The 72,089-nt window shown below is 39.8% G+C and overlaps 1 protein-coding gene across 1 annotated transcript; it reads right to left on the reverse strand.

The window, feature by feature from the left end:
* Positions 1–18,272: 18,272 nt before the first annotated feature.
* Positions 18,273–51,002, reverse strand: LOC117293581 (homeobox protein Hox-A4-like). Its single transcript, XM_033775940.1, has 2 exons — positions 50,355–51,002; positions 18,273–18,733 (listed from the first exon to the last, which is right to left on the reverse strand). Exons 1-2 carry the CDS (start codon positions 50,965–50,967, stop codon positions 18,273–18,275), a joined length of 1,074 nt encoding a protein of 357 aa, XP_033631831.1. The 5' UTR covers positions 50,968–51,002.
* Between the last annotated feature and the right edge of the window lie 21,087 nt (positions 51,003–72,089).

The raw sequence follows: 72,089 nt of genomic DNA on the forward strand, positions 1-72,089 counted from the left end.
TCGTGCCTATTTACCAAACCAAGGAATCGTTGGTGGCAGATTCATACGGAACTCGCAATCTCACATTGCTTGACAATTTAGGAACTGGACACCATGGTAATTACTCATAATGATTGTTAGCATCAAAACTTACTTGGTAAAGAGTATAACGTAGAGCTGTTGATGGTATAATACATTTTGAGAAACGGCTCCCTCTGAAGTAACGTAGTCTCTGAGAGGAAGAGGTCATTTCTCAATATAAAAGACTTCAGGCCCGAAGCCTTTAGAAGGTATCTGAAAGCACACAAACTATATTGTGTAAAAAGGTTTCTTCTTTCTTCCATTGTTCCCCCTTGCAACTTCGATGACCAACTTAGTCCACATTTTCAAAGTTTGTGTTATGCATACAACTGTTGAGATACACCAAGTGAGAATACTGGTCTTTGACAATCACTGGTATCCATTGCATTTAATATTGCATTGATTGATAGAAAATAATAACAGCAGAGTCACGTCACTAGCTGTGGGTCTAATTTGAAATAAAGATATCGCTTCGGGCAAATAGTCTGGTAAAACAAGATGTTGTTTTTGTTCTCTGACAAGGATTTTTGTTGTAAATATTAGTTAAGAAGTTGTTAACATCGTTGTATTTATTTCAGTTGTTTAAACAGTGTAAATATTAATAATAAAAAAGTGGATATACATATTGTAGTTAAGATTTGCACTCCATGCATCAAAGAAAAGAAGTCCTTGTGTGTGTGGATTTCTATTAACGATTCAGTATCTTGCTTTTGACAAAAATATTCTTCAGTAAATTATAGATAATATATACGGTATAATAGCTGAGGCAGACAATGACTAGGAATTTTATTTAAAATTCTCAGGTTTATTTTCATTTAAGAAATACACAGCACTATAGAACATTCTATATCCAGATTTATGTAGATTTCATAAGTTTATATTTAACTCATTAAGTGCGTTTTAATAAAGTAATATCAAACCACTTTACAACATAATTCGTGTGCATGTATTACATAATATTCTTTTCGGTAGCCTATACCCCCATCTAGCAGGACCCAATTTCAAAGACACAGGGGCCGATTTCACAAAGCAATAAAATTCATCGCAAGACAAATTTTCAGTATCACCATAGAGATTTGTATTGTGACATCACACTTTACTTAGCAACTACGATTGATTTGAAGTTACGATAAATTTGAGACCTTTGTGAAATCGGCCCCTGGGCCCTATTTTATGGCTTTGCTTACCACCATTGTGCGCTTACGATAACAATTCTCCGCTTGCAGAAGGGCAAGCGCCGAATTTCTGCTAGTAACGTGGAGTGCGCACGCACACGCGCACAAATTCCCTGCTAACCAGTGAAATACGCTTGACGTAAGCGCAGAATTCTCTGCCTCCGTAAGCGGGAGGCGTTTCTCACAATGTTTTATACTATCAACAGCTGCTCCCCATTACTCGTTACCAAGGAAGGTTTTATGCTAATAATTATTTTTAGTAATTACCAATAGTGTCCACTGCCTTCAAGAACTTGGTGTAGTTATTAATTTAATATACTATCGTCTAAGAACATGACTAAGATGACTCGTATAGCTTAAAGAAAAACTTTCTATGTCATCCAAAATACATCAAGTTGGAAGTCAAGAACCCCAGGTCACTATGTATTGGGCAAACTTTTTGCACTGAAACCCCCTTTTATTTGACACTTTTGGGATAAAATTAGCTATTTTTTTCCTTTGTTCCGTTAATCAACAACACTTGACCATGGCCTCACACAACAAAATATTTCGATTATTTTAAACTAATTTGAGACATAAAATTCCAAGGTTGTCTTCAAATTTTCGTTTCGGGCAACGAAGAAGATGAGAAACAGGCGGTGTGTGTTCAAAGAAAGGTTTGAGAAAAACACGCGGCAACTTTCATCTTTCACTCGAAAGAATCCAAACCGCATGTGAGAGATTGTTTACACATCTCAGCACTACAAACGGTTCCGCAAAGAAGAGCAAATATTGACTGCCCCAATACGCCGTTTGCAGAGAAGAAGATAATTTTTTGGAACCCGGTGTGAATGTGGCGTGGTTGTACCGGGGAGGGGGGGGGTTGTGTTTTATCGCTTCAGCCGATGAATTTTTACCGAGAGATCCACACTGCCGGGTTTTATATTTGCACGGGGCTGTAATTTACGAGCGAGATTTCTTTTTACGATCGCCCTTTTGCGGGAGCACCCCCCCCCCCTCTCTCTCGCTTCTTCTCGTATGATGAGAATTATTTGTCGAGGTGTATTTCTTCTCCGCCATTTTCAATTGTTGCTTACTTTATCTGTGCACGACATTGTTGTTATCTTGATAACGAGACATTACGCATGTAAAAAGTCAACACCTCGATTGAGATGCAATGTCTTTTTGTCGTGTGCTATGGAACCGGTGTCCCAGGGAAATCTACATCGTATGGGAAAATAACATGGGGAGGATGATTCGAAAGAGGGCGCTCTCAGAAGAAGTTTGTACACAGTTCGCCGTGTGTGGGGGGGGGGGGGCACAGAAACTGGGGGCACAGAACCTCCTGCCACACCGGCATGCATACATTTTGATCTTTGTTGTAGGTGCACCCCAAATTCACATTGCATACATTGCAAAATGCTTAATATTCAAAAATATACGAAAAAATACTTAGAAGTCTCACAAATTTTTACAGTAAATGGGAAATTATTTCTTGACTCTTATGAAATGCTATCCTGAAAGAAAAAAACACCCTTGATGCTCGAATTTGTGTGCTTTCAGATGCCTCAAAAGTTCTTCAGGCCTGAAGTCTTTTATTATTTGGGTGAGAAATTACTTCTTTCTCAAAGACTACGTTATTTCAGAGGGAGCCGTTTCTCATAATGTTTTATACCATCAGCAACAGCTTTCCATTGCTCGTTACCAAGTAACTTGTGTATGCTCAAAATTATTTTGGGCAACTACATGTACCAATAGTGTCCAGTGCCTTTAACCACAGAGAAAGGACCAACTGAGTTATCGGGCAAAATGTCAGTTCTTGCAGACCAATTTTTCAGGCTTTTATTGCACACCTGTCCAAACAGGTTATCAGCTGATGATAACTTTGTTTTGGTCTCCGGGACTGAATGATTGACATTGCATTTATTATTCGTCTCTCCAATAAGACAACAAAATAAAGAGCAAATAATCACACATTTAATTTCTTTACACGATTTATTCATTTTTAAGTGTTTGGATTATGCCACTTCGAGATGTGTTAGCAGAAAACCCCCCATTAATATTGTAAATTATGATAATGCTACATAATGGTTATATGATAGGGTTAAAGGTAGGGTGTACACTCGTACACTGCAGTCCAAAACGTGAACCGACAGTGTGAACTGTTTGCTAGCCGATGTCGCTTTGTGCGCATGAGCAAGTCGACATGCGACCCAATTAGACAATATTAATGTCACTGATTGGTGGAATGAACATCACCAACGAATAAGTTGCGCGCATGCGTACTGCATCTAGTTAATTTAGTGATAAGATTTTGCATAAAATGGCCATGAGACTTTAGACATATCACCTGTTACGTCTGTTGTGTTTTTTCCTGCTAGGTGAGGGCGCTTCACTCACCATGTATTTTCGAAACCACGGCTTGGGGTTAAGAGGCCCTGGTTTTGGCTACGGCAGAAATGTACACTTTTGGATCGGGTCTTCGAAAGGCAAGTCTAATTGCGCGTATTCGAACTTTAATGGGGCCACTTTGGTCATCCCAAATACATTGGTTTAAAGGGACACACCGGCTTTGTTTGGCTAGTTGGGCTAGAAAACATACTAATATATAACTCCAAAGGTCTTCCAGGAATGAAGAAGAACAGCTTCTACAAAAACAAATGTTGTCGGTTTCGAGCATTTAAACAAAACGAAGATCAAATGATTTATCCGAATCAAAAGAAAACAACTCACGGATTTTGACGGGTCCAAAATATTCGAATCCGCACGTGAGCTGATTTAAGGCACTGGACCCTATTGGTAATTACTCAAAATAACTGTTAGCCTTAAAACTTACTCGGTAACGATCAATGGAGAGCTGTTGATAGTATAAAACATTGTAAGAAACGGCTCCCTCTGAAGTAACGTAGTTTTTTGAGAAAGAAGTAGTTTCTCACTAAAATATTTGAATTGATTTCGAGACCTCACGCGCGAGGTCTCGAAATCAAGCATCTGAAAGCACACAACTTCGTGTGACAAGCTTTTTTTTTTCTTCCATTACTATCTTCCAACTTTGACGACCAATGAGTTCTAATTTTCACAGGTTTGTTATTTTGTGCATATGTTGAGATACACCAAGTGAGAAGACTGGTCTTGGATAATTACCAAAGGCGTCCAGTGTCTTGAAATGATTAAGACAATACTTTCACTCTTTAAAGACACTAGACACTATTGGTAATTGTCAAAGACCAGTCTTCTACCTTTAAGTGTATCTCAACATATGCATAAAATAACAAACCTGTGAAAATTTGAGCTCAATCGGTCATCGATAAGTTGCGAGATAATAATGAAAGAAAACCCAGCCTGGTCGCACTTTGTGTGTGCTTTCAGATGCTCGGTTTCGAGACCTCAAAATCATCCAATTCTGAGGTCTCGAAATCAAATTCGTGGAAAACTACTTATTTCTCAAAAACTATACGTCACTTCAGAGGGAGCCGTTTCTCACAATGTTTTATACTATATATCAACCTGTCCTCATTACTCGTCACCAAGAAAGGTTCTATGCTAATAATTATTTCGAGTCATTACCAATAGTGTCTATGCCTTTAAAGGCAGTGGACACTATTGGTAGTTACTCAAAATAGTTATTAGCATAAAATCTTTCTTGGTGACGAGTAATGAGGAGAGGTTGATAGTATAAAACGTTATGAGAAAAGGCTCTCTCTGAAGTGCCATAGTTTTCGAGAAAGAAGTAATTTTCCACGAATTTGATTTCGAGACCTCAGATTTAGAACTTGAGGTCTCGAAATCAAGCATCTAAACGCACACAACTTTGTGTGACAAGGGTGTTTCTTTTTACATTATTATCTCGCAACATCGATGACCGATTGAGCTCAAATTTTCACAGGTTTGTTATTTTATGCATATGTTGAAGTACACCAACTGTGAAGGCTAGTCTTTGACAATTACCAATAGTGACCACTGCCTTTAAGATACACCAACTGTGAAGGCTAGTCTATGACAATTAGCAATAGTGTCCACTGCCTTTAAGATACACCAACTGTGAAGGATAGTCTTTGACAATTACCAGTAGTGACCACTGCCTTTAAGAAACACCAACTGTGAAGGCTAGTCTTTGACAATTACCAATAGTGTCCACTGCCTTTAAGATACACCAACTGTGAAGGCTAGTCTTTGACAATTACCAATAGTGACCACTGCCTTTAAGATACACCAACTGTGAAGGCTAGTCTTTGACAATTACCAATAGTGACCACTGCCTTTAAGATACACCAACTGTGAAGGCTAGTCTTTGACAATTACCAATAGTGACCACTGCCTTTAAGATACACCAACTGTGAAGGCTAGTCTTTGACAATTACCAATAGTGTCCACTGCCTTTAAGATACACCAAATGTGAAGGCTAGTCTTTGACAATTACCAATAGTGTCTAGTGCCTTTAACTTGAGTCGTGATGTTGTTTGAGCCAATGATCCCATTATGAGTCTGATACAAGCTTCTCACGGCGCTCTCAACCAACATTGTCTCAACTTGTTGTTTTGTCTCATCATGAGATATTTATTTTCTTTCATTACGGGACTAGCTTTTGTGTGGTAAGGCCATACATCCCACTATACAACGAACTGTCAACTGTAACTTTACGGAAACTTATAAGATAGGGTTATTCTGAAATCCACCGTTGATTTTTGATTGAAATTTTTCTATCAGTTCAGCACAAGTCAAGTTGACAATAAACAACTCCTCCTGCTGGTAAAGCAAACAATCTTGAACAATAAAATAAACTTCTTAAAATAATTCAGTCAGTTGAGAAGAAGTGATAATTACGATAATTACCGGAAAGAAAATGTATTAGTTTAAATCTTAAAGTTCACTCATTGTAAAGTTAATTTATCCTCAATTGAAAATATTTCCTCAGAAATAACATCAATTTATCATTTAAAAGTTCAATGAAAACGTTGAAATACGCCCGATGTAAACGTGTATAAAATCTGATAGTTGTTTTCGTTCGTGTGTACTTTCAGATGCACTATTAATATGTATGCTTTCAGATGCCTAAACAAAAGGCTTCAGGACTGAATTCTTTAAATATTTGAGCGAGAAATTACCTCTTTCTCAAAATTACATTACTTCAGAGGGAGCCGTTTCTCACAATATTTTATACTATCAACAGCTCTCCATTGCTCGTTACCAAGTAAGTTTTAATGCTAACAATTATGTTGAGTAGTTACCAATAGTGCCCAGTGCATTTATAACTGTAAAGAGAAGTTAACAAGTTATGTGTGTGTGTTTTTGGAGATTGGGCAAGTCTATAAATTATTCATGACAACTATAATCCAGATCTTTGTTGTATAAACTAATAATGTTTCAGGCGAACCTGACACCCCTAATTTTTCATGTACAACAATGAAAACCGTATGAGTAAGCTGTAATTTAACATCGTAATCATTCCCCAATTAATGTCACAAAACCCAGTGTGGAACAAGCTCTTGAAAATCAACAACAGCAGACACGACAAGAGAGGAGGTACACGCACCAGCGCAAGCACTCCCCGCAACATTAGCGTGGCACGCCCGCTCGGCCTAGGCGGGCTGTTCGGTCCTCTGCACCCGCATTGGAATCAACTCACGTTCCCATTAAGATAAATGAGACAGGGTGTTTTACCGTCCCATTGCCCTGTGCACACACACAAACCCCAGGCCCCAAGCGTAGCCGGCCAATTTATCCAGCCGTTCGGTACGGCATGAAGACCCCGGTGTTGATGAGTGCCCCCACACGATCCACACACCGTATTGGTTTTGAAAATTACAGAGACGAAAACGTGTTGATTAATTGGTGATCCTAATTCGAGTACGAAAAAAGCTGTTTGTTCGAAAGCGTCAACTCTTTCTAACAAAACGTGCTTTTAAAGTTTTTGTTTTGAAAGCGGGATTTTATCTCCCTTTTTTTGGCGGGGCAGTTCTTCTTTGCTTTAATGGCTAAGAACGAATAAATTGAGACACAAATAAATAGACGGGATTGAGTTACAGGAAGATTAAACGCCTTTTGAAAAGGAGTCTTTTGAATAAAAACAAAACAAAAAACAAGCTGAAGTGTTACATGTGGCAGATTTCGCACCCCTTTAGAATTTAGGATACTTCCTTAAGAAATGAAGATGAACAAATTGCTCAGCAAACATGGTCTGAGAGTATGGTGATATGGGCTTTGCGTTTGATGTGAGCTGTACAGCCCTTAGATCGTTAAGGCTTTGCGAGAAAAGTTTCGAAGACATGTGTTGATGAAATTTTGTTTACACATTTTTGGTGATGTAACAACTTACTGCCTTTTGGCGTATTTGGTATTTGCTTATTTCTTTTCTTCTACAAAACTGCGAACACATTTAAACTCAATATTGCTCTTGAAGGCTGTTTCTCTTTTCAACTGAACGTAAACTTCTGGGTGGCAGTGTCGTTGTTGATGTTGACGTTGCTGCACTTTCTGTCAGTGTATACATGTGGCTAATGTTGTTGTTGCTGCTGATGTTGTTGTTGGTATTGTTGTTGGTGTTGTTGTTTCGGTTGGTGTCTTTTGCAAGAGTTGGCTGCTGCTGCTGCTGAGAGAGATTGGTGCTGTTGTTTTGACTTATTGTTGCTGCTGCTGCTGACCTTGCTTTTGTTGGTCTCAGTGCTGTTGTTGTTGTTGTTGTTGTTGTTGTTGTTGTTGTTGTTTTTGTTGTTGTTATTGATGTACCCCGATAGGCGTTCTAGATCAGATGGTCAGATCCACAAATAAAGTATACGACTAACTTTGTTTAGGTCTGTCCAAAGTTCGTTTTAATTATTCTTTTACAATAAACGATGTTTTAGGAAAGTATAATAATTCCAGTTGTCTAGTTTACAGTAAACAAACCATACAACCAAACTATGAAAAATTCATCAAATTTAGTGGTCACGGTAGCTCGAAACGGTTGATGCATTTGAGGGGATTTTTGTGCACGTCCACGTCGGGTTTCTATTGGTTAAATTGAGGCAACTACAGAACAACCAATATTGTGTCTTACTTTAAAACGAAAGAATGTTATACTTTTAGTTTCAAAACCGTGCGTTTAATTATCTTCACTCAAAGGCCACTCAATAGAAAAGATGCCATTTCATCTAATCATTTCTTGGCGATTAATTAAAACAAGAAAAAAATCCACTGACGCAAAGAAGGGACAAAATGACAGAAGGGTTAGTGCGCCAATCTGTGGACAAACATTGCAAAAGGCTGGTGGCAGACTGCGGAGCTAGCCATGTGCTGTATGGACGTGCATAGGGGTATGGGTGCCATACCAGCAGGCGGGCTGGCTATGATCAAGTACTGCAGCAGAACACTGTCGGCTAACTTCAAAGGGCGGCGGTGAGTTGTCAAAGGGGCTTGTGGAGTAACCCTCATCGCTGGTTCGAACCACAAGGAAATATTGAAACAATATTTTGCGGGTGACGAGCTGAGGCAAAGTTCAACTGCGGTGTACTCCAGCTATTGTTTTGTTTTATTTGCGAGTCCAAAATGCTTGCGAGTCCAAAATGCATGCAAGCGATCCGTATGCGATTGTTGAGAATATTATGTGGAATTTCTTACGTCTCTGGTTTTAACAAAAATATTGTAAAATAAAGACATTTTTAAAGTTTATGTACGGCTTACAACAATGTTAAATTCTGCGCATTTAAACAATAAAATATAACTTTGAAAGACAAAACTTGGCTTGAGCACAGGTCTGTTTGCCTCGTTGTTGAATGGGAAAGGGCGCCAAAACATGCTCTCCTTAGTAAAGGGCACCGTATGAGGACATTGTAAATTTCTACAGGAGGCCTTCGTTGCCTCCGTGGAGTATCAGGCCTGTGTGTCTATGTTCCGAAAGTTAGCCTGCACGATCAACAAGGTTTCCCTTTCTATTACTTGTTGGTAGTAATTATTTTCATTAGATTATTGTATTCAGTTATATAACATTATTCGCTAGAACTCAACTTAATTTAATGAAGCATAAACCAAACTTCAACTTAAGGTCGATTCCCCACGAGTGCACACATACAAATAGTCAGGCTACAATACCGATACTTTGTTTGTTCAATGCCTTCCGTATTCAAGGAACAAGTCTTAAGATGGCTGACAAACGAACGTGTGGGGGTTTGCGGATGTTTTAGAGGTATTTTGGCTTGGAGTGGGAATAACCCGGCGGGCCCGCGCTACCCATATTCAATTGAGCAGAGGCTTAAAGTTTAAAGACACTGGACACTATTGGTAATTGTCAAAGACCAGTCTCCTCACTTGGTGTATCTCAACATATGCATAAAATAACAAACCTGTAAAAATTTGTCCTCAATTGGTCGTCGAACTTGCGAGATAATAATGAAGTTGTGTGCTTTCTGATGCTTGATTTCGAGACCTCAAATTCTAAATCTAAGGCCTCGAAATCAAATTCGTGGAAAATTACTTCTTTCTCGAAAGCTTCGTTACTTCAGAGGGAGCCGTTTCTCACACTGTTTTATACTATCAACCTCTCCCTATTACTCGTTACCAAGTAAGGTTTTATGCTAATAATTATTTTGAGTGTTTACCAAAAGTGTCCACTGCCTTTAAGAGTCAATGAGTAGTTTCCCCTGAACTGTAAAAAGCTGTGAGACGTCTTAGTAATTGACGTTTATTTTTATTTTTTAATATTGAACATTTTACACTGTATGCCATGTGAGTTTATTTAGTGGGGTACATCCCTGTGAGGTTGGTCTGTTGCTGCTACTAATCTGTCATATTTAATCAATAGAAAAAAATCCAACCAAATACCGCTCTGATGTGGAGGTCTCGATACATTTCCAATTAAAACACCCGATTTATCATTAAGTACTGAATTTTGATCAATGTCTGATCTGACCTTTGAACCCAAGTGTATAATTTATACAAAATGATCGCCAGGCAAGAATCCCATGTCTACTGAGAAAGTTTGGGCGGGAAAACAAATACTTTGTTTCGGTTTGGTTCTTATATACTCGAAGTGATAAAGTATCAAAAAATGTTCTATATTATCAACAGTCTCCATTGCTCGTTACCAAGTAAGTTTTTATGCTAACAACTATTTTGAGTAGTAACCAATAGTGTCCAGTGGCTTAAAATAAAATACTCATTCCACACTTGAAGTTGTCTGCTCGAAACTTGACTGTTTTCTATAATGCTATAATGAGACAATACATGGAGTGCCGACACTTCGCCGACCGAATTTTCTTTTCCCGCCAAAATAATAATTGTCTGATATCCCGTCTTGGGGCGTCCGTCTTCGCCCGAGGAGTGTACGTACGTGATGATGCATAGAGTATGACATGAGTGGACGCTCCCCAAAAATGCCAATTAATTTGAACTCACCCATCTAAATTACAATTTGATATAAGTACCATCGGAAATTAAACACTGACTGAATAATTTTAGCCGATTTGTTAAGGGGATAAACATTAACCATGGGATTTGTTTGGAGAGAGACTGGCATTTTTTCCACACCACATTTACTGGCGTGCTGTTAGACTAACGAATATGTTGAAAATTAAACAAAAATAGAGATTAGACAACAAGTTTTTCGCAGTATACCGTGGTTATAGGATTCAGGCCTGATACTTCTCTCGGAGGCAACGATGCGTTTGCCTCCATGCCCCCTGTTCATTGTCTTGGTGCCCTTGAAATGCCCCAGTAGAAATTTGCAATTTCCTTATAGGGTTCCCTTTTCTCAAGGAGAAAATGCCTTGGTGCCTTTGCCTTTTCAAAAACGAAGTGTAGGCCTACAAGTCTGTGTAAGAGTTCATAAAGGCCGATACTTGTCTCAAGTTCATTATCACCTTTTACTTTCGAATACAGTTTAAGCAAGGCAACGTCGTCAGATCAAGGTTGTGATAAAGAGTAAATTTATTCCTTGATAAAAACAGAATTATCAACCAAATTTCAATTGTCGCATACGATTGCTTGTTACTGGTATTGAGCTGTTGATTGCTCATCCTGAAAATTCGGCGAAATTTGGTTGGTAATCCTGTTTTTATCAAGGCAAAAATGTCATGCTAAGCAAATTGTGTGCCTAGCAACTCTATGAAATTGGGCCCAGATGGCAAGAGAGAACACAGACGCTTATAGCAGTCATGGTGTCATTGATGATAATGCACACATGTATTAAGACAATTATTTCGAACTCAGCACGTTAGCGTGCTGTAGGCCTATCGATCAGGGAAAGTTCTAAGTTTCAACTCTTAGAACTAGAACCAACTGAAGAATAAACACAAACATCACATAGAGAATCCACATACTGACAGGTTCTTTGTTATTTACAACACTCATTATTCAGAGACTGAGTATTTATTACAAGTTGTCGAGTTTAAACCTTCAGACAGGCAACTGCAATAGCGCCACCGTGCGTCCAAACATTTCAAACAACCAGAATAATCTGATAACATTTTAAACAATTTAGAGTTCCACCTCAGTGTTAAGTTGGTTTGTCAGGGAGATTGTCAACAATATATGATTATTTCGTTGAGAGAAATTGAAATTCGGGCCTGTACGCTTTGTTTTTGAACGGGCGAAAGGGCACCCCCCCAAAAAAAAAACCAAAAAAAAAACAAAAAACATTTTCTCCTTGGTAAAGCAGGACATTGTAAATTTCTACTTGAGCATTTCAAGGGCACCAATGCATTATCCAGGGGGCATGGAGGCAATCGCCTTGGTTGCCTCCGTGAAGTATCAGACATGGGATATAAGCAACGGAGATGGGGGGAGGGGCGTCATTTCAGGTTATCTTCCCGACTTTGACAGCATTTCAGGGACAGAAAAAATAATGTCTCTGTGAAATTGGTTCCGATGTGGCACAAAATATTTTTCCGGTTTTTGTATAAAGCCAGGAGTCCCACTGGTGATTTTATTTAATATTCTTAATGGTGTACCTTTCTTCTGTTGTATGACACATTTTGTTTTTGATTCTTTGTTAAAAGATGAGGTATCACTCTTAAAATGTATGGCAATCAAAACTTACGAACAGCTCTCAACAGTATAAAGCATTTCGAGAATCATTTCATCACTTCGAAGTAAACGTGGCTATGGAGAGTTTTATCAGCTTTATTCCCCGAAGTTTGAATCTAAGAAACGTTACTGTCAGATACGTTTCTGAGAGTGTGTATTCCAATAAGTGTTATTCTTCCTTCCGGATTTTCGGCGATGTCTAAAAAACACTACCACCTTTTCAAACAAAATGTCCACAGGTTTAGTTTGTTTTCAATCATTCATCAAACACCTTGTCAACACCTTGTTCTAAATGTATCTGTAGTTTATCAATATAGATAAGAGTAGTTGTCAACTTTAAGAGGACAAGACCCTAAGCTGTGCAGCAACTATAGAGGGCAGCAAACAAGTTTTACTGTACTCGTGTGCTGATAATTAACGGGGAAAAAATGTTTTACCTACATATGAACGCTCTTACCCCCTTATCCCCAAAGAGTACCGACACAAAGAATGAGGCTTTGATGTAAAGTGCTATGCACAGAGCACTACATTTGGTTAATACAAGGCCGAGAGCTCAAGGCGCAGTTTCGAAAACGCACACAATCCACAGCGAACAATTTAAACACAGTGTTAAAGGCAGTGGACACTATTGGTAATTACTCAAACTAATTATCATCATTAAACCTTTCTTGATTACGAGTAATGGGGAGAGGTTGATAGTATAAAACATTGTGAGAAACAGCTCCCTCTAAAGTTTAGAACTTGAGGTCTCAAAATCAACCATCTAAACGCACACAACTTCGTGAGACAAGGGTGTTTTTTTCTATCATTAATATCTCGCAACTTCAACGAACAATTGAGCTCAAATTTTCACAGGTTTGTTATTTTATCCATATGTTGAGATACACCAAGTGAGAAGACTGGTCTTTGACAATTACCAATAGTGTCCAGTGTCTTTAAAGGAAAGTATGCATTTACATTGGTCACTGTATTATTCTTGGCGCAATTCAGTCATAAGTCATTTAGTGGGGTGGGTGCACCTTTATGTTTATGACGCATCGGTCCACTAAGAATGCCAAGACAGGTGCCGTGTCAACTGCTAATTGGTAAAACACCGCCCTCTTTTGAGCAAACAGACAAATTAACGTAGTCTCCTACTCAAGACGAGAATTGGCAGTCTACAATACAAAACCTCTTGCTGTTGTGTAAACAAAATTATACGCTCCCATTTAAATAAACATCCATAGCATACAGTGCAATGGTAAGTGTTCAAAAACACACACAAATTACTTAGAAGCCACACAGCTTTGCACAGTAAAGGGGAAATTGTTAATTGACTTTTGAACTGTTATCCTCTGCTCAATTTGATATCGGGAGTTACAGGGCCCGTCGAGTTATCTCCTGCCAAATAAAAACACCCTTACATCAGTAATACTTCCAAGCATCAATCTTGAAAAATGACCGTACACCTCTCGGCAAATAGGACCATTTATTTCAGGGCAAACTAACCATCTTCAAATCAACCGTAGAATCAATTATTGTATGGCTCGGATACATGGACAGTCACAAGGGAACTTGAAGAAAGACTGGATGGGTGCTATACAAATGCGGAAATGCTTCAACGTTCACTGGAGTCAACACATGACAAATACAGAACTGTATGGTAAGGAACCAAAACTATCCACCAAAATACAACACCTTCGTCTGAGATTAGCAGGGCATTCATACAGAAGCACCAGAGAACCTGTCTCTCAGCTTATCAACTGGTCACCGAAACATGGAAGGAGAAACAAGGGGAGACAAAGGCTCAGCTATACAGATGTAGTTGGTAGGGACATCGGGTGCTTCCAGCTGATCTTCCTAACCTAATGAGAGATAGACAGGGATGGGCAAGCCTCAACATGATGCCGACCTCGGTCGGCTAGAAAGATAGAGAGATTTCAGCGCCAATGCCATCCAAAATACCTCAAGTTGGAAGTCAACAACCCCAGGTCACAATTGGACAACATTTGTTTGCACACTTTATTCTTTTTCTGAGGGCTCTCAAGGAGTGACAGAACCAATGTCTTCCTTCAAACTCTTGTACGATCGTATTTTGTCTCCCTCTTGCTCATTAAACTTTAGGTAATATGGTTATGGAAAGTCGTATCAGTTGTTATCATCAAAAGTTTGAATCTGGGAAACTTTACTGTCAGATATGTTTCTCAGAGTGTGTATTTCAATTACGGATTATTCCAGCCTCTCCTGACGATGACTAGAGCAAGCTAGTCGAAACGTTGAGACCAACCCAAGAACTGACTCCGCGGTAGTATAGTTAATTACGATCCTAAAGCAGAAGTCCCAGCCTATTTCTTTACCATCCGCCCTGGTAATAGTTAATAAGCAGGACAGTTCTTTTCAGAACTGAGAAGTCTCCTGAACACCCGAACAATCTACTCCGCGGTAGTAGAATAAAGCAAGACAGTTCTCTAAGAACAACTCTACCTGGCAAGTAGATACACACATGGTGCTACCGCAAACCAAATAATATTGATACCTCACCATGCAATGCCTCAAATCCTAAACACAAAACCAGTGTTGAAAGGGGGGAAATCACGTAATTGTCCTCATATTACAGCGACAATTTCGTTGGTCGCCTATTTACACAAGACCAGTGCGATGAAAGAGCAACTTTTCGTGGGTAACAAATATATTGTACCGCGTGGAACTCGAAAACATTCCTTCATTTTAGAATCAACAAAAATATCCACAACCGGTTTTCAAATTAGGGTAATGTCGGAGTATACCCGTTAAACATTTACAATTTAAAGAACTTTAACCTTTAATTCTGAACCCTTCGAAAGGCTGACAATACGGAAGGCCCGAGATGACGAATTAGAGTCACGTGATCATCGCAGAGCTCATTATTTATTCAGCTGGCTCATTATTTATGCGGCTAGAGGTTAAGACTGGGTCAAAGTTGAGAATTTTGAGCACCGGTTGCACAGATAACGCGCGATCGGGTAGCTTTAAAAACAACACGTTTTTGTGAAAACAATTAAACCGACTTAAATAATGTGGAAAATCTGACACGGTACAAATTGGTTTATATTTCTCTGTTATTTCCATCCAATGATTGTTGAAGAAACACGCATATTTATCTATTATGTACACCCAAATGATAATTATACATCTCATAAATGTATAGTTATTAATTAAAAGATGTTCAAATAAAACTTTGTCACTAGATACAAAATAATAATAATAATAATAATAATAATAATAATAATAATAATAATAATAATAATAATAATAATAATAATAATAATAATACAAATATGAAATGCTGATGTGGTGATGTTTGTTTTGAATCTTGTTATGACGTCACAGGTTCAGAGAGAGCCCGGATGGTTCATTGCAAGACAAAACTAAAATTCACATTTAAAAGAATATCAAATTAGACAATTGTGCCAACATTTCGCTTTTAGCGTCTGACTTGGAGTCAGTATTGGTTTTTAAACGATTATAACTTTATCCTAGTTTTCTTACAGTCAGGGCCCAATTTCATAAAGCCTGGTAAGCACACAAGTTTGCTAAGCAGATAAACGTTTTGCCCAACAGAAACAGGTTACCAGCCAAAATTACATTGTTTTCATTGTTGAGACTGGTGCCCCATCCTCACTTTTTGCTTAGCAAAGACATTTGTCAAGCGGTATTTTCTGCTCAACAGCTTGATGAAATTGGGCCCCGCACAGCGTTTTCAACATACTAAAAAAACATCGAACTTTCAAATATAGGCCCTTTTCGAAACCACGGCTTCGGCTTCAGGCTCCGTCCTCTCGTCTGAAGCCCTGAGCACGTACGCAAAGCACACGCAGTTGTCAAAACAACAGCCGGGCCAAGCTAACCTGGGCCGAATCCAAAGCCAACGCCGTGGTTTCGAAAATGGATATAGTTCTTTATAAGGTGGTGCTGCCATCTTGGTTCTATGTCCGTTCAAATGAGTATAACCATAACGAGGCTGAATGGTAAAATAGTCTGGTCCCTTTGTAAATATGAATTATACTAATAATTATACTGTCATTGCACGTGAACAAAATCAAGGTTAGGTCCTGTCTGATTGGATACAGATTTAAAAACAATGGCAGAAATATCATCTATCCCACCATAAACATATATTCCATAAAAAGAAATACATAATTCAAATATATTGTTTTTGTGTCTCAAGAGATTCCGTAAAACATTAATTATCACAAAAATTTAAACTGGACAAAACACACCGTCGGGTAGTTCCTCCACGGAGGCAATATGTGCGATTGGCTCCGTGCTCCCTGATCATTGCCTTGGTGCCCTTGGAATGCTCCTGTAGAAATTTACAATTTCCCTCATAGGGTGCCTTTTACCAAGGAGAAAATGCCTTGGTGCACTTGCCCTTTCAAAAACGAAGCATATAGGCCTGCAGTTCTCTTTTGATGTTTGTGTGGCATCACCATTTCACTAAAAACTTTATTCATGAATGTGTTCAATTTTAATGCACCAATAATGGTGTACATTCCGCTTATAGATCACTCCATCAAGAACCGAGAGGCATATGTTGCGTTTTAATACTGCTTTAAAATATCTGTGTAAAGAAATCGATACTGTGTACAGAAGTCCTATTATCTTCTCATTAAAGTAAATTTGTCCATAAAGTGTACACAAACAGAAGCTGCTAGTTTTGATATTAAGTAGAAAGCCCATTGATATAACTACAATGCAGCATTTTGTCCAAAACTCACCGGCATGGTATTTGGTTCTTGGAAAGTTAAATAGGAATTATTCTATCGAGTACGAGTCCTGACGTACAATCCGGTATCCCCATGCTGTAAGCTTTAGAGGACGTTCCAGGCTAATTAATGACAATTTTCCAGATTTTTCCAAGGGCAAACAAATCGGAAATTAGATTAAAGGAGGAAGAACATATTATTGCCTGATAAAGCCTTCTTCTTCTTTTTTCGAGTATCCATGGTTATAATTATAGGTTCGTAAAAGAAAGACCAGTTCAATCATGTGTAAACTTTATTGAAGAAATCCATGAAGACATAGTGGGAAACTAGGGATTCTGACTTCATTCAACACTCTTAGAGCTCCCGGGTCAGAATTGACTCGGATTCCAGGTGCCTTGACCCATTTGTGGGTCAGGCTGACCGGGAACTGGCTAATAGGATGTTAACTTGGATTCGAAGTCAGTTTGACCAATTTATACATGGGTCATTTTGACACAGACCCAGAAACACGTCAGGGGTCGATTCCGGAAAGACAGTCATAACTTAGTCCAAAGTTCCTAACTCGAGAGATTAGATTGGTCTTAACTCTTTGTGAAACAAACCTCTGTGGACCCAAAAACTGTGCCAATTCTGATCCGGGAGTAAGTATAATGTATCTGGGTTCAAAATGGACCCAGTGGTAGGTAGAGAGGTGATCACCACCCCTTTCCATCATCATGCCTCTGTTCCTTGTTACGTGTTTTTTCTTTACTATGCATGCGATGCAATTATTCATTTGTCACCATTTCTCCCAACACCGCCAGCTCAAAATCAAGCAATGCTAATGTTATTTCTGTTTATGCCTAAACCGAATCATCTTTATAACATATTCGTCCCAGTTTTTGGACTGGGTCAGTAAATTGAGCCAGTTGACTCAGTCTGGGTAGAATGTGGGTTCAATCTGGAATTAGTGTACCGTCACTGTGTCTCAGAGAGGAAGTAGCCTATGATCAGTGAATCTTTTAAAAACGGTTGGCCGTCAAAATGCGTCCCAGAGTTCTTCTTATTAGTTCGTAGAGTTGAGCGATTTACTCTTTGGTCTTGCTGGTGTCCCTTGGAAATCTGCCGCCGGAGAGTTGGGCGCTATCAGAAGAAGTTTGTACACAGTTTGCCATACGGGGACAGAATCTCCTGCTACACCGAGTCGGGCTGTACTCTTTGCACTATGCTGGACGGGTAAAATATTACAATTATTTAACAGGCTTTCCTTAACAACTTTACATCACACTTTCAAAAGAGTCACTTGTCAAGAGAAGAGAGCAACTCCTTCCAGTATGTTAGGAATAAAATCTCATTGTCAGTAAGACTTGACTATAAGGTGTTCTCCGCTGTGTGACGTCATCGAGAGACCTTTGGGCGACGTAGAGGGCGAGAAAGGATCCGCCTTGATGGCGGAGGACGGCTGCAGCTGGTCACTGTTGGGCGACAGGGGGCTCTTCTCCGAGGAGAGATCCTCTTTGTCAGACGACGAATCGCCGTTGGACTTGAGGTCCGGTTTGAGTTCATCGAATTCGTCCTTCGAGTCGGCTTTGTTGTTGGGTCGACGCTTTGCCTCCTCTTTTTTCCATTTCATGCGCCGGTTCTGGAACCAGATCTTAATATGTCTCTCTGTTAGGTTCAACATGGCCGCCAGTTCTATCCTCCTCGGGCGGGAGATGTACTTGTTAAAATGGAACTCTTTCTCAAGTTCTAAGAGTTGACCTCTCGTGTAGGCCGTTCTCGTCCTCTTGTTCTCGTCGAAATCAACGAAAGAAGCACCTTCATAAAATAAACGAGAACAACAACCCATAATTAATAAATTCCGCAGAGGTAATGCCTCAAATTATAAACAAACACTTAGTTGCAGAGAAAAAGAGGGAGACAAACATAAGACAGATAGATGAACCGAGTAAACGTTACAGGAGCAATGCTTGGCAACAGACAGCGCAGGATAGAGTGAGATGGAGAGAAATTTGTGAAGAGGCTTTCCCCCTACTACCGTGAAATAGGTTAGAATGCAAGTTGCAGTGTATGTCTTTGCAACGTTCCCGACAAAATATTTCAGGTGATAATATGTAATGGCAAACAGTATATTCAACCATTTAATTTTGTTTTTAAATAATGCTTGAATGACAAGATTAGATCCATGTAAATGTTACGATTTTTCCGGATTTTATTTTAAGCCTGGAAACGTCATACCAACATGACTACGACACGACGATCTGTGCATCAATCTCTCAATGGCTAATGCAAATAAGCGCGGGTAAAACTATTATTGTATCCCGGAGCTCGCTGCATCGCATCCATCACACAACCCCCTTTGCCGAGTTTCAAGACAGTCCCGTTTCCTATCCATATGTATTTTGTTTTTCATTCCCTTTTTCTACAACTGTCGTTCAATCATCCTTAAATTCAATTCAAGTCCGTGTACCATGAAAAGCATGCACATGGTGATGGCTGTTTAAGAAGCCAAAAAAAGCTACGTACCAACACGGCAATAATTTGCTCAGATTCGCAACATTTACCGTACAAGAGAACGCCGTATGGGTAGCGAGCCGGCCCGCCCCTATACCGTGTCAAACTCACATCTTACGGGGTGCATATCGAGCATGACACGCCACACGCGGTGCCCAAGATTTCCTGTGCCCATTTATACGATGCGATACTATCACCGGAGTATTATGTCAACCCAGCTCGTGATAAATGACCTGCCTTTTCCTCTGGTCCCAATCTCTTAAAGTATAATTAATGTCTTTTATTTTAGCGATGAACAGCAAGGCAAGTAGAAAGATCTCGCTTGTTTTCTTGACATTTTCTCAGGCCTATATACGGACAAATATTTCCATATGTATTTTAGATTGTTGACCATCTAAGACACGCGGAATACAAATTAGTGGCGAAGACCGTGTACAAACATGGAAGTCTTTCTCCATGGTACAAACGACTTGAGAAGAATGAAGGTAAACGTGGCCCATGGTTTTGAAGTTTCTTTACAAAGATGGTCCTAACTTAAGCCGATAGTCTTATGACGCTTTAGGAGTTATTACAAACTTAAGACTAGTCCTAAGTTAGGACGAGTAACTCGTCCTACTCGAGATAGTCTTAACTCTTTGTGAAATCTACCCTGTGTTATTTTGTATTCTCTATCGTTCCTGGTACACGGGACCTACATCTTAATGTCCCATCCGAAAGGACGAATCAATTATGGCAAAGTCTTGCTCAATGACACGAATGCAATGACCGGGACTTGAACCCACCCGCTGATCAGAAACAAGTCTAGTGCCCTTAAAAAACGCTCGGCTCCAAAATGCCACAACTACACTATTTTTTTCCTTTCTCTGAATAATACTTTTTTGTTTTGGACCAGCGGCCAGGTCTTTCATAAAGCTGTAAGAAGATTATACTTCCAAGCCTATTTCTTTGCTAAGCAAAATATGAACGGGGCACAAGTTGCAACAATGTAACTTTATGGAATTTGGGCTGGAAACCAGTTTCTGTTAAGCATTTTTTTTTGTACAGAGCAAGTTGTTATGCTCCCAGGCTTCATGAGGCCACAGGCCCCCTCCCACAGGCCCCCTCCCACAGGCCCCTCCCACATCCTAGGTGACAAAAGAGCTTTGGGATTACACCCTAAGATCAGCTTGTCTCACCATAAAGACATATGCAGTCACAACAGTAAACAGGGCCCAAAATACTGCTACGCAAAACTTCTTTGCTAAGCACACTGGGCCCTGACACTGGACTCGTTCCTTTAAACAACATCATCAGACCAATCAGTTGACCAAATAGAAACACATCTCCACCCCTCTCTCGAACACAGACATGTTAAAATAATGCACTCCAGTTAAATCAAAAATAAGACATCGTCAACATAATTGAATGGGGGGGGGGGTAGAGAAGGCTGCGCAAAGCTCTGTCCTGCACTACCGGAAGCATAGCAGATGGGGGAAGAGCAAGATACACTGGTTGGTTCTAAGAGGAGGGAAACAGTGAAGACTCTGACTAAACTGAGAGTGGATAATAACGCGAAGAGTAATGAGTGTGATTAATTGAAAGCGGAGACAGCGACGCACAACGCCGTCAAGCCACCAGCAGCAGCCAGCTTTCTCCTCCCGTACGACGCGCCTCATGCCCCCACCATCTTGGGGCCGGCAGGAGGAGGGCTGATGATGGGTCGGTCAAACATAGCACTCCGGAAATCATTGGAGTTTAACACACTCGCTTCTTGGTTTACGTGATGGAATTATATTTGTGATCAGTTGGTTACAATACTGCACGCCTGATACTTCACGGAGGCAACGAAGGCGATTGCCTCCATGCCCTTGAAAGCAGAATTTAAAAATGTCCTCATATAGTGTCATTTACCAAGGAGAAAATGCCTTGGTGCCTTTGCTCTTTCAAAAACGAAGCATTACAGGTTTCCGAAGGGACTAATAGTGGTTTCCATTCAAATAAAATGTAACAAAGTCAAGTTTTGCGGATCAGTGTGAAGTTGAGTAAAAAGGTGTGGTGCATTTTGGGCACGTCACGTTCCACACGAGATACATTTTGTAAAAGTGTATAACCTTGCTTCACTTTATCAAGGGACCCTTGTTTTTTCCCCGACCCATTCAAAGACCCCATACCTAGAAGGTCCGTTGTTTTAGTGTATGAAGACAATGTTTACAGGATGATTTAAAGGGAAGGTACACGTTTGGTAATTGTCAAAGACCAGTCTTCTCACTTAGTGTATCCCATCATAACCATAAAATAACAAGCCTGTGAAAATGTGGGTTCAATTGGTCATCGAAGTTGCGAGGAAATGATGAAAGCAAAAACACCCTTGTTGGGACGAATTTGTGTGCTTTCAGATAAGAATAAAAGACTTCTAGCTAGAAGTCTTTTATTATTTTAGTGAGAAATTACCTCTTTCTCGAAAAATAAGTTACTTCAGAGGGAGTCATTGCCCACAATGTTTTATACATTACTATCAATAGCTCCCCAATGCTTGTTACCAAGTCAGTTTTTTAAGTTAGTTGTTTTGAGCAACTACCAAACGTGTACCTTCCCTTTAACACTATCAACAGTGTATTATGGGGATTTAATTTGAGCGGTTCCGTTACTTTGAAGTTGCTATTTGTTTACTCCTCTACTACGTCACTCATATCCGTTGCCTAGAAACCAATGCTTATTGAAATCACTAGCCATTGATGAGCTCACAAAGGAACATACAAATTAGTAATTGTGACGTCAGAGGCATTCCTCATTGGATCACTGGACCGATCATAAAATAATCGCGCGAACAAAAAAAAAGATAAGTCGATTATAGATTAAAAAGTTGCAAAGTTGATACCAGTCTGGAAAAAACATCCCTTACTTATACTCTGCCCCCCCCCCCCCACCCCCACCTAAAAAACATAATAAGAGTACGTTTATTAATTTCCGATATCGGATAAAAGTATTTTCGCCTTCTCTGGCCAGTTTGTTTTTCTTCTATTCTTGCTGTGCCCGATTATTCACCACTGTTTTGGCCGAACTTGGGAAGGACCCTCTGCACCCCATATAGGCTGACATCTATGTGGCATAATTCGAAGTTTTGAACTTTGTGAAGTTTTTTGCTTAATTGTTTAAACCAATTCTATGAGTTAAGCATTTTGCTTATTGTTGTCCCCAAACGCACCATGCGAAAATGTGGTCAAACCATCCCAAAAGCAATCAGGCCCTACCAAGTATGTAAATGCGCTTGTAAAAAACATAACAATATATCACTACCATCATTTAAGTCTTTAAAAAATCCCGGTTTACGTTTTCAAAATTCGACTCCAACATTTCCATCCCTGTTTTTCTGGGTTAGTGGTAACAAGTTGTCCTACTTAATACGTAATACGCCTAACTCTTTGATCCATTACCACTAATTATTTCTAATGGGGAGTAGTGGTCCACATCAAGTCATCGTCCCCCATAAAATACATCGTCCTATAATCGTCGATTGTGATCATCATCTGAAACAATTATAGAGTGTGTCAATTCCTCTACTGCTAGGCAAGGCATTTCTAAACCTCCTCCACTAACTCCCCGTCAATCCACTCAGCAATTGGTGTTACAATCAATGCATAGCCTTCGAGAAGAGGGGGGGTTGGCATTCCAATTTTTAAGCGGTAGTTTTTGGAGGGACGCTTGGTGAGTGTGGTGAGAGCCCCCGGCCATCCTGGGTTCCTTGGTTACCCCGCACCGCAGTCATGTTCCCCTCTTGTGCTTGGGGTATTAGGCAAAAAAACAAAACATGTTTAACGTCCCGCCTTTTTGGAAAAAAAAGGAGGAGAGCCCCCTTTTTTATTAATGGACAAATTTTTAAAGACAACCGGCTGAGCTATTTCCTTCTTATTTGAAACAATTTGTTTTAGTCTGAGACCATTAACTATTATCTCTTTTTTTAATGAACAAGACAAAAAAACAGTAAAACCAATTTGTTCTTAACTATTATTTAAAAAGAAGAAGAAAAAGTCGCCTCTAAAAAGGAAGCAGTTGGGGACGCTAAACACGTTTTTAATTTGGCCTTACTTGTGAATCAAGAAACAAGAGGGGGGGGGGGGGGGTACACCACAAATGAAATTATAATGTGTTATCTCAATCTGTTTTTTTGTTGTTTAGTCCTCTCCCGATAATCATTTTGTCCGGCCTACATCTCGGTAATGGGGCAAGGTGTATTCGCTCTATTTTCTCTGGAGTGGGAGTGCTCTGTTTGTTGTAATGTTCAAAACGATGTCGATGTGAAAAGGGCAGGCAGCCGCGGTAGAAAATTAGATTGCTTGCTATGTATATAGGGACTACAATGCACTGTATGTTTGATGGTGTCATTAATGCATGACACATTGTGGGGTTTTTTTCTGTTAACATAGCATCGTCACATCAACGTGTAGCAAAGAGGTATTTCTCGCTAATTTTTCAAAAAAACTAGATTTCCTCAATATGCTTATAATTTGAGAGAGATCTGTTGCCACACTGCATTTGGTGACGATATTGTTTGCAGTGACCCACGTTGTCATGTACAGTAACTACACCATAAACGCGTCTGTATCTTTATGACTTTGTGATGTTTTGTGATGATAAAGTTAATCGGTAGTGATGAGGTGTCACTAATAGGCAAACAAGGGTGAAATAAAAATACAGGATGCGACAATATTTCCTGGCCAGGAAAATTTGCATGATTTTGATTCTAAATTTAGAACTCACTACATCCAGGCATGTTTGCTTCATTTTTGAAAGGGCAAGGGCATCGAGGCATTTTCCCAATGGTAAAGGGGCACCATAATGAGGACATCGACTGCATGTTATATTTATTTTAATGGAAACCACGATTGGTGCCTTCGGAAACCTATATGCCTCGTTTGTGAAAGGGCAAAGGCACCAAGGCATTTTCTCCAAAAGGGCATACTATGGGAAATTTGACATTTCTATTGGAGCATTTCAAGAAGGTCACCAAAGAAATGACGAGGGGGCATGGAAGCAATCGCCTTCGTTGCCTCCGTGGAGTACCAGGCCTGCAACATGTCTTGACTGAATACCGTGGGGGTCTGGAGCGAAATACCACGGGTGACACGCAGATACAAAGTGTACCTATATAATCGCGCTCGAATCTCGTCTATTACACGCGGCCTTTCAAAACATCAACTCGAGATCGATCACTACGGAGTTATTGTTATCATGCACAAACAACAACTCCTTTAATTCCATCCATCCAAGGAATTCACTTTCGTAGTTACTCTTATAAAGTGTACATTTACAATAAATTTGTCTACATAGTTACAACATTTTGTATTATTCGTTTTGATTTACTGCAACATTGAATAAACGTATTGAATTATACGAAAGTGTTGTGTTTTTGTTTGTTTTGTTTTTAGAGTGGAGGGGAAAAGAGAAACAGGAAAGTCACCAAACACTATTGTACGAAAAAAAGAGAGAAATGAAATAAAACAAAAATTGCATCCAGACCTGAGACGAGACACCTGTTGTCCGTATCGTGACGTTGCTGCATGTTAGCCAATCGCTGCCCTCCTGCCCACCCTGTGTTGACCAATAAGAAATCAGAACGAGTCACTAATGGGTTAACTTCAAACGCTACTGGCTAACACTAAAGACAAAATTAACATACAACAAACATAAGCATTTGACAATAATTTTGTATTTAGACTACACTATAATTTAAAAACATAAAAACATTAAAGATATTAATCTCCAATGCTGAAGATAAAATAGTTAATTTAAATGCTGTGTAATTTATTTATTTATTTATTTATTTATTTATTTATTTATTTCATCAAAACCTCAAAAAATGGAGAAGATAAAAAGAGTGTTTATTTAAGGCTTATATGCTGGTGGTGAATATTTATGTTTAATATATTTTTTTTTAAATGTTTAAATTTAAATACAGAATTTTTTTTTTTCGAAGACGATCCATCTTGCGACCGTTTCTAGTACATTGCTGCATGCCACTCGCTGCGCTGCGCTGCCCACCGTTTGCTGGCTGTGTGGGCTTTTGCAAGATCATGTTTAAGAAGCGATGCAACAGATGTTGAAAGGAATAAACCAAAATTCAAATTCAAAATTAAAATAAAAAGCTCAACAATTCAAAATTTATCCCAGATGCAAATTTGACATCTATATTTAATGGTCTGACGTTTTTACCCTATATAGCAATCTTTCGTTAAGGCTAAATCATAATTTGCCTAAAAACAGGGGCTTAAAATAGTGTTTTAACCAGCCCATGCCAGGCTGATCTTTCTCGGCTTTAATCAACACGAGTCCTATATAATTACAGACTCCAGTACTTCCCTACAAAAAAAGTGCAGCCTCATCTGAGAATTGGGTTTAACAAGAACTTAATAACCCCATTCCCTGAAATCACCACTATAGACGTGACGGCTACTTCATTTACACAGACAATAAGTCTGGGAGATAGAGCGGGACGGTCAACTCGACTGCGCAAAATGACTTCTGATTAAAGAGGTACTATGAGTAGGTGCTTTAAAGGGTGGACTAGAGCTACAAACCCAACAACTAGAATTATGGATAGTGCAAAGACTAATCTTGCACACCCATTAACTTAAAAGACTCGGCCTCTAAAGGACGTATTGGACGGAGTAATTGGTAATAAAGAGTAACTTTCATGCGATGTTTTTGTTTGTCTCTTTCTTTGGTTATGTCTTATTGGTCAACGTCCAACAATGAGACGTACTTGAGAAGGACACTCGCCTGGTGCCAGTTTATCACTGATATTACATCGAATTAGAGGTATTGAATATGCCTCTTTAGATCTGAGCAGTTAAACAGTCGATGTGAACTTGTTCACATGCCTCCCACATACACCACTATTGCAAAGACACATTCATGCCCAATTAAACAACAACAGCAACAACAACAACAACAACAACAACAACAACACCAACAACAACACCAGAACGAAAGATGTATTGAATATGGCACTTAAAATCTGAACAGTTTAACAGGCGAGGTGAACTAGTTGTTCGTATGCCTCCCACACCACCGGTGCCCACACAGACTACTTGCGTAATCACAATTGCATGTCCCAAAAAAAGATTACAACAAAAACAGAAAGACAATGGGGAAATTTATATCTGTCAAGAAGTCGAGAAGTATGTCTTGAGATGACGAGAGGCTGCTATGGTAATGAGTGTCCGAAAACGAAATGTTTGGGCGGTGGATGGTTGAAAAATACGGAAAAATACAGACTGATTGTCCACCGCCGGCCCAAGGCACACATTGACCCGGGCTATGAGCCTCTTAATCAACCCCTAATAAAACAAAAACTGGAAGAAAATTACCTTATAAGAAATATGCACGCCCATGGCCGCTCTTAAAAGGCACAATTATGGGTAAAACAGCTAGCAAATGACATCAATTTTCAGTTTGTTTTATCAGATAAGTGGTTGGTAAAGGCGTCTGGGGGTTTGCAACGGGGCGAGAAAACGATCAAGTCCCATCTACATAATTGGAACTAGGCCGGGACCATCGGGTTTGTTTCATCTTTGCCCCTCGTTCAGCCACTCTTGTCAGATACATTTAGGAAAATTATTTTTCATTGGTCGTGCTTCTTCTTGAAATTGGTTTTGATAGTTTTGCTTAATTGTTAATCATGTACCTTTTTTTATTATTAATAGAAATAACGTGTACAAGAGGGCTGGTCTTGGTTGGTTTATGACTTTGTTCCTACGCACTTTTCCCGTGACGTCACTTCTGCACCATCCTAATATAGCTTCATGTAGATGAATAAGGATTTCACCATTGAAGATTGAAGATCGTGTTTTTATAACCGTCAAAGGCAGTGGACACTATTGGTAATTACTCAAAATAATTTTTTGAGAAACGGCTCCCTCTGAAGTGACGTAGTCTTCGTGAAATAAGTATGTTTCCACGAATTGATTTCGAGACCTCAGAATTAGATTTTGAGGTCTCGAAATCAAGCATCTGAAAGCACACAACTTTGTGTGACAAGGGTGTTTTTTCTTTCATTATTATCTCACAACTTCGACGACCAAGAGCTCAAATTTTCACAGGTTTGTTATTTTATGCATAATATGTCGAGATACACCACGTGAGAAGACTGGTCTTTGACAATTGCCAATAGTGTCCAGTGTCTTTTAGAACAGCACCTTTAAACCAACCTCTGGGAATATATTGTGTTGTTTGGAAAACATTGTGTATACAAAAAGGTTTATGAAGCAAGTTTGGAATATGGCGAAAAATATGAAAACAGTTTTGACGAAGTGTACTGTTCCCAATTTCAAGCAAGCAAAATATTGAGTCGGGCACCAGCCACATTAATGCAAACTTAGTGCAATTTGGGCTGGCAACCTGAATTAAGTAATATAGTATGCTAAGTAATATAGTATGCTGTGTTTAGCAAGTTGTTGTGCGTATACTACAGGCTGTATTATGGCTCTGCTTACTGCCGAATTCTGCGCTTACGATCACCATGCCACGCTTACTGAGTGCGTATTGTGTGATGAACCCGTGCCTGCGGTTGAATCAGTTTAATTACGTTTCCTCTATTATAACAATGAGGGCGCTGCACCGTTGCAGGCAGATTTTGTGGGGAGGATGGATGTTTTACATTTTTATGGATAGCTTTTTGAAAAATGTCATCAATTATTGCTTGAGGGGTTAAATTGTCGTACGAAAAAGTTGTGCCTTGAAATCCGTGGTACTCCAAGACGTGCTTGCGTTGAGGTAAGAATCCATATACTCGTCACACTGATTCACAGCAAAATAAAAAATAAAATAAAAAATGAGATTAGCATCTGTAAGATGTTTCAAATTTCACACGATGAGAAAACAATTTGGAAAGTAGTGTCAGCACAATGGACAATCCCGGTGAGGATTAACCAGAGGGTAAGTTGTAACCCTGTTTAGTTTTCAGAGTGTGCGGACACCATAGATTCAGCCGGCATGATGTGACTAACCCTGTACGTCAAGTATGTCTTAAAGAAACTGGACACTATTGGTATTGTCAAAGACCAGACTTCTCACTTTGTGTATCTCAACATATGCATTAAAAAAAAATACCTGTAGAAATTGAACTCAATTGGACGTCGAAGTTGCGAGATAATAATGGAAGAAAAAAACACCCTTGTCACACGGAGTTGTGTGCTTTCATATTATGCTTGATTTTGGGACCTGAAAATCTAATTCTGATGTCTCGAAATCAAAATCGTGGAAAATTACTTCTTTCTCGAAAACTACGTTACTTCAGAGGGAGCTGTTTCGCAGATGTTTTATACTACCAACCTCTCCCCATTACTCGTTACCAAGTATAGGTGTTATGCTAAAATGTATTATAATATACAATAATGTCCACAGAATACACGATTTGACCGAATGTCAGCTTGTCATTAAGCAATGCCGTACCTCCCCCCCCCCCCCCCTTTAAAATGCTTTATCAGAATCACGTAGTAACATTAATTTAATTGCCGGCTCATAGTTTCTCGGGATTTTTGCCATGAACAAATAACAAACAACGACGCCGCTATGTGTGACTCGATTGATTGGGCGGGGGGGGGGGGGGTAGAATATTTCTGAATCGATGGTGGTATATAAATCATTGATTTCAGGTCAGGTTTGGGGTCATTATAATACTTAGATAACTTTAATTAATGACGGTAGAAACCAAACATAACAACAGTTTATAAATAAATATGTAAATATTTAAGCTGTTCAAACTAAATGGCGGTGTCTGTGTTATACATTGATTTAAAATAAAGATATCAGGTGTCTTCGAATATTATTGCATTTGAAAACCAAACTATTAGCAATGGTTGTGAAAGGTCACGGAGAATAAAAAACAGAATAAAGATGGTTATTATTGATGAAAATAATCTAAAAACTGACAGATTATGAAGCTGATTTGGGGTTGAACAAAGAAAAAATTGACAAGAACGGGATTTGTAGTTTACGACCAAACCTGGGAAGAGGCACCCCGTGGATCACCTTAAAGACACTGGACACTATTGGTAATTGTTAAAGATTAGTCTTCACAGTTGGTGTATCTCAACATATCCATAAAATAACAAACCTGTGAAAATTTGAGCTAAATCGGTCGTCGGAGTTGCGAGATAATAATGAAAGAAAAAACACCCTTGTCACACGAAGTTGTGTGCTTTCTGATGCTTGATTTCGAGACCTCAAATTCTAAACTTGAGGTCTCGAAATCAAATTCGTGGGAAAATTACTTCTTTCTCGAAAACTGCACCACTTCAGAGGGAGCTGTTTCTCACAATGTTTTACACTATCAACCTCTCCCCATTACTTGTAATCAAGAAAGGTTTTATGATGATAATTATTTTGAGAAGTTACCAATAGTGTCCACTGCCTTAAAGGGGTTGAAACTTTTTACTTCAGATAATATAAAAAAATAAATCACAAGGGAAACTGTGGTTTATTGTATGATGTTATGAAGATCATTCAAGTACCAATCCTGCCTCAGATATTACAGAATAAAGGGAATGACTTAGTTGTACTCTGCTTATTTCGTTTTGTTGCAATGGAAATGAGCCAGAAATGAGTGTACACAGAACCAAAGAGAAGATAGAAACCGTTTTTGTTTTCGCTAAAATCGTGGCCAACATTTTGATAACATTATTTTTTACATGCTGCTTTTGTGAAGTATTAACTGAAAAACTTAGAGGGTAGAAATAGATTTCATTCAATTCAATTCAACTCAATTTAATTTGTAAACATCACGTAAAAGACAGTCTATACTTAGTTAAAACATTTAACTAAAATGGGGTTCGCCATTTTGAAAACAATAGTGTTCACAGGCTTGGATATAGTATTAATTAAAAACCAGAGAGGGCAAGAATTAATTGTGTTCTATTCAAAAACACAATGTTGTCACAGTACCTCTAATGTAAGCACGTGCCATAATACATGTATATGATAGAGAGATGTCCTATAAATGACATTCACGATGATGAAGACGATCATAGGCTATCATGACATAGATAAGAAAGGGATTATATAAAGAATGCCAACCCACAAACTTCCAATTACCCTAGACAATCTCCTCGGTGACCCAAACCCATCCAAGCCAACCTCCAGACCGCCTCCACCTACCGCCTCTCACACCTCAAAACCAACGTGGTCAACTCTGCATTTATAAGCCCCGCAAAAGAAACAAGAAACACAATGGACTGTCTTGGGATTGAAACTCTGTTTCTTGAGTTTGACAAAGCGATGCCCACTTCGCCGCACTCATTAAAGGCCCGAGACTCATCGGATGAGTCCCCCGGTCCCTGAGTTGATTTTACCCCCATTCACCCCAGACAAACCACTTGACTCCGGTGAAAACCCTCTGAGAGTACCGCCTTCGTGTTGTAGTTAAGACCCCCCCCCCTTACCCCCAACCCTCTCTCAGTGTTCCAAGTAGGGGGTTCTAGGCATTGATATCTATTGTAGAGATCAGTGGTTCGAGCAGTTCTATTCTTTCTTGAAAAACTTTCTATTATTCATTTCTCTCTAGCCTACCAGGGAAGATAAAAGACAAACCAGCGCGCGTACTTACACATTTACATGTTTACTTAACTTAACCAAAGATGCTAAATAAATTGAGTTTCGACACCGTCTGTTGTAGTTAAGACCCCCCCCCCCCAACCTTTCGATGTTTAAAGCACTTGGTTTCTGGCAGTTTTATTATTCCTTGAAGAACTTTCTATTATTTATTTCTCTCCAGCCTACTAGGGAAGATAAAAGACAAACCAGCTCGCGCACTTTACCTTACATGTTTACTTAACTTAACCAAAGATGCTAAATAAATTGAGCATCGACACCGTCTGACATAATTGTGCATGAAATGCACGTTATGTGACTGTATTTTAAATGCAGTGAGCAAACAATGCATTACAGGTATACCCATACTAGCAATAGATCATCGCCTGACACAATTTCCCAGTGATTAATAAACAGACGAATATCGCTGGCAAATATAATATCGGCCACCAGTGCATGTAAAAAAAAAAGACGACTTTCTGACCGATATGATAAATGGTTAGTGATAGCACTTCATGAATTTATTCAACGGGGGGCCCTGTGACTTGTTCGCACGCCTGTTTTTGTAACAAATTACCCCCGCCGGGTAGTGACTCGTCTACCGGGCGCGAGCGGCTGGCTCGCCCGGGCTGGGACACTGTTTGGACGGTAGGGACACCGCGTCTATAGTCCGCTCTCAGACCCTCATTCCGTATTCACACGAGGTATCGGATGCGTGGTATCTGTGATCTGGGACTCTTGGTCGAACTAGATACCTTGCAATCTTTAACTATACCCCGGATGTCTCAGAATCGCTGTCATCTCTTAACACACACATAGAGATGTTATAAATGACTTCCACATATAATATAACCATAAAGTCAAACTCAAATATATTTTGTTTTTCTATAAAAAAAAAACATTATTATTATTTTTTTTTAAATCGTAGTGAGTAATCTTCGTGAAGTGAATACATTAATACATTCACCGAATCATCTTCCTCTTCTTCCATCCCCCACATTGACAATAATTGTATGCTCATGACGTTGTTTTTTTTTAAACACATTTTTTTCAGGGGATTTGTTCAAGTTGGGCATTAGGACACTAAGAGCATTTTGCCGTCCTAGCATTCCAAATTTAAGTTTAAAAACATGGAAAACTACAAAGTGTCATCGGGTGATATGTGTCGTTCCGTTTTTTAGTAGTGTTGGTTCTGTCAATAACCGGTTGTTGACAACTCAACGTTTCGATCGGTATGCTCTGATTGTCTTCAGTTTCAGATGAAGACGACCAGAGCAAGATTTTCAGAACCAAAATTTACACATGGTACTACCGCAAACATCACTACTCGCACCAAAGAAAGTTTCAGATCCTAAATGTATAAGGGAAATGTATCCACATTTTGTGAAACCGTTATTTTTATGCGCACATGTTTTTGGGTTATTTTTAATTACTTTGCAACAATAAAAAAAAAATAAAAAACCAGATATGAATAGCACATGATTGCACTTTTTGTACACAATTTGTATTAAAGACACTGGACACTATTGGTAATTGTCAAAGACCAGTCTCCTCATTTTGCTGTGTCTCAACATATGCATAAAATAACAAACCTGTGAAAATTTGAGCTCAATTGGTCATCGAAGTTGCGAGATAATAATGAAAGAAAAAAAACCCTGTGCGCTTTCGGATGCTCGATTTCGAGACCTCACATTCTAAATCTGAGGTCTCGAAATAAAATTCAATGAAAATTACTTCTTCCTCGAAAACTACTTCACTTCAGAGGGAGCCGTTTCTCACAATGTTTTATACTACCAACCTCTCCCCAAGTAAGGTTTTATGCTAATAATTATTTTGAGTAATTACCAATAGTGTCCACTGCCTTTAGATAAAACACATAATTATCATTGACAACTCCACTAAAAAACAATTGTTCAGTATTTCATCTGATTGCAGAGTTGCAACATTTGCATCTTGGAAAGGAAATGTTGCACAACAATCAAGGATTAGAAAAAAGTTTAGACAAACTTTTAACATAAACCGGGGACAAGTTTCCATAATCAGGGTGATTTCCAAGAAAAGTTGTTCATCAGAACACGGAACGCTTGGTTTTTTTTGGCAGCTCTTTGATTAATTTCCATTTTGCTTCCGGAATTGTCTTTTTTAAAAGTTTTTCGCTCATTACTTCGACCCCGGCAGTCTAAGTCTGGCTTCCCAAACTCAATCCCACGCTAGGCTGACGCACTACAAAGAAAATCATCATCAGAAGATGCAACTCCTAGATTATTAATGAGCTTCAAACTTTCCCAAGTAAGCAACGCTATAATAACCCGTCTGATTTTTACACAGATTCCCTCATAATACCTAATGATAAGGCTGTATTCACCACCTAAGCACAGCCATAATATAGGTTTGTACTGCAATCACTTTGAAGTTTACCCCCACCGCCAAAATCGATCCCGTTTTCTTACCCCTCTTTGGTCTACCCCCTATAAGGATCAGTGGGTATCTAATTAATTAAAGTAAGCAGTAAGTTTGGGAACTTCATTGAAGTAAGAATGTCCCAACTCCAGAAAAAGGGGATTGCTGAATGCATACTAGTGCTTATAGAGGGAGAATAAAAACCCGTTCAAGGGGTACCGCCCCGGCTCGATCCACGGTTGGTCCCGGGGGATGAGAGATCAACCCGTCCCCCCGTCGAAGACAACCCCTCAGAGGTACATGGATGAGAAGAAAAAACCCACAGAGGGTATAAAGACTACCAGGTCAGACAAAAGGAGCATCTCCCCAGTCAAACTATTGAATGTCACATGGGCAATTTGATTACCGAATTATAGGAGTCCTCAGACTGGTCGGCGAGCCTTTGATGTCTAATCGAAATTCAATTGTTGGTGTGTTTGGTTGGTTCACAGTCTGAAGTTCTGAAGCTCGGTCTGGACTCTACTAATAGTGGATTGACCCAACGAGGGAAGCCATTTTGGTTTTTTTTGTGGATTCTCAATTTTGTTTTGTGAGAGTGAAATAGTTTCTTCCTATCCATCCCCTATTTTCCAGTAAACACCAGAACTAACTTGAAATTCCGCAATAAATTTCACAATACAGTAAAATAAATAGTAAGACAAGTTTTCAAAAAAAAAAACTTTGTTCAATTTCATATAGTAAAATACAAATTCTCATAAAAAAGACAACAATTTCTGCTTTAAAGGAAAAAATTATGATGAGTAAATTCAAGCCTACACAAACGACATAAGTTGTATTTAAAAAGGCACTAATTAACATGTACAGCAACAACAAAAAACCAAAAGAAAAACGTTTACCCTTTTTCAAAAACATCACGTTAGAACTGTCGTGGATCTTGGAGTACTTTTATCAAAAACTACAAAAGTAAGCCCTTTCACAAAGCAGCATTGTGAAACAGCCTTTGAAGACAAAGCCTGCGCTAAGCTAATAATAGGGATCTTGAATGCTGATGTCCATCAAGTACATGTATCAAAAGATACACTGAATGGCGTTGCCTTAATTGAAAACTCGCGTAATATCATACTTCTGACAGGTAACATCCGTAGTTTAGGGTCTATTTGGTAAATTCGATGCAACCGTCGACGTCACAGTGACGTCACGCAATTTTCTATAAACCTATGTTCAGATTGTTGGGAGTAGAAATGTAAAGTGAATGGTACCCTTCTCCTGCATGCGTGGTAACCAGTCCTTTAAGTTTTACACAAATAGAGGGGCCAGGCTGAGGCTATACTATACCTCGATTTGGCTGGTAACCTTATTCTGGCAAGAATAATGTTGTTGTGCCTAGCTACTTTTTTGAGAAGTCTCCCGAACCTCCGATTATCTACTCCGCGGCAGTAGAATAAAGCAAGACAGTTCCCTAAGAACAACTCTACCTGGCAAGTAGATACATTTACACACATGGTGTTACCGCAAACCAAGTATATATTGATACCTCACCATGCAATGCCTCAAATCCTGTATACTTTTTGTTGTGCTTGGGCAAATCTTTGGAACTAGGCCCTGAGAGATGAAATGGTAGATGGGGAAATGGATGAGTAGCCAGCGCATGGGGGAGAAAGTGGCAGCATAAGGGAGGAGGTATTGATCCTGGACAGGCACCATTCTAAATAGAGATGCTACCCTATCACATAGTACGGTCAGGCACCCAAGGACCACTCAACCATGGATGTAACGGCCTCGCGAAAGCCCCCTCATTGACAAGGAAGAAAAGAGGACTTGGAGAGCTATCAGTTACATCCCTATTCAGTACCCATGATCGCACCAACAATAGGGCCGGTAAATTACCCCCGCCGTATGTTTGTATAAGCGGCTTACTACAAGACAACACAAGGTACTGGAGTATTGACTTGGTAAAACGGGCTACCTATAGGATTCGCTAACCATTCACAAGTAGTTTGATTGTTGTTATTTGGTTAGCGAATTTGAAAAACCAACTGTGGTATTGAGTTGCTCAATCCAGTGGTTGGAGTGGGGGGCTGCAGACTTTAGTGTAGCATGTGTGGAATGTTGTTACTTCGTCTAGTGTTGTGCCTGTGGGGTAGGCTGGGGAGGGGGAGGGGGGAGACAGATGTGGGGATCGGGGGGGTCCAATTTATACTTTATTTTCTAATGTTATCTATTGTTTCTAGTTTGTACTCGCCCACTTGTCTGTGGTTGTTGTCAGATAGCCCGTGACATGGGTAGTGATTGGTCAAGGTTGTGGCGAGGGGTGTTTGAAAAAACGAATGTTTATTTGTTTGTTTGTTCGTTGGGGTGTTCGCCTTGGTTCACCTTTTTTTCTTTTCTTTTTTACTTCGAACGACTGAGTTCTAAATTCGACATGAACACAATTCGTTTGTGTTATTCCGTCTGGGAATGATCGAGTCTACTGAACTTCTCATTACTTTGAACGCTACAACAGGATAGGGACCTGATCAACAGTAATGTTTGAGTAAAATGCAATGAATTGTCAGCAAAATGATAAAATAAAATTACAGAAAAACAACATAAACATGAGCAGGCCAAGAGAGTAACGTTATTGCAGCCAACAACACAATATTCGAAGAAAAGGCATGTTTGAGTCGGCGCTAGGTCATGTTTTGTTTCATGTGATAAAAAACCATTTTATCTACTCAAATAAGCCAGTTCATCTAAATTGTCTCAGTAAAAATAAATATTTCGAATGAAATTATCCAAGCACGCGTTAGACAAATGTTAACAATCACAAGCGATAGCTAAAAACCACACACAAATAACTTCAAATAATTGTGTCACTTAAGTTGTGGAGACTGCATTCAGTTCCTATTTCAATCCTTAAAAAAAGAAGATTAGATCTAACAAAATCTCGCATAAAGGTCGAAATCAACAACAAGCGAAACACTTACATCAACAGCTGATCGGCAAGGCGAGACGGGGAAAACCTCTCAAATAACAAACAATGTAAGGCCAACAGAATTAAACATGTTTTGCGTCCTCCCTTTTTGAAAAAGGTAAGAGGGATTTTTTTTTTTTCTTTTTTCTTTTTTTTTCAAAATGGCCGCCATACAAGTTTTTACTCAAAATTTCTTTGTTGAGACCGATGGAAACAAAATCGTAAAAAAGTGTTGTTTTTCGGTGTTTTTTTTTTTTAATGAAAAAAAAAAAAAAAAAAGTAAAACAAGAAGAAGCTGCCTCTTGAAAGGAAGCGGGCAGGGACGCTAAACACGTTTTTATTTTTATTTGGCCTAAGAAACCTCGATGTTTTTTTTAACCTCTTTGTAAAAATGACTTGTCAATTTGGGAAATTGGGTTAAATACGAGCTAATGAATTCCGCCTCTTGTATACATCGGTAATGGGCATTTAAGCCCCAACTGGCTTCTTTTTCTATTAGACCCAAACGGTTCCAAAGCTAGTCATAAATTGAGAATCAACTTCAGTGCTTTTGTGGGGGAGGTATGCGTAATATGCGAGGCAACCTTGAGGTGGGGAGTGTGTGTAAGGGCAGCTGGTTGGTCAAAACAAGTTGTTTTTTTCTTATCACAAAGTAAACTCGAAACTCACCCATGGAAATGGCAATTTATCCTATAAAAGCTGGGATGATTGGAAATTGAACCACTAAGGAAAATGAGATTCACTTTTGCAAACACAAAAAGTCTAAAATAGAGGACTCATAAACAGATGAAAACAACTTTTTTTCTGATCACAAATTTATCAACTCGAAACTTTAAATATCACCTATGAAAAAAACCTTTTATTCCGTAAAAATGGCAGAGGTATTGAAAAATTAACCACAAAAACAACAAAACAAATGACGCATAAACAGATGAAAACATTTTTTTTTTCTTATAACAAATATATATCAACTCGAAACTTGAAATCTCACCCCACCCATGGTAATATCATTTTATTCCTTAAAAAATGGCAGAATGGTTGAAATCTGAACCACTAAGGAAAAAGAGGTTCACTTCTGCATAACAACAAAATAAATGACTCAAAAAAAGACAACGTCAGAGGTTTTTGAAAACAATACGACGATGCAGGGTTTGAAATTTGCAACTAGGAAACCTGCTTTTCTCCATGGAAACAATCAAAACGTTATTGCTTGAAACGTCGAGGTTATTTATCGTATAAATGATCACAAAATTCCCACTTTATTTAAAGTTAGTACCAAATCTAACGGGTATCTACAACTATCGGTTAACAGTGAACTCTGACACTTTTGTTTTTATCACCCCCAAAAATCTGACAAAGACTTTGGTCTCTATGCTTGGTACTTGATACACTGCCCCTGACAATCAGTAAAAGACAAGCTATACACACAATCACATTATAATGCACAGGGTTTTAATACAAAAAGAAGGGAAAAAAAACAGAGCAATAAAATCTTATCTTGCCGAGCAGAAGTACAGCTGTACGGAAAGGCTATCGAGGGCATGTATTGCTAAATATCTAACAAAGCTAAACATGCACCGGGGCAGATAACCCGTTAGAAGGGACGCAGAAAACAAGCTTTTCAGACATAGGTTGTTGTGCAGTTTTAAGCCCCCATAACGAGTGCATGGCACACATACACCAATATTGAACGTGCATGTATAACACAAGCATAACCCCATTACTCGACCCATAGGCCAGAATGTATCACTAAGCTTGCTATTGTATTGTATTCTATAATTTATGATTTAAATGCATTATTTTAGCTCCATTAGAGCTTTTTCATCGATCAATTGTGTCTTTTTAGCCATGTGGTTTCCGTCACTTTTCAAACCTTACTTTAAAAATGACGTGTGACGAGAGTATACGCACGTTGATAAGATATACTACAGTATAGTAATTACCTTATGTGATTCGTAAACATTTTTACATTATTTGTACAGTACCTTTAACCTCTCACAAAAATAATAAATAAATAAATAAATAAATAACATGTCCCAAAACGATTTTTACAGCCCACATTGATTGGTTGTCAGCAACATCCTTATCTATAAATGTACAACAAATTATCTGAAAATAAACAACGCCAAACTTGATCTTCATGTTCCGCGGCATTTTAGCAGACAATCGAAAATCTGTTTTATGATCAGGGCCCTAATTCATATAGCATGTAAGCGCAACCAAAATTGCTAAGCAAATAAAACATCTTGTTCAGCAGGAAACAGGTTACCAGGCAAAATACCATGTCATGTATATTGTTTGACTCTACTTCCCCGCTAATTTCCGCTCAGCAGAGAAATTTGCTAAAGCACAATTTGTTGCTAAACAGCATTGTGAAATTAGGCCGATTGAGCTGCGTTAGCAGAAAGTTTTGCTTTAAAAAAATCTCCTTCGCAGAATTCAGCGGATTAAAAGTCACGTGGAAATCATATTATTCTTGTTTGTTGTTGTTCTTTAATATTGTAAATTGCTCTTGTGACACTGAGCCCCACGAATCCAATTTGCATTGTAAACCTAGATGGTTTTCTAATGACTTGAATGGAAGAATTTTACCCGAAGTTGCATGTCACATTGGTGACGTACAATTTCGAAGTTCGCATTATATAGATTTCTGACTGACAATCCAAGGAAACGTTTCAGTGTAAGATTGTCAAAGAACATTTCAAAGTGAAGACTAATTCGTGATTGATATACAGTGTTGAGAAAATACATGAATATTTTCGTTGAACTCTGAACATTTATTTTTGACAGCAATGGCGTTTATTATCTAAATTACGATTTCACGCGCTATTGGACGCTTTGCAACTGTACGAGTTGTTTTAAAATATGCATTTTTATCTCATCGGAAAAATATTTCAAAAATAGCGTATAGTCTTAATTGATAACAGCTATTTACATTCAAGTAAAACTCAAGTTGTATACAACTTATTGAATTGAAATTAAACAAATCTGATCCCCCTTTTTGTAAATGATAATCAGTATTTGTTATTACACATTGGGCACCAGGGAAATTACATGATAGCAGCAGTCATACGTTTTGTCCCGTTTCATATTCTTACAAAGTATCAAAAACTTCACAAGGATTTTATGCATGAACCAATAATTTGAACGCATTATACGTTTGTCCATAGTAGGCAAATATGACAATACTTCACTGTAAAAACAAGTGTTTAGGTTCTGTAACAGATTTCGAACGCGTCAAAGGGTTTAGGTTAAACACTTAACAGTGTGTAGGTCCCATGAGTTGTGTTGTAAAGCAGTGTTTTAAACATCAAACTTAAACACTGGTGTATAGCAAACGTCGATGTACATGCACATACCTAAACAAAATGCATACGGCTGATGCGTCAAACTAAACGCATCATAGTCAAAACTGTAAACATTTGGCGCGTTTAGTTTGACGCATCAGCCGTTAACATTGTGTTTATAGGAAGCGTTTAAAAGGTCCTCAGTACATCAAAATCGATGAATGATATTCCCCCAAAAAACTCAGCGCATAATTTAGTTTTTAAACAAGAAAAGCACACGAAACTAAACATGCACACTGAACTTATAACTCATATTGACACAGAGTCATTTTTTTTTCTTTTCTTCAAATGTCAGCAGAACGATCTTGGTTTCAGTATTAAAATAAAATGTCAATGTTTGGTCAACGGGGAAAAGGTGAACAAATTAAAACATAACGACGACCTTATCTGCATACAATAAAACCTCAACTATTGCCCGAACCAAAACCACCACGCGCTTTATCAGCGCAAATCTGAAACTTCGGACGTTTTAAAGGCACTGGACACCTTCTCCTGAAGACGAGCAGAGTATACTGTTTGAAACGCCAAGGAAGACCACTCCTTCAAAAGAGATTTTACTCAGGGCTATTTATATTTATAGTTACTCTTATTCTCCACACCATGCAAAGCTTCAAACACCATTTACCTTTGGTAATATTGTCAAAGCCCAGTATTCTCACTTGGTGTATCCCAACATATGCATAAAATAACAAACCTGTGAACATTTGGGTTAAAATTGGTCATCGAATTTGCAAGAGAATAATGAAACAAAAAACACCCTTGTTGCACAATATTAATTTAAAATACTTCAGCTGAAGTATTTCATAAGTTGAGTGAGAAATAACCTCTTTCTCAAAAACTTCAGAGGTTGCCGTTTCTTACAATGTTTTACACTTTCAACATCTCTCCATTGCTTGTATGCTTATAACTGTTTTGAGTAAATACCAAAAGTGTCCAGTGCCTTTAACTGCAAAGAAAAATCCCAACTGGTTAACTGCATGCATGGGACGTTGTTGTAAAGTCCCCATCATAAACACTAAGAAAACAAATACTACCCGAGTAGGAGTGTAATCACTAAATAAGCAAGAAACGTAAAATGTTGCTATAATATGTTGGTAAGGACCATTAGGGGTTGTTTTATATGGGGGAATAAATACCGCAGAATAAAAATTTAGAGGCAAAGTTCGTTTGGGAGTATGGGTTTAAAACATCAACATCATTATTTCACTAATAGTAGGCTTATACAGGATGATTGTTGGTAGGTTTGGACTGCAACCATGCTGCATGTTGTTGAAATTGTTAAATGTTAATATTTATAGTTAAATTTTTATTTTATTAAATAGCATAGATAAGGGGACACACACAAAACCCAACGCGAAAACAAGGTTTACTCTGACTTTACACTTAATCTATGCCCTTTAAAAAAAAATGTGTTATTACGTGTAATGAAATTGGTCCTGAATTGGGGCCAGCAAAGAAAGATTCAACTATTTTCAATAGTCAGTGTGTGGATTACAATGCAATAGTCTGAGGCACCACTAGTCCCCACTGAGTAGAGTCTAAACATTGGAAACGCCGTCCAACTACACTGCGGAATTTAAGTACACACCGTTGCCCTGTATAGACTGGCGGCGACTTGTATGACAAAGTAATAACAGCATTGTCACCTCCCTAATGAGCCTCAGTAATAAATAAGATTGTGGATAGTAAATAAGACTGAACATCAAACATCGTCTTGATTGAGGCTCAAGAAACTTTCTCCTCCTTCAATTATGTCTATACTAAATCAGAATAATTCTCCTCGCCTTTACAAGCCTTTGATTGAAAGATGCAACGGAGAGGACGTTTTGTGCCACCGTGCGATCGGACAAATCCTACCGGGACCCTTGGCTACAATCCACCCACGGGCCCGATGACTGATCGACCCGTCAAACATTGAACGTGGAGAACAAAAAACAAGCAATTACAGAATTTTCACTTCTTTGATGGAAAACAATCGTCCGAAGCTCAAGTCTTGCCGTTTCAAAGCAAACATGTCGGGGAAAAAATATAACGAACAAAAACCCGAGATTTACTCTGACTTTTCACTTAGAAAAAATCTACGCCTTTTTGTGTGTGTGAGTTTAGGACCGAGCCCGTTCCACGGGGCCGGTGATCGATGACCGAGAGGAAATGCAATTTGTCCCGGGACGGATCCAAGCAATCGCCGGGAGCAAGTTGCCCCCTGAGCACCGCTCCTGTATAAGCGATGGGGGCAATTCGTTTGTCGTCCAATCCTCATTACAAACCCGTCCCAATCTAAAGGGGGAATCCTACTCTACTCTGGCCCCACTTTCATAGTGCTGCTTAAGCAAAAAATATTGCCTAACAATGTCTGCTTAAAAGCAGCTCTATGAAATTGGGCTCAGAATGAGGTTACCAGCCAAACTGCCATGTCTCAACTACAATTTGTGACTGGTATTCAGCTCATTTCTGCTTAGCAGAAAAGTGTTCAGTAATGCAACTATATGAAATTGAGCCCAGAGCAGTGAGATCTCAGCGAGTTGTGTTAGATCAACCTGCGGCTATAGCTGCCAAATGTTCAAACTGTTTGTTTTACAATTAAAAATTTAATGTCATACATTATATTTTCAATATCCAAGGAGTCACGTTCAGTGAAACTGTCACCAACTGAACCCCAATCCACATACAGTGCTCCGGTCCGGACTCGAACCGGGTCCACATAAAGGAAAGGCAAGCAGAGAAACCAGCGAGCCAACCTGACTGCCGAAGTATGACCAAATACTTTTAATTCTAGCATTGTCATCCGGACGCAATTTCCCCCTGTAATATATAGAATTGCAATCCTACAAATGTTCCTGATTTATTTAAATGAAGACTGTATACAGAATTGGTTTTGCTAACAAAACAGTTGCTGGCAGTGTAATCGCTTTATGTAATCCACCATATACATAAACTATGACAAACCTGTAGAAGTTTGAGATCGATCGGCCATCTGGGCCACGAGAAAATAGTGAAAAACCGATTACACACTTTGCATGACATTGATGCAAACAACACAAATGAATAAAACCGCTCCCTGAGCGATAAACTCCAAACGCAAAGTTAAATTATTAATTTTTCATCAAATATGAAATTTCAGGCAGAATAATTTCAAGGGATGTTTTCTACTATCATCATCATTAGACCGTGTAAGTTTGGTGTAAATCTGTGATCTTCACGATTTTGTTTTCTTACCAATTCTGTAACGTTCCTTTAAGGATTCCCCTTTTGGAATCCATTTAGAGAAAAAAACAACATTAAAAGCACTACGGCAGTGGTAATTTTGATGTACAGAATCAAAATTACCATCCGGACATGTTTCTCATGCGAGTATCTGTCCTTACATGCCTACAAAGTTTCTCCTTCCTCTATGGTTCCTCTTAACCCAATAGACTGTCCACTCCTTTTGTGGTAATTTCAAAAACACACTAATCAATGCAACTTGTGTTGTGACCCTTACAAAGATCACCCACTCCCGTCCCAAGCAACAATAAAAGCTAATCGGTTAGCTCTACAAAATCCACTTGAGGATTTAGAGGCGACCTGGTCATCGTCAGAGAGAGCCTCCCCGTGTCTAAGCTCCCGAAGCCCGGGTAGGGGTCAGTGTACGAGCCGCTGGACTCCGGTAACTGTCCGGTCTTTTGTTACTAAAGCGATCTATTTGAACATCATTTAAGAGAGTAGAGGGGAGAGAGTGGTCGTGAGATTTCATCAACTAAGTACAAAAGATTACCCCTCTAACAACCAGGGGTGTAACCTACTCAGATAACTTGTATAATCTTTAAAGGGTTTGCGTACTTGGTGTACGACACAAAACACCATGTCCACAGATTTACATATAACTTGCACGGTTTTATAGAAAATGATGGTAGGAAGCTTTCCTTGAAATATTCCTTAAAAGGGTGATGTTATTTTTGAGAAATGGGTAAACAAATTTCACAAAAATAGTTTTTGTCTCAGTGAGATGAAAGTTATTTTAGCACAATGGATCTACGCGACTCTCCAGAAAACATTGCTCTGTGATTTTCAATTTCCCCCCCAAAACTTGACGATTATGAAGCTGAAACTTCTACAGGTAAATTACATCTACATACATCTTCATTCACAGTGTGTAGGGATCCATGTCACGGCCAAAAACTAGATCTACAAAAGGTATCAATTCAAACCCCTTTAATATCTCGCTTCAGAGCTTATGAAATATTAATCTGTCATAGCAAAATCATTATTAATCCAGTAGTTTTTTCTCGGTGGACAGAGCTATAATTATTTGATCTCATGCGATGCAACTGTTTAACTATCGATTACAAATTTTCACAAGATACAATGGATCAGAAAAATCAGTAAAAAAAATTGTTGGAATTTATGCCATAAAGTTTTTACAAAATCAATATCCAAAGATGCCTTGTTTTCAACCACAAAATGTCTACAAAATTGTTCAAACCCGGTTAAAGGAACACGTTGCCTTGGATCGGACGAGTTGGTCTATTAAAAGCGTTTGAAACCGTTTGTTATGAAATGCATATGGTTAGAAAGATGTTTGAAAAGTAGAATATAATTGTCCACATAAGTATCACTCGAAACTGCACGGTTTTCCTTTTACGTCGTGAACTATCACGGTCGGCCATTTGACGGCCATATCAACGTGTTCCTTTAACCTAAACTCACCCATTTACGGGATGGTTTGGTATTTGTGTGGTTGAGATTCGTTTAAAGCCATTGGACACTTTCGGTACAGAAACAAAAAACATCACAGATTTACAAATAACTTACAGGGTTTACAGAAGGTTATGGTGAAAGACTTCTCTTGAAATATTATTCCATGAAATGCTTTACTTTTTGAGAAAGCAGTAAAACAATATAAATTCTCGATAGCGAGAATTACGGATTTATAGTAAACACATGTCATGACACGGCGAAACGCGCGGATACAAGGGTGTGTTTTCCCGTTATTTTCTACCGACTCCGAAGACCGATTGAGCCTAAATCTTCACAGGTTTGTTATTTTATATAGAATTTGTGATACAGGAAGTGTGGGCCATGGACAATACTGTTTACCAAAAGGGTCCAATGGCTTTAACGAAGCTTGAATAAACAAAAAAAATCAACTTATAAACGTTACTGACAGAAACGCTTCTCAGATATGGGTTTTTCGGAGATAGCAATGGTTTTTTTTCCTTAACCACATTTACTTGAAGTAAAATGTTTCTTCAAAATGCATGATAAAGAAAAAGGAGGCTGCTGTACGCTCCTAACTAAGAGTTCGTATTGCCATTAATTTCAAGTTATTACCAAACGTCTCCCTAAAAATGTTTATACAGGCCTATTGTAGATTATTGTAAATACTATATTTTAGTTATAATATTTAGCTGATTTTAGCACTGTGTTTTCTCTTTGTGTAGTGTTGTGCCACTGAAAAGGCCCTAAGTGTGATAAAATACAAAATAAATAAATTAATTGAACAGTAATTTCCGAACACAAATCAAGACATGAAACAATGGCATCCAAAGTATCGATGGCTACTGTGTCAATCCTTATGTCACCAATCATCCATTCAAATTCACAATTTTACATCCTTCTTCTGGTTTCTGGTTTCCATATAATTGCTTTTGTAAAGCCCACTCGAGTTTGGTTTCTAAAACTAGCCCTTTGTTTTGTATCGAGATTGGTCTCTACTCGACAAGCTAATGCTTCTTGCAAAAGTAGGATTTGAAACTTTGCATGGTGGAAATACGATGGTGTAAAGTTTGCGGTAACACCATGTAATGATAATCTCTAAATGAGTTGGGGTGGTTCTGAAAAGAACCGTTGGTTTCAACTCAAGACGATCAGAACATACTGATCGAAACGGTTCTTTTCAGAACCACTCTAAATTTCATTTAGAGATTATCATTACATGGTGTTACAGCAAACCTTACTATATCTAATGCTTCTTGGAGACCTCCATCCTCACACAATTATCCTAATTTCCTTATGTTGTATTGTATATTGTAAATTATGTTACGTGACTACAGACCTTTCCGCAATTATCCATTTCGCAAGCATGAGATGCATGCTGGTCTAGCTAGCGATCAAACTTGACCGCTAGCTGGATTTGATCGCTAGCTAGACCAGCATGCACCTCATTCCACGCCTTAAGGACGTGTACCGAGTATTTCGCGAAAAGGTAACGTTCATCATTTATTTTGTGTGTTGGAAAAAGGAAAGAAAAACGAATGAATGAAAACGAGTATACATTCGTAACGACAGAGGATAGACAGAAATAGAGACAGACATGAGACGAAGCATTGATCGGGTGAGATCGATTATAACTTAGTAAATAATACCCATTGCTTTAACACTCATAAAGAGTAATAATTGACTTTTCCTTGATGTTTATTTAAGTTCGGCAGACACTGGGTTTTATAATGCTAATATGTTGCTATTTACGTCACCATTCTGTGTATATGCAACAACAACTAATTAGAATAAACTATAAATATTCAGTAAGCTCGCGAGTACAGCCATGTTTTAAATCTCCCAACTAATTATGGCGATTACCATTACATAGGGAGGGGGACCCGACTAAAGATCTATTCCAGATTTCTCACAGATCGTAATGAATTTTACTGAGCCTTTCCGCTCATTCGTGACTCCGGCAATCATAAAAACTGCCAAATCCTTAAAATAAATCAACATACAAGACTTGTGAGTTGTTGTCATTGTAATAAGTAACAAACATTTAGGTTACGTTTATCATCAGATAAATGTTTAATTCAAGTTATAGATAATGAAAACGTTTATTACCAGCTGATCTGTAAAAAGCATTTATGATGATAACCTTTTTATTGTTTTATTACATATCAGTAAACGATTTCCCTTTTAAAGGATTGGGGTATTTTTTGTAACACAAAACACAATGTCCACAGGTTTACATTAAACTTACACCGTTTGAAGATAATGCTAGTAGAAAGCTTACCTTAAAATATTAGTTGCTGAGGTGTTGTAGTTTTTGACAAATGAGTAAAACAATGTCATGAAAATACGTTTTTACATGCTAAAAATAATTTTCGTCCCATGATCACTGAGAAAAAAATTATTTTCATGACATTTTTAAAACTCATTTCTCAAAAACAATTAATATTTTCAGGGAAGCTTTCTACTATCATTATCTTCAAACTGTGTAAGTTTAATGTAAATCTGTAGACATTGTGTTTTTTTGTCCTACAAAAAGTACATAGACCCTTTAAAGCAAGAGCAAAATGCATACACAAAATGTCTCGGTTCTCTAATAAAAAAATCACCGATTGCTACTCAAGTTTGGCATTCAGCGTGCAAATAAATCCAGTATGTACATGTATATCCCAAAACATGCATAAATTAGCAAATCTTAAGGAAACAAATTGGGCTCATTGGTCATTGAATTCGTTCAAGAAAAGTGAAAGAAATAGCCCATGTTGCCCAACATTATTTGTGTGCTTTCAGATGCAGAAAAAGGGTTCCAGGCCTGAAGTCTTTTTTTAGTGAGAAATAACATGTTTTCTCAAAAACTACGTTACTTCAGAAGGAGCCGTTTCTCACAATGTGTTATACTATAAACAGCTCCCCATTGCTCGTTACCAAGTATAGTAAGTTTTTATGCTAACACGTATTTTGAGTTATTGACCAACAGTGTCCAACAGTGTCCCTTTATTTGTTACTTCCAAATGCTGTTTCCAGACAAATCCCACGTTGTAAATTCACCCAAAATTCACCCAATTTAAGAGCTTTCTCCACAGATAATGTCATAGTGTCATCCCTCTATAGACGAAGCGTAGGTTTTGATGCAATTTTAAAAAGTATTTTTAAACTATTTTGATAGGGTATTGTAAGAAAACTCGAATATGTGATAAAAACGACTGAGTACAGTTTATGAGGGTGTACGAAAATATTTCCCAAGCTTTTTAAAATGTTATAATTATCAATTTGTTGGGAAGGATTGCCGGAACGTATGATATAATTAATGAAACGAAACATGTAAAATTGAGAACTGTTACTGTCAGAAAAGTTCTTCATATTGTGTATTCAAATTTCTTATTATTCTTCCTACATGGAAACATATCCGGATTTTTGTCAAAATCTCAAAAACGCGACCCCTTTTGAAATGAGTTTTACATAGTTAGTTTTATTGTATTCTATCTATAAATTATAATATTAAATTAAAGCAATCGCACGGTTAAACAAATATAGGTTTTTCTTCTTTTAAATCGAATCCTTAAACAGAACATTATGACAAATTTTGAGGATGGTAACTCTAACATGAAAACAAAAATGCCGGCCACCGATATTGTGTACATGTCTTCGTTTTGTTACTTATGTTCTCGATTTGCGACAGCTTGGTACCTCTTTCTGCAGCTGTATACCATTTTAATCTCAAAACGAACAATACGCAACAAACGGGGACCATCTCAAGGTTGGAAGACTCCCTTAAGATCACAAACTAACACTCTGGATAACAATTATTCTGTAAACAGTAAACTTTCCAAATTGTCGTCTCTTTTAAACAAGAAACAATTACTGGGCCAAATTTATTTTGTTTTGTTTTGTTGTTCACAATTTTTGTTTTCGCAATGTATTTTTTCGCGTCGACAATAAAATGACTGCGGCATCGTTATGAAGGTACCTCTATTCTCAAATAAAACATAAATAAATCATGCGTCTATTCCATCAACAAATTCATAAAAATATTAAAAGTTTAAACTAAATTTACTTTAGAGGGGTGTCTATGTATCTTTTGGACCCCCTGTTTTAAATTGCGACACCCTGTTAGCTAATTTACTTTTAAATGTCCAGCAAATTGACTCGCCCGTTTACCAAATCCAGCTGGCTTAAAATCTGCGGCCCATGAGCTTCAGTGTATTGGAAGACTTCCAAATTATGTTTTATAATTGCTTTATAATACATGTGGGTTGGGTGTTTGCGGTTAGATAATGCCAAAAATGTCGGTGTTGATGGGAAAGTGACTTACAGAAAAGCACCATCCGTTCAAAAACTTGAATTTATTTTTCTTTTACAAAAAAGGAAAGCGCCGAGTTCCAACGTAAGGACTGAGGTGTACAGGATCGGCAGAGCCGATAAAATAGTCAAACTTCTGAACGGTTTGGCTAAATCTGCTGTGCGAGTCAGAAAGGAAAAAAATAGGTACCAAAACGAGCATAATTTTCAGCATGTTTTTTGGTTGTAACAACCGAAATCAGCTATAGATGAAGACCTTTTCCCAGATATTATTCAGACAGGTTTCTTCAAAATCAGTATGCTTTCAAGGTAAATTTTAAAGATGATCTTTTTTATTCTGCCCAATCCTGTACAAGTATATCACCGGTGTCCTTTCCGCCTTGATGGACAAGTTGAACGCTTATCGACAGTAACTACATCTGATAAAATACTATCATTATCTTTATGTGTCAAAAAATAATCACTTTGTGATTTTAAACGGAAACCTGGTTATTTTTTAAATTCTAAAACCATGGTGTTAAAGGTATTTATTTACAGGATTGATAGAACTTACTATAGTCGCAGACAGTGTTCATTTTTTTGGTGATTAACATGACAAAAAATAACAAACTTGTGAACATTTTGGACTTAACAATTGCCGAGTCGCAGGAGAAAAAAAATAGTGAAAACTATGCACAATTTTCAGCATGTAAAGACATTGTCCACCATACTGGTTTTTAAAGGTTTCCGGATAGAGTTTTCCCGAACATGACTTCAATTCAAATGAGGGAAGTATTTCACCGAACAACAATAATTTCTAGTATGAACTTCGCAATCATTATAAGACTAAAATTAAACAATGATATATTTTGTTATCCTAACCAATCGTGTACAATACATTTTGGCATTGGTGCCAACTCTAAATTTCTGGTTGACGCTTGTGCCGAACGACTGTATTTATTTTGTTTGAATCAAACACAACTTTTTGCGTGAAGTGTTTTGATTATTCTTGACTATCGAAGAAGCTTCAGGAAAATCGCGAAAGATATATATGTCTCTGTGATTCTCTTTTAATTTTGAATGAACATGAAATTTATTGAATGCATCTTTTTAATGTTGTTTGGTTTTAAAGGTGTTACATTGTGTGTGAAATGTTCACATGTATCACTCAATCCAGCCTTTGGTTGCCATGTGATTTCTAATCAACCTTAAAGGAGTTAAATGAATGAAGAGAGAAGGAAACTGTGTTTATTTTTTCAATTTTGGATTTTGTTTGCCTTCCATGAAGAAACACCTTACAGAAATTCGACTGTGTCTGGATTAATGAAAATTTGTAATCAATTTGTTATCAATGTGTTTTATTTTGGAATGATTTTACATGTGTAAGTTGTGTAATGAATGTCGGTTGCTACCAACATTTGTATGTAAATATTTCGAACTATCGGTGTTCAATGCTATTGATTTTGTATGACTACGAACATACGACAGAACGCAACTTTGTTTAGAGGAAATTATACAACAAAATTGTAATGGATGAGGAAGTTTACAAAGAGGCGACAATCATTTTGTTTAACTCAAAACTAAAACAATACAAAGCTAGTCTTTACTAAAACTAATAATTAAAAGTGTAGTATAATGATCGATAGATAATAAAATGAGATCAAATCAGAAGATATTTGATGTGATTTACCTGGCCAATTTGCCTTCCACATGTGGGCGTGTGATTTGGTGGTTTTCATCCAAGGAAACGGTAAGTTCTGATTCCTATCTTCGCCTTTTGTTTTGCCCCCAGCAGACGAGGCGGTCGGTGTGTGGTGATGAGGGCCAGGGTTTCCCCCGTGTGTCTGACCCGTTCCACGGCAGGCAGTCACGGCCGTTGAGGCCCCCTGCATGCCGGTGGTGTGACCACCAAGTTGCGGTGAATGCGTCTGCTGCATTGCCGCCTCCCGGCCCCCGTCACCACACGGCTGGGCCGCGGCGCCAGTACCGGCCCCGCAGGCCTGAGTACACGCCGTGTCCTGAGGCAATGTCATATTAGCCAGTGTCATCATGTTCATATTCGTCATACGCGAATACTGCAGCAATCCCTCGTCCACCCTGGACTCGACAACAGCCATGGGGGCACCGCCGTAGCCCCCTACCTGGGGGCCCGGCTTGTCGGCGTAGATGCACGCAGGTGGGGGAGGCGGGCTATAACTCCGATGGCCCCCCGTGGACGCTGTAATCGGTGGTGGGCCGACAAACTGATCACCGTGAAAGCCGAAGGGCGAGTTGTAAAACGAAGGGCTGTTACCTTCCATCATGGTGCCGCTTTGGGAAACTGAAGTTGCCGTAAAACCCCAAGAGCTTTCTCAAACGATACACGGCAAAGAAGAAGTGACGAGCTCAGGATGATGGGTTACTCCTCCTCAGTGGTCGGTGAGACGCGATGCTAGGCCGGGGGGTTCCGAGTCTGGATAGGCCACGGCGAACCATCACAATGACCACTCGTGCTGATGCATTTACAGGTGATGTTTTCGGTGCAAACACAGTACTGGGCAAGCTGTAGCTATCTGTCTCGCTGTTACTAGCCTGGGGAAATGTCAGATACGGGGCTGACAGGGCGCCATCTAGTGACTTCAAAAGACAACAACAACATCAACAACGATAGGGTATCAATGTTGACGTGTATCTACATTATATCAGAGCCGTATCTTCTACACTTCTACGCTTGCTGGTTTTGCTGTCTATGGTCAGTGCGATAAAAACGTTAACAATTGAGGCAAGCTTTCAATTTAAAGAGGTACAAGACCGGGCCTATTTTAGGCTGCCTGGACGTAGGATCAAGGGTTAACTTTGAAGGACGGGTGAATAAAGAGCCATGTCACTGGCGACATTCAGCCGTCGTTTGTTTGCGTCTCATTACCCGGGTGAAAACGGTAAGCTACAATTTGAAAACTGCCATATTTTTTACTGTTATGTTTTGTTTGCGTTTTGTAGCATGATCTTTGTATGAAGTGGGCGGCTTACACACTGAGAATAACAGTCTTCAGCTGACATACAGGGAAAGTTTTGAACCCTTTTAGCTGATTTAACTGACACATTTCAGCTGACATAAAGCAGGGAAAATGTTCAACCATTTCAGGTGACAAACGGGGACAGTGTTTAATCATTTCATGTTAAGGTGCTCAACCAAGAGTCAGGTGACATACAGGGACAGTGGTCAACCAAGAGTCAGGTGACATACAGGGACAGTGTTCAACCAAGAGTCAGGTGACATACAGGGATAGTGTTCAACCAAGAGTCAGGTTACACACAGGGATAGTGTTCAACCAAGAGTCAGGTGACATACAGGGACAGTGTTCAACCAAGAGTCAGGTGACATACAGGGATAGTGTTCAACCAAGAGTCAGATGACATACAGGGACAGTGTTCAACCAAGAGTCAGGTGACATACAGGGACAGTGCTCAACCAAGAGTCAGGTGACATACAGGGATAGTGTTCAACCAAGAGTCAGGTGACATACAGGGACAGTGCTCAACCAAGTGTCAGGTGACATACAAGGATAGTGTTCAACCAAGAGTCAGGTGACATACAGGGACAGTGTTCAACCAAGAGTCAGGTGACATACAGGGACAGTGTTCAACCAAGAGTCAGGTGACATACAGGGACAGTGCTCAACCAGGAGTCAGGTGACATACAGGGATAGTGTTCAACCAAGAGTCAGGTGACATACAGGGATAGTGTTCAACCAAGAGTCAGGTGACATACAGGGACAGTGTTCAACCAAGAGTCAGGTGACATACAGGGACAGTGCTCAACCAAGAGTCAGGTGACATACAGGGACAGTGTTCAACCAAGAGTCAGGTGACATACAGGGACAGTGTTCAACCAAGTGTCAGGTGACATACAGGGACAGTGCTCAACCAAGAGTCAGGTGACATACAGGGACAGTGCTCAACCAAGTGTCAGGTGACATACAGGGACAGTGCTCAACCAAGAGTCAGGTGACATACAGAGACAGTGTCTGACGATGAGTCAGGTGACATATACAGGGACAGTGTTCAACGAAGATTCATGTGACAATACAGGGACAATGTCCGACAATGAGTCATGTGACATACTATGTCTGACAATGAACATGTGACATACAGGGACAATGTCCGACAATGAGTCAGGTGACATACGGGGACAGCGTCTGACAATGAGTCAGGTGACAAACAGGGACATTATCCGACAATGAACAGGGGACATACAGGGACAATGTCCGATAATGAGTCAGGTGACATACGGGGACAAAGCCTGACAATGAGTCAGGTGACATACGGGGACACCCATTTCAGCTGACACACTACAAGGACAGAATTCATGGCCAGCCACGTGTAATACTTCCCATTTTTTCTTCAAACGAGATAAGTCAAAACCCCTAGACACGTATACAATTTATTTGTGTGAATGTTTGAAGGAACATTTTTCCTTGACCAACCCACTGTATCAATTTATCGTGACATTTGACCCCACCGTGACTCAACACACTATTAATGAAAGTTATAGGTCAAGCGTTAGAATTTTAAACACATAGTAGATTTTTTGTTTGTCTTCTTCAGGGAAACTTGGACCAAAAGCACTTTTAATTAAACCAGCGAAAACTGCGTCCATTAAACCCGACTAAAATGCAATAAATTGTATCTGTCAAGATGTCCATTTCGGACATAACGACTGGATATAATATTAACAATTCCTCTCATCAACACATCACTGCTACTAGTCGTCAATAAAGTCACTGACAATCATTCTCTTATGTAGTCTCCGTACAAGACGCTCTCTAGATGACATCCATTGATCTACATCAGTTGACGCCATCTTTTTTTATCGATACAGACCTTTCTAAATAGCCCGAGTTTTTGCCAACCGAGGTCGGAAAACTATTGTGAAAGCAATCAGTGCACAGTGTCAACTTGCTGAGAAAACAGCAACAAACTGTCACAGTATTTCCATCAAGAAAGTTGAAGTCATCCACATTGAGCGAGGCAACCGCGGGTACCAACCGCATCTCTAGGCACAGCATGCACAAACGGGCACCACGGATGATTGGATCTACAAAAAGTCGCCCTAGGGCAATCGATCTTTAGAGATCCTTTCGACATACTCGTGTGAAATGATTTTGTCTGAAGCGACCCCATTTATTAGAACTCAATAAAATTAATTGATTTCTAATAAATGGAGACACTTCTGATAAAGCAATTTCGCAGAATGCCAACTACCATTATATCTTTATAACAAGTAGGCTTTCGGGAAAGAATTACAAATACGGTGTTATTACCAAAAGTATGACACTGCCTTTTAAAAGAACAATACAGAATTGGTTTGCTAGCAAAAAAAAATTGTTGTCAGTGTAAGCACTTCATGTAATCCACCATATACATAAACTGACAAACGTTTAGAAGTTTGAGATCGATCGGCCATCTGGGTCACAAGAAAATCGTGACAAAAAAGATTACAAATTTTGCATTGCAATCGATGCCAAAACAAAAATGAATAAAACGCTCACTGAGCGACAAACTCCAAAAGCAAAATTAGATTATTTATTTCTCATCAAATACGACATTTCAGACAGAAATATTTCAAGGGATGTTTTCTACCATCATCATCATTACACCGTGTAAGTTTTATGTAAATCTGTGATCTTCACGATTTTAGTTTCTTACCAATTTTGTATTACGTTCCTTTAAACAATCGAACTGCGGGTAGGTAATCCTTTAAAGATTTTGAAGAAAAAAACCGAAGGGGAAATATTTTACTGTCTGTGTCTGCTGACCTCATTTTACAAATCCGTGCATAAACTGGCTCAACGTAGCAACCTTAGCGTATTTATATCAGTTTAATTTAAGGAAAATTTAGATAGTTAGTGTTTAAACATTCACATGACATTTTCCAAAGTAGCTGTCAAGCACAAATCACACAGAGCTTAATTTCGAGTTCACGACATCTCGTTATATAAAACACCCGACCTGTTTAAAATATCTACAAATAATTAACTTTGAAATGACATTCATGCACTGTTTTCTTTTTTAATAGACTAATTTCCTGAGCGTCGTGCGTGTATGCGTTTTTTGTTGCCGTGGTCGAAACCCGTAACCTGAACTGTACACGACGTATATAGCTTGTAAGTTGGGTATCTACCGGCCATCTCCGTTGCACAACTCGCTGCAGGGGCAGACATCGTCGTGGCTTCGAGACTGAATTTGATGAAGTACCTTTCCTCATCCCACTTGAGTACCGGTATTCTTGACCAGTGACACTATTTTGAAAATTTGAAGAGGCGCATGACAAATAGATTACTTAAAACAATCGAACGCTTCTCAACACCGAATGTGTACGTTCCCTTTAAGATTTTGGAATCTGATAATTGCATTATAAGAGCATTGACTAAGTGTTGTTTATGCGTAAAGTCAGTTAGCTCACTGCAGTCAATGGACAATGATTTCATATTAATCTGATTCATCGATGGATATGGCAAGTACAGTCAATGCTTGAATCGGCCAGCGCTTCTAGGGGGGGGGGGGGTACAACCCTAGTCCTATCGTCACCCTGGTCCGACAGCGTATTTTCCTAACCCTAGCCTCTAACCCTAGTCATTATACCCTTTAACCTAGCGAATAAATTACAGTTTTTTTTTCGGAACAGAGGGGTGTTGGAACAAAGGGTGTACTTTCAGGGCCTTATTTGCAAATTCATATTTTGTAATAACCAAAAGGGGCGCGACCTAATTAAATCCGGAAGACTAAATTAAACAGACAAAACATAATGACTATAACTTGCGGGTCACAACCAGTGTTTGAGTGTACACGTTTTGGGAGGAGTGTTGGCTCTGGGAAAAAACACACGTTGGTGTGACCTCGACGTTTCGACAGTATACTCTGCTGGTCTTCAGGTCTCTTAAAATCATGGAGGATCAGTTTCAGTTCATTTATTTTCACAGAGCATTTGACTCATTCTTCCTTCTAGATCCACTCGATCTTCTACGTACCATCATTGCTACTCCTCCAATCCCTTTACAACACAACCACTGGAGCATTTTATAAGCTCACATTCCACATTCATTTATAGAACAATTTTCCATTTAATGGTGTTGTCCCAATGCATGTAAATAAATTAACCTACTAACCTTATGAAAACACTTTACCTCTGTTTAATGACACCTGTGACTTGATTTTTGTGGAAATACTACCCGAGCCTATTTTTTATGTTTTATGACAACCTTTCACGTCGTCAATCACAGTTTACAACAAGATTGCGTTTATGGGAGAGCCCAAACCAACTGAGCGCCATGAGATAACGAACAAGTCAGGTTATCTACGAGGAACAGCGTTTTAAAAGGTTTGTACCTTCGTTCAAAGCTCATCATCGGAAGAACCCCAAGTAATACGAAACGAAACGGTATTGACAGAAACTCCGGTTATCTGAAACGTCCCCACCGGGAGCCCCCGATGCATGGCAACGGGGGAATGTAGCAACGGCATCGGTACACCAACACCAGGTCGGCACGCTGCTCTCACACAGAACGGCCGCTATCTAGTACAAGATGCATATCAGATAAGCACACCAGTCACAACATTGGTACACATCAGAACACTTCAATATGCCAACCTACTGTATACGGGGGGCACGGGTTGGATGTAGTTCGTCGTGTGTGGAGAACACACAACCCATGGGAGGAGGACATTGCAGGGCCCAATTCCATAGAGCTGCTTTTAGCAGAAAATATTGCTTAACAATTTGTTTTGCTAAGCCGAAATGAGCAGGATGCAAGTCACTAATTGTACATGTGACATTGTAGTTTGGCTGGTAACCTTACTCTGGTAAGTATCACTTTGTTGTGCTTAGCTACTTTTTGTGCTATAAGAAGCTCTATGAAATTGGGCCCAGTGGCGTCACCACACCATATTTTGGTATAGAGGAGGTTGGATGGAGAGGAGGCGGGGCCGGGGGATGCAGTGAGGTCACACCCAGCTGTGGTAACTGCTTTTGTGTCACTGTTTAACCGGAGTGTGCTTTTTATCTTGTTCATATAGTGCCAGTGGACAGTTTAAACACGCCCTGAACCGCAAAAGATCATTGCTGATTGTTACTTTAAAGGCTCTGGACACTATTGGTAATTGTCAAAGACCATTCTTCTCACTTGGTGTATCTCAACATATGTATATATAGTATGGTTCCTTTTTTTAAAGAATTTTAACGAACTCCAATACACTGAGGATAATTTAAGCTATACTGGAGTTTGGATACATTCCAATATAACATAGCATATTACAGTATAGCATATAGACTGGGATACATTCCAGCTTGAAACCAATTGTATTGAATATAGACAATTATCGTGCTGCGATGTAGGTATAGCCGACTGTATCATTACAACATTTTCAAGTTGATTTTCTATCATGCAAAGTGCCATACAGATAATTGATGATGTAATACGGTATATATGAACATATTATATACTTTTATCATGAAGAAGAATACAAAAAACATAATTTCAAGAGTGACAAATCAAACACTAAAGTTACGGTGAGCAAAAGGGGCTCACTTCTCGTGTATGGCGATCGAATTGATAATGAGGTCGACAACTGAAACCCACGTCAGCTGAGCCAAGTCTGGACTCGGGTTGTTATCTCACACTGAACCGCCTGAGCAGCAAAGGCAAAAAAAAAACTCCCTTGCTGCTAAACATTGGCCTGACCTTTTTGTGCCCATTAAAGGCACCGGCTTCCCTCTCCAAAACCTCACCACAACCTCAATGAAGAGACGGTATCACTCTCAGATCGGATAAATATTTTACCAGGGTGTCCTTTGAGTCTTACCGCCGAGGCCCCGTCAAGAGCAACGGTGCCGGGGAGCAAAGGTCCACGGTGGCACGACGAGGCGCCTTATCGAACCCCGCTCCGTGATTGGTAAATGGGACTTATTAGGAGGAGCCTAAGCCATCAAACAGCCAATCACAGACGCCCTGGGTGGTTTGATGGACGGGTCGGTGCAGGGTCCAACGATCAAGATGACCGCGCATGCACAGTAAAGAGGCGGGAAGGGAACAGCAGGTTGTAAATAATATTTCGATTTTTTTTTCTTCTTTTCCGGTTCAAGAGTAACCCCCTTTGATATCATCGATTGTTTACATGTTTTTTAGCTGACAATGGCTAAATTGGTTACGTCTGTTACCATTTCTTTCCAAAAAGAATTTGAAGCTCACGCACAAACTCCAGTAACCTTGACTAATCTGGTAAAGTGTGCAATGGTCAAAATAATGTTTACACTCTCCTTGGGAGAGTCAACAAGAATTTACATACAAAACATATTTATTACAAACATGCTGATGTTATAAATTTTGTGCAAAGTGTTTGTCGTGGGTTGCTTTTATAAAACTTAAAAACCTGATCCTCTGATACTACGTGATGCAATTTCAAAATTGTTCTCATTTTTTATTCGTAAGTTTCAGTTCCATCTCAATGTTTTCCACATCGGTTCTGTTCAAGTTTATACCTCCAGAGGGGGTTTCTGCACAGGAAGGAAGAGTGAAGTCCTATATTAGGCAAACCCAGCAAACTAATGGTCCAGCAGCCGATTTCACGAAACGCTAGGATTAAACACCTATCTCGCGTTAGGCCGAGTGACTCGTCCTAACTTAGGATGGGTTCAATGTGTCATACGTCTATAGTTTATACGGACCGATCTTGTCCTTAGTCAGGAAGAAATCGACAGCAGGTTCCTTAAAGGCAGTGGACACTATTGGTAATTACACAAAATAATTATTAGCATAAAACCTTACTTGGTAATGAGTAATGGGGAGAGGTTGGTGGTACAAAACATTGTGAGAAACAGCTCCCTCTGAAGTGGAGTAGTTTTCGAGAAAGAAGTAATTTTCCACAAATTTGATTTCGAGACCTCAAATTTAGAATTTGAGGTCTCGAAATCAAGCATCTGAAAGCACACAACTTCGTGTGACAAGGGTAATTTTTTCTTTCATAGTTATTTTGCAACTCCGACGACCAATCGAGCTCAAGTTTTCATAGGTTTGTTATTTTATGCATATGTTGAGATACAGCAAGTAAGAAGACTGGTCTCTGACATTTACCAATAGTGTCCACTGTCTTTAAAAAATGACAAGATCATTACAAATCCAGCAAGCAGGAGATGCATCCATCTACCGGATCACCTAAATAAAATCTTGCATACCCCCCCCCCCCCTATACGGGCGATGAAATTAAAAAGATCCCGTTTGTGTCGGCACGGCGTAAACCCACAGACGACTTTCAGGTCACGACCATAATTCCCGCGCGCGCAAAACACCGTCTTCTTTTTGCTTTAATGGTCGCTGATCGGTCAAGTCTATCTTATACCGTACACAGAACCTCGTGCCGCAAGGGACGTTGGTGTGCCCCTCTCTCCCGTCCGTTAATCAAATAGTATTGGATGTTAAGCAAACCTCTCCACATTACACATTAACTTCCTGGGATTATTGAAGGCCGCAAGAGGACACCGTCACCTAGAAATGAATGATGGAAAAATCCATGCGAGCTACCGCATTGATCTATTATGTTTGGTTTATGTATAATTCGGGAGTGAGCGATTGTTAGAGAGAGAGAGAGAGAGGGGGGGGGGGGGGGGGGCTCGGCATGTTAAAGGCACCGAACACGTTGGGTAATTGTCAAAGACCAGTATTCTCACTCCGTGTATCCCAACATAATGCATCAAATAACAGACCAGTGAAAATACTTGCTCGATTGATTATCGAAAATGCAAGAGAAAATTGAAAGAGAAAACACCCTTTTTGCACAACTTTGTCTGCTTTCAGATGTAGAATAAAAAAGGCTTCAGTCAAAGTCTCTTATTATTTGAAGGAGAAATTACCTCTTTCTCAAAAACCATGTTACTGTAGAGGGAGCCCTTTGTCACAATGTTTTATATACTAATCAACAGCTCTCCGTTACTCGTACAGAGTAAGTTTTTTTATGTTAACATTTATTTTGATGAATTACCAATAGTGTCCATTGCCTTTCAGAAAGTTGAACACTTGAAGTATTTCATAGACTTTACCTAGTCCCATTCACTCATGCAACACATTGTAATCTGGTAGACACTCATGTATTAATGTATCTTTCTAAAGGGGAAAGTGAACCTCGGACTGAGGTTTAGTGTTTCGTTTATTTTGTTATAGGGTTGTGCAAAAGAATTGGCTGTATTAGACTTGGTTACAAGTCTGTGATAGTTGTTTTGTTTATACTTGGGCTTGCCGTAGAATTGGCTGTCTTAAACTTGGTAACACGTTTAATGGTAGCTATAGTCTTCTACTGGATAGTCGATACAGGCTAAATTCGCACAGGTGCCATCTTATACAAAATAATAATAATAAAATAATAATTTGGGGGACTAATCATCCTTACTCGCAGCTATAGAGCTGAATTGCGAAGGACGCGGCTACAACGTGTTCGAGAAGCAGGCATGCAAGGGCGCCTCTTGCTGCCAGCCACATCAACCCATTATGACCACGGAGCACAAAACCCTTGTGGCGCAGCAGAGAACCAACGCACAACTCAACTCACATAATGGCCCTGGCCGGGAGTCGAACTGGGTCACCTTGGTGAGAGGCGAGCGACAAGCCAACCATGCCATCTTGTTGACTAGAGACAAGAGCTGCCAAACATTTGCACCTTGCAATTAGGGAGATTGTGTGCAGCAATCAGGAAAACAAAAATAAGAATTACATTTAAAGGCAGTGAACACTATCGGTAGTTGTCAAAGGATAGCCTTCACAGTTGGTGTATCTCAACATAATTATGCATAAAATAACAAACCTATGAAAATTTGAGCTCAAACTGTCATCGAAGTTGCGAGATAATAATGAAAGAAAAATAACCCGCGTCAAACGAAGTTGTGTGCGTTTAGATGGTTGATTTCGAGACCTCAAGTTCTAAATCTGAGGTCTCGAAATCAAATTCTTGGAAAATTACTTCTTTCTCGAAAACTATGTTACTTCAGAGGGAGCCGTTTCTCACAATGTTTTATACTACCAACCTCTCCGCATTACTCGTTACCAAGAACAGTTTTATGGCAATAATTATTTTGAGTAATTACCAATAGTGTCCACTGCCTTTAACACAACTGTTTCCATAATCAGAAAGATTTTTCAAATTTTCTTCAATCATCAGAACATGGAGAGGGTGGGTTATTTTCAGAGAACTTAATGCCGAATCAATGCGAGTTCGCAGCTCTGAGAGGCTGATATTGGCTGTCACTAAATACATGTAAACCATAACTATATCAGTTATCATCGGCCGCTAGTCTAATGGTCCTCATTTGTCGATCCATTGAGCAAGGTCTATGGTCGAACTTGGCTTTCCCCGAGTTACCCCCTCTTGTGGGATAACCGAAGAACAAAGATATTGGTAAGAATCCCAAATAAATACTTATCTAACATCTAACCTGTAAAATATTTTCTGCTAAAAGAAAACGTTAACAAAAACTCGTATAAAGCAGTATTCAAAATAAGACAAATGTAAGATAACAGAGAGCGCTTAGTGACTGTAACCCTATTGGTAGTAATAATAGTATGCGACCTATATTGGGTGCGTTCGTTTAGCTCCCCTGGGTCGACCCCGGTCTGCCCCGGTACGTTCCAATAGCTTTGACGGGGCTCCCCCGGGTCAGCCCCCAGTGCCCTGCTTGTGGAGTGGGTCACTTGGGGTGACCTGTGGTGCATGCCGTCACCACGAGAGGGCCGAGTGTGATCGTTCGATTAGCTCTTGTCATGGGCTCACCCGAGTGAGCACCGCGGGGTCGACCCAGGTAATATAAACGAACGCACCCATAGTTTGAGGCATCCTGATTGGTCCCTCTCTCTGACCATCTCTGACATTAGCCCCTCTCTCTCTCTGGCTCTCGGTTTTGCATGTAAACAGCAGTTGTGACGAATAGAAATGAATATTCATGAGGTCACCTCCTAGATGTCGAGAGAGGGCGTTTTGCAGCAGACAGATTTGAGAGCCCAATACAAGGAAGGGGGGGTACAGTGCACACAAATGTTGCCTAATATTCTGACATGGGGTTGTGACTTCCAACTTGATATATTTAGGATGAAATCTAGATATTTATTTCTACTTTTTAATTTTTCAAAATTACACTGTTGTGTTTACCATCAAGCTATTTCTTTTATATAGCTCTATGGTGTATACACAATCATGAATTTGTTGACTACATTTACAATGTTTGCAGTTGTCATTCCTTTGAATGTATTAAAGGCAATTCAGAGAGAAACTTTCTTCACCGAATCATTAAACCAACACTATCGAAACCACGCCTTTTCCTTTGGATTCGGCTGACGCTATTGTATTTTGACAATAATTGAATAATTGCGCGAGCTTTGCGTCAGACGAGACAACGGAGCCCGAAGCCGAATCCAATACCGAAGCGGTGGTTTCGAAATAATGGCCGTAGACATCGGCAATCAGACGAGGGGACACTGTTGAGGGCGCTCTTCTCGTGGACCAGTCACAGCTCTGGGAACAGCGAAATGGACCAGTCTAAGATGGTCGGGCATTGTACTCACGTACTTCTATTTTAACAATTAACGAAATTATCGTTCAGAGTAAAACCACAAGCTTCGTCTTAAAAATAAATTCTCCAAGATTTGTTTTCACACTTGCGTCACTCTGATACAGAAATTGCAAAACATTAACACAAAAAACCTGCCTAGTTACATTGAGGGCGCTGTGTAACTTTAAGTGTGCTTCAACATTATGCCTGTGTGTTAGGACCTTGGTAGGGTCTAGAAATTTGGGACTGTGCAGGTAGGCACCAAGGAATGTCGGCAAAATAGTGGCTTCTTATAGAGCGCATATATCCGTCACTCAGTGATGCTCATGGCGCCTCAAGCCAGCGTACCGTATTTTACTGCAAATGTGGGACTACGTTTTGAATTATGAGACCTACTCCTTTTACATAGCACCATGTAATGCTTAACAAGGTGCGTGTGGCGTAATATGCAGCCAATCAAACCAGGAACACCGGGGCAAACCCCTTCTCTTTCCGCTAAAGTGCACTGGGTTCTTTTACGTGCGTTACACAACACATGGGACCAACGGCTTTACGTCCCATCCGTAGGACGAAGCATCGTGGATTAAGTGTCATGCTTGGACTCGAACCCACACTCTGCTGATTAAAAACAACGAGCTTGCGTTCAGCGCTCTTCGCTCAGCAACTAAACGCCACAAGTTTTACAACAAAGAGCGTTCAAAGTTTTGTCTTTCTTTGGTCATGCTGTTAACCTCACTGCGGTACTGGTAAAGTTCTGCATTGACGTAGCCATCAAGCGAATAGCCAAACATGTAGCAGCCAAATTGCACAAAGCTCAGTCATAAAAACGGTTTACAAAAACACACTACAATCAAAGCCCGCCCTCTGGGGGATGTGCCCTAAGGAATAACTATGGGTGCGTTCGATTAGCTTCCCTGTATCCACCCCGCGGTGCTCACTCGGGTGAGCCCCTGACAAGAGCTAATCGAACGATCACAGTCGCCCTCTCGTGGTGAAGTCATGCAACTCGGGTTACCCCCAAGTGACCCACTCCACGAGCAGGGCACTGGGGGCTGACCCAGGTGAGCCCCTGGAATGACGTCAAAGCTATTCGAACGCACCGAGGGTAGACCGGGGTCGACACAGGGAAGCTAAACGATTGATTGACATCACTGAAGGCACTTTGTGACACGTCACTACGACCATGACACCATGACACGCCACTTTAAAATTGCACAATGAGAACAAGTGACCATAAGACGGGACAGATTGAGTAGTAACAGGAAAGAAATACAACAATACACATGTTGATTTTATGCAAATTAATGTACAGGCTAGTGAGCATACATTTTGGGGTCCTTATGAGCTATGCTGGATGTGTAAAATGTACAAACTGCAAGCATGCCTTTTGGTTGGGTGCCTGGGGTATGCTGGTTTTGGGAAAGTAAATGCATGTATGGATGCCATCAGACATTTTGCGAAAGTAATACAAACACGTACATACAGGTGAACATACAGTGTGGAGACCAAACTAGACCATAGAGCTATATGACTCAGGACGTGTTCGAAGTAACTCACACCCCGTCAAAAGAGCACCCCAACACAGCCACACCTCCATCAAAACCAAACAACAAACGAGCAGAGCCCTACATTTAAAGACACTGGACACTATTGGTAATTGTCAAAGACTAGTCTTCACAGTTGGTGTTTCTCAACATATGCACAAAATAACTTACCTGTGAAAATTTGAGCTCAATCGGTCATCAAAGTTGCGAGATAATAATGAAAGAAGAAAACACCATAGTCACACAAAGTTATGTGCGTTTAGATGGTTGATTTCGAGACCTCAAGTTCTAAACTTGAGGTCTCGAAATCAAAGTCGTGGAAAATTACTTCTTTCTCGAAAACTACTCCACTTCAGAGGGAGCCGTTTCTCACAGTGTTTTATACTGCCAACCTCTCCCCATTACTCTTTACCAAGTGAGGTTTAATGCTAATAATTATTTTGAGTAATTACCAATAGTGTCCACTGCCTTTAGAGGCAGTGGACACTGTTGGTGTTTGTCAAAGACCAGTCTTCTCACTTGCTGTATCTCAACATATGCACAAAATAACCAACCGGTGAAAAAATGAGCTCAATCGGTTATCGACGTTGCGAGATAATAATGAAAGAAAAAAACACTCTTGTCACACGGAGTTGTGTGCGATCAGATGCTTGATTTCGAGACCTCAAATTCTAAATCTGAGATCTCGAAATCAAATTCATAGCAAATTACTTCTTTCTCGAGAACTACTCCACTTCAGAGGGAGCCGTTTCTCACAATGTTTTATACTACCAACCTCTCTCCATTACTCGGTACCAAGTCAGGTTTTATGCTAATAATTGTTATTACCAATAGTGTCCACTGCCTTTAAACCAACAAACAAGCACACAACCCCCACATCCGGCCATGAAAGCGCCATCAAGAATTGGAAACAACCATGCCTTGCTTTTTGCCCGAAACGCGGCACTACGAGGTGTGCTCCATGTGTAACAAACCTAGCCTGAACGTCTGACGTCATTCTTCGAGGCTCGTGATAAAGACAGGGGCCCAGCCTACCTGTAACCATGCAACAGCGCCCTCACCAGCTCACGATCACAGTTGGCTCAGTTGTACAAAAGTTTGAGGTTGGTGCACTTATTGTGCTCGTCGCCTCCATGAGACATGCTGTTAACTCAAGAGGAAAGCTCACATCTCAGTGATTGCTTTACGAATAACAGTCCATGGGTCAATTAAGTAATTGCCTTACAGACTTGTCCTGTTATTTCTATTTCTTTTGCTGATTTAGTGCCACCCTTTCCATGAGGGGATTAATGACCAAGAGTCTTAACGTCCCAGTCGCTCTCCGTAAATATTAGCTCAGCAATCAGAGAATATCTTAGAAATTTCCCATCATGATTGGAAATCAATGAAGTGTGTATAATTAAGTGGAACTAAAAAAAACTAAACCATCATTAATCTCTTACAAGGTACCGGGGTCAAAAAAGATACAAAAGGAATGTTATTGGAACGTGATTTGGGCGCGATTTGGGAACTTTTCTCACGTTGAGATTTCCCCTCGCTGACAGCATGGTGCATTTTTTCGAGGGGGCCTACAAACTACCGGCACTAAGCAACATATTCGATATTGTACCATGGAAAGGGGTGTTGGTTTCCGTTCCACAACTGGCCCTACTTGGAGGCTGTTAAACATCAACACTGGCAGCTGAAACAACAAGGGCAAAGGCGAGGTACCAGTTCTTGATGCTCTCCCTTATCCAAACAAACACCATCATCATTCATGTAAAACTCGCCAGAGAAAAATAATTCCGGAAATGTTTTATACGACGTTTATTACAGAAAATGAATTGGACAGTAGTTGAAAATGGGATCGCTGTGCAGAAAGTCAACAGATGTATAGGCGGCTAACCCGTAGGGGGGAATAATTGAGGGGTTAGGCCCGGGGGCTAGGCATCACTCTGTCCCCCATGCCAGTTCCTGGGTATGGGGTGAGGTGGACGCACGCATGAAGTAGCCACAACCATTCTTTATGTATGTAGCCACAACACGCTTTACAGCATTGCAACCGGTGTGGCAGGAGATTCTGTCCCCATATGGCAAACTGTGTACAAACTTCTTCTGATAGCGCCCTCTTTTGAATCATTCTCCTTCAGCCCATGTTAATTTCCCATAATGGGTGCGTTCGATAAGCTTCCCTGGGTCGACCCCACAGTGCTCACTTGGGTGAGCCCCTGATAAGAGCTAATCAAACGATCACACTCGCCCTCTCGTGGTGACGGCATGCACCTCAGGTCACCCCAAGTGACCCACTCCACTAGCAGGGCACTGGGGGGCTGACCCGGGTGAGCCCCGTCAAAGCTATTCGAACGTACCGGGGCAGACCATGGTCGACCCAGGGAAGCTAAACGAACGCACCCAATAATGGGGGACTGAATCTCCAGGGACAGAATTCCCTGGGACACTGGCTTGGCCAAAATCTCAGAAGCGCCACCTACCGATGAGGAATAGGAAGTTTATACTCCCTCGATAGGTGGCGCCTGTTTCAAGTATTGATTGTGGTCATAGATTGTGGTACTTTGTAAACGTAGCACAGCAAAAGAAGGTCTTCGGTAATCGGCAAACTGCGTCAAATTTAGTGCCAATTAATAATAAAGTGGGAAATAAATTGAAAAGGGGGAAATGTCAGTTCCTTGTAACAACCAATCAGTGAGGTGTAAGGTGTGCACCCATAAGTTGAAAACATAGTCGACGGATGCCAATAATGCTAAGTCCCCCACCCCCCTTGCACGGAGAAGTTAAGAGACAACTCTGCATGTATCGAGGAGTTGTTCTCATAACAAGTTCTATCTATAGGCAATCCCCCAGTGTCGAGGAAGATGAGGAAGATGTTCTCCACACAGGTAAACAAAGTTATAAGGGTTTAAGGTAGTTGGTACTAAAGGTGACCCCGCCGATGGCTCCTTATAAGCAGATGCCTCGGCTATAGGAATTATTTTAAAGCTAGCAGTGCCTCTGTGCAACAGTTGCCTCCATGAGGCTCGATCTCTTGCCTGCACTGCTCAACCAACAAATCAAGGTTTTCTTCACCGTGATTCGGTGCACATTCCCGTGTTTAGCTCTGGTCATCGACCCATTGTGGAACAGGCCTGCCGCCAATTTCACAAAACTCTTCCTAACTTAGAATTAATCTTAAGACATAGGACGAGTCCCAGCCCTGCACTGTAGCATTTAAACCTTAATATTAATCCTTTAGCTTAGATTAAAGTTAGGACGAGTTACTCGTCCTAACTCAAGATATGATTAATCTTAGCGTTTTGTGAAATCGACGGCTGATACTTCAGGGAGCCAACGAAGGCAATTTTCTCCATGTCCCATGGTCATTGCCTTGATGCCCTTGAAAATGATCCAGTAGAAATTTACAATTTCCTCAAAGGGTGCCGTTTACCGAGGAAAACATTCCTTGGTGCCCTTGCCCTTTCAAAAACGAAGCATACAGGCTGCATGGAAAATGATAGCATTTGGGGCGAAAGGTGTTTTGTGCTGACGGAGAATGTTTCGTCAGGAAATAAGTTTTGAAAGGTTACACAATGAGTCAGTTTTTCCAACTTAAACGTGCAATACATTTCTGTGCCTTTTCGAGAGCCACTGTGTCGGCTCCGACTCGGGTCCCGGCAAGTGGTTGACATGGCTTCAACCTGGAGCTGGAATCAAAGTCGTGGTTTTGAAAAGACCAACATGTACCGCTGATCGAAATTCGATAGTTTAGGATGTAATTTCGCTTTTACTGATGTGTGTTTCTCAAAGGGGCAGACCTAGATATGGGGTTTCTTAAAGCACAAACCTAGAGACGGGGGGGGGGGATGTGTCCCCATCCCCTGCACTCCCTGATAATGCTCGCACAGTCTGAGCTTTCCATCTGAAACAACAATCAAGGAGGCATCTTTCAGCATCGAAAGCGTTTTCTAGGTCTGAGGAACACAAACATTGACGCCATGTCTCTCAAACAGACATTCTTGTCGCACGAAAACCTCAAAACAAAACTCACTACTATGAAGAAAAAAACACCAAAGGGCATTAACATTGCTCAGAGATGAGATGTTGCACAAAATGTTGATTTCATCTGGATTTGAATTTGAAATACGTTATTCTCAACGCTCTTGTTAGAGCCAAACGAGAAGAGAGAAGACAATCACAACATGTTAGTTACGCAGTCAAGTAGGGACTGTGAACCCAATCCACATAGTGCCCCTGGTGGGATTCGAACCGGGGTCTCACAGATGGAAGGCGAGGCGTGACACCACTTCGCCAAACCTGACCACCATGTTGCTGTACTCATTTTTTCATCCCTCGGCAAGACTGGTCCCCTTTTCCATCTCCATATTGTTGTCATGGGTTTGAACCCAAACATCTTGTGCTTAATCCAGGATTCCAATCTCAAACCATTTTACATGAAATAATTGCAACGAACTTTCCTAATGATCAACATTAAGATTTCTTTTCGGTTTTAATTGTTCGTCTGTAGGTTACTCGGAGCATTGGTGTTTGTTGTCCTTTCATTGCCGAAATATGACGAATCGGTTTGTAGTTTCCTGGCGTGAGTATTTACAGCTAAAAGCACGGCAAGTGACCCTACTCTATGAAAAGACCGAGGAATCGTCTGAACAAGACCCGAACCATACCCGAGACGATTTCAAGGTTCTTGCCCATGTAACCTTCTTGGCGCGTGTCGACACGTTCAGTTAACTCATCGTCTTGAACCGTCCGTGACATAATCTAAAGTGCCCTCTAGCAATGTATTACATCGAACTATCTGGACGTCACTGCAAAAAAACGAAGAGCTATTTCCGGACTCATCCTGTACTCTACAAGTCCGTCTTAACTTCAGACCAAACCAGAAAAGGGGGATCTTTAAACGGAAAAACATAATCAGTCTTGCGGGCCTGGAATTACAAGCAGTCCTAGGAGGCCAAGGCAACCGTTGCCCCTGGTCTTGACCTTGGTGCCCCTTCAGGGTGTCATGGCCGAGTGGATAAGAGCACCGAACTCAAGCTCTGATGCTTCTGTTCAGCAGAGTGTGGGTTCGAATCCCGGTCTTGACACTTGTGTCCCTGAGCAAGACACTTAACTTTAATTGCTTCTGTCCACCCAGGGGTAAATGGGTACCTGTGATGGCAGAACTGGTTCTTGTGATTGGTTTAGCCGAGTAGCGCCTATATTGCGTACATGCTGTATACTCCCCAGGGAGCTGAGATGGTTAACGGAATGATTTAAGGCCCAGTGGCCAGGAATAATAATGTCGGAAGCGCTTTGAGACACCCCTCGGGCGTGAAAAGCACTATATAGAAATTCAAAAGTTTCCCATAGACTTTAAGATATCCCAATGAAAGTGTCTTTTGAAAAAAATGAAAATGGCATTGAAATTCCATGTTTATCCCATGTGTGGAGATCGTTCCGGTACCTGACAGATACAGAAACTCATCAAGCAAGCATGGTATATATAAATTAATAATAATAATAATAATTGTGACTTTTTATAAAGCGCACATGTCCGTCACCCAGTGACGCTCCTGGCGCTGTAACATACAGTATTCAAATATTGACAATTCAAATATTGTCCGGAACTTTATTTATTACTGAAATAAGTTTCGTTTTGAAGTAAGTGAGTATCGTTTTTGAATCACGTTAGGAGGAAAATGTGAGCTACGGCCCGACATGTTTCTTCTTTGAATGGTTCATCGGTGGAAGGCGAAACGGGGGTCGTGGAAAGTAAAGTCCAAATTCTTAGAGAAGTGACTTTTCCACGTCGGACACGTGGCCCTTATGCTTCGATAACTCAGTCATTCCCATGTCCTTTATTAATAATGCCATCATACAGTACACATTAATCACCGTTTACAATACAATGTATAGTCCTAGACAAAAACCCGCCACCAGTGTCCCGAAAAGCCAATCCAGCGTATCCAGTCCCTTTGACGTATCTAGGTCACGTTAATAAACATCATGTCAAAATGATGGAGTTTATATCGAGCACCAACAATCCTCCCAATTGAGCTCAGATACAAAACAAAATTGTATTAATATATCCCGATCCAATACTCAATTAATCAAAAATCAAAAAGTCCTGTCCCCGACCCCCCCCCCCCCAAAAAAAAAAAGCAGATACCGCAGTTGTCAGCCATTGTGTATCTCGCCATAGGCAACAAATGTCAACAAGTATATAAGTCCCATAGAGCCGTTGGGGGCGTACTCAACTTTGTATTTTAATTATGACGTTTCAAGCAACAATGGCTGCGTGCTTGGGTTTTTTCACCAGCACTGCTATTATACAAAACTGGTGACTTCGACAGCACCACTTGAATCGTTCTCCACTCAACATTTTGATTAATGGTACCGAATGGCGTTGGTAGCTACTCCGTACTCAACAACTACCAGTCAATTAAAAAAAGTTGAATATTCCTAAAATTGGAAGTCAAAGAAGCGAAGAAGTCATTATGTTGTTTTTTTAATAATCAGTTTATCTCGGCGGGATTTATTGATATAGCAATTCAAGGATGCTTGATGTTAGTCCGATATGGTAGTCAGTAGCCTTATGCCGCAACATACACGCTTACTTTGCCATTTTAGTTTTTTCCTGAATGCGTTTTGTTGTAAAAATGTTACTTCAGAAGGAGCCGTTTCTCACAATGTTTTATACTATCAACAGCTCTCCATTGCTTGTTACCAAGTATAAGTTTTTATTCTAACAATTACTTTGAGTAATTACCAATTAGTGTCCACTGCCTTTAAGAGCTCTATAAAATTGGGCCCCGGCTGAATAAAAAGCATGTGTATAATATGGCTGGAGTTGGTGAACCGTATCCGAATGATTATTAGCATAAAACCTTTCTTGAGTACGAGTAATGGGGAGAGGTTGATAGTATAAAACATTGTGAGAAACAGCTCCCTCTGAAGTAACGTAGTTTTCGAGAAAGAAGTAATTTTCCACGATTTTGATTTCGAGACCTCAGATTTAGAATTCGAGGTCTCGAAATCAAGCATCTGACAGCACACAGCTTCGTGTGTGACAAGGGTGTTTTCCTTTCACTATTATCTCGCAACTTCGATGACCAATTGAGTTCAAATTTTCACAGGTTTGTTATTTCATGCATAGTGTTGAGATACACGAAGTGACAATACTGGTCTTTGACAATTACCAATAGTGTCCAGTGTCTTTCAAGCACAAAAAGTTGCTTAGCATAACAAACGTTTCACCCCTTACCAGAGTAAGGGGCTACCAACCAGACTACCATGTCACATGTACAGTTTGTGACTGGTACCCTGCTCATATCTGCTTAGCAGACAATGAAACAATGAATTGTCAATCAATATTTTCTGCTTATAGCAGCTCTATGAAATTTGGCACATAACATCATTCATTTTTTTCGGAAGAGTAAATTTATTTCAATTCTCAAGTTTCGATGCACACATCTAAACCAACAAGTGAAACTGTCATACAAATAAGATGGTCATGTTCGCAAGAAAACATCGACTAAAATCCCTGTTTTGTCTATAGACTTAAGTGTCTAAAAAGAAAGAGTGTGAGAATTTGTCCTTTAACAAAGGGTACATTTTGGAAAAGTCTACAACAATCCTACATTTTAACAAGTGACCCTTGCTAAATTGCGACCGCTTGAAAGGGGCTTTAACATTAACTATTTCCATTTCCCATGACATTTTGTCCAAACATGGAAAAAGATTAAAAACCTCTCACACAATGTACACCACACCAGCCCACATCTGAAACCCAGCCCAGTGTAGTGTTTGTGCAGTGCCTATTGCCTTCACCTTGTGTGATGTTTGAACAAAAATATAATCGTATTGCTTACCGTGCAGAACGCCACGCCATTCAAAGCTTATTTTTTAAGCTCATCCGAAAGAGGTGACCATTTAAAAACCAACCAAAATAATGCGCAATGAGACGTCGAGACTTTGGTCTAAGTCCCCCAGCCCAGCAAGCTTGAAGAATATCAGTTGTCTTTTGTTGTAGGACCCTACTCTGTTTTTCTTGCGTGTTTGGTGCAAGCTTATGATCCCCAACTATCAGGTGATGGTCGCGTTGCCGAAAGTGGAAAGTTAACCTGGCGAAACATACGTCGCCCTATATGTGTCCCCATGACATGAATAAAGCTCATAAGGTTAGAGCCAGCTTTGTCCCCTCTCAATAGGACAACACTGAAATCTGACCTCTGCACCCCCAGGCCTTTCATTTTGTTCCATTTTCGGGAACAAAAAGGCCGGCTTTACTCACACCCCCCCCCCCCCCTTCCCCTTCTCTCTCACTAAGAAATGCTACACGAGC

The sequence above is a fragment of the Asterias rubens genome, chromosome 8 (assembly GCF_902459465.1).
Source record: "Asterias rubens chromosome 8, eAstRub1.3, whole genome shotgun sequence".
Lineage (NCBI taxonomy): Eukaryota > Metazoa > Echinodermata > Asteroidea > Forcipulatida > Asteriidae > Asterias > Asterias rubens.

Coding starts and splice junctions, on each gene's coding strand:
- LOC117293581 (XM_033775940.1), bottom strand. CDS start 50,967: ATGATGGAAGGTAACAGCCCTTCGTTTTACAACTCGCCCTTCGGCTTT. Junction 18,734..50,354: donor GTGGAAGGCAAATTGGCCAG/GTAAATCACATC, acceptor TATTTTATGAAG/GTGCTTCTTTCGTTGATTTC.